Genomic DNA, 72,089 nt, shown 5'->3' with positions numbered 1-72,089 from the left:
AGAACTGGTACATAATTTTTTACAATTACTGGACATAATCATGAACAGTTTTCTTTAACAAGCATTTGTTGATGCTCATGCCATTTCAGATAGTATTTCAGGCACTGCAATATGAAATGGTAATTTTGGATTTATGTGTATAGGTTTTAAAGAAATACCAGAGTTTAAAGTGAAAGGACTGTTAATATAATGGTAAAATGTTATAGAAAACTAGACTGGGACTAGATTTGAAAAATTTTGAAGGCAAAGTCAGGGGATGTAGATATAGAAGGAACGATGGTTCCTTTGTTCCTTCTACAGATGAGAGACTTAAGAGTCTATGTATGCTTTAGAAATGTCATTTTGATTAGAATTTAAAGGATGCCCAGATAAACAATGAGACTGGATACAAGGAGTACAGAATTTTATCTTCTAGAGTCGGTACAGGACATAAATAGTGAACGTGTGGATGGAGAACAATCACACACATAGAGGTGGTGTAGTTTTGCAACTGATTAGTAGACTGAAATAGAATAAGATGACTAGATTGTCTGGAAGTACAGTAATACATGTGACATGTCTCTTGGGAAGTCATTATATTGAAACTTTTACAATCAAACTCAGCCTTTAAAATATGAGCTAATTTTTTTATATAATGGAATGAAAATATGGTGATTATCTTAATAAAAGATCCTGAAAAGAACTGCAGTGTGGTGGTTTAAAAAAAAAAAAAAGCACATATGTTGAGACCTCAGGTAAAATTCTGACTGTGCCATAGCAAGTTATACGAAATTAGGCAAGTTACTTATTGTGTCTAGCCTGAGTTTCTTCACTTTCTAATAGAATGATAGGCATAATGACATCATAGAATTATTTTTAAATTTAAGTGAAATATTATGCATGGAATACTTAAGACCCATCCTGGCAAGTAATAGTGGCTCCAAATTTTAGTCATTAATAGACAAATGAATTGAAAAATCACCTTATGATACCCTATTTCATTTCACCTCTTACACAGAATTGTAATATAGAAAACAGATCAACACAAAACTTAGTATCTGTTTTATAAATTCATCTGCATGACTTTTTTATTAGTATATACATTATTAAGGCAAAATCTTAATCCATGTAGACTCTAACATACTAATACTTGGTATAGTCCATTTGGGGCTTCCCAGGTGGCTCAGATGGTAAAGCGTCTGCCTACAATGCAGGAGACCTGTGTTGGGAAGATCCCCTGGAGAAGGAAATAGCAACCCACTGCAGTATTCTTGCCTGGAAAATTCCATGCATGGAGGACTCTGGTGGGCTACAGTCCACGGGGTTACAAAGAGTCAGACATGATTAAGTGACTTCACTTTCACTTCAGTTTCAGGTAGCTCAGTGGTAAAGAATTCACCTGCCGGTGAAGGAGATGTAAGAGATGTGAATTCAATCTCTGGATCTGGAAGATCCCATAGAGTAGGAAATGGCAACCCACTCCAGAAAATTCCATGAGTAGATGAACCTGGAGAACTATAGCCCAGGAAGTTGCAAGAGTTGGAAATTACTGAGCCCCCACACACACATAGTCCATTTGATTAAATGAGGTTTTTATTGAAGTTTTAAAATAAAATGTTGGTAAATAAATTAGGTAAAATTCCAGTAAAATGCTTGCAGAATCTTGGAAGCATTTCAGAGGTATTCTAGTCTTTTTTTGAAGACATTGTTTTAAAGATTTAAAAATGTGAATGTCGTACAACCCCATCAACTGCATTTTGTAGATGGGAAACACCCTGAGAAACAAGTGATATGCTTGGATTGACACAGCAGGTTACTGGCAAGGCCAAAACTTACTCTACTTTGTTCTTGGAAATGCATAGAGCAGGGGAGTGGAATACTCTTCTGATGATTAAGACACAATTTTTTAAGCAGCACCCTATTTATATTTTCAGTTTTGCTCTCCAGACCTATCAGTTGCTGTTGTCTCCTTTTCATATTTTTACTAAAGCTACAGAGGAAACTTGTGAGTGACTGAGCAAAACTTACAAAAATAGAAGCTCCTGAAAGGCAGGATTTTTGTCTGTTCTCTCCACTACTGAACCACCAGTGCCTGAAACAGACTCTGGTTTATTAGCAAGTCCTTATGTTTGTGAAATGAATATCCTTTTTATAGATCATGATTGGAACTATTGTGTAGATAATACTTCAATTAAAATAATAATGATAATTAAGATAATGATACTTTCAAAAGATTTACTATCAGCTAGGCAGTAATCTAAGCACTTTGCATCTAATAACTTTCTTAATCATCTCAGCAGACCTACTGGGTAGGTGTTGTTATCACCTGCATTTTGCAGATGAGAAACTTGAGGAATGTAAAGTTTAAATCAGTTTTTGAAGTTGCACAAAACTTGAGTGGCAGAGGCAGCGTGGGAATTAAAGTGTTTGGCTCAAGTGTTCACTCTCAGGACCACTAGAAGATAAGTCTGGCATTTCATTTTACTTCTGAAGTTTGCTGTTGTTTCAAAATGAAACAAATGTGTATGAAGTTTTATATTGATATAGCCATAGCAGTAGATTGTCTTCCTCCAGATAGCATATGAGTCCCTGGAGAAGGGCTTGGTGAGTCCATCAGGACTGACAACAGATCTGGGCCTGGGTGGACCTGCAGGAAATGATTATCTGGCTGGGGGGATTTTAAGCAAATTCACACAAATTTTTTGTGCTTCCTCCGTTCAGGAAGTGGAGCTTTACTATACCCAATTTGAATGTGAATTGAATTTATGGCTCACTTCTAATGAATAAAATATAGGACACTAATGATATACCACTTGAGAAATTATAAATGTCTCATGCCTTGAACTCTCTCTGGGTTTACCTGCCTTGGGGAAGCCAGCTGCCACTTTGCGAGGAGTCCTGTGGAGAAATGTATATGGTAAGGGACTTGGGTATTCAGCTAATAGCCAGTGAGGAACTATGGCCTGCCCAGACCACTTGAGTGAGCTCCACATGACTGCAGGCCTGTCTAACAGCTTGACCATGACCGCGGGAGACTCTGAGCCAGGACTATCTATCTAAGCTGCTCTCAGACTCCTAGGCCATAAATAGTGAGACAGCCAGTGTTGTTCTAAAATTCAAAGGTTTGGAGTAATTTTTGCTTATCTGTATAGATAACTAAATACCAACCTAAGTCTTTTAGAAAATGAAATGTAATTAAATGCTGACCTAATCATCTCAAGAAGGAGATGTATACTATGAACTCAAGAAAGGCAACCTTCTTTGTGACACTGTTTTCTACCTTCTTAAATAAGTTTAATCTACATAGTAAAGTATGAACATCCATTTCTCTAAAGGAGTCCTTAAGAGGCTGCAGTTTCATAAAGACCCCTAGGCGGGTCTTTCTCCATGCTCCATATGGAGTTTGATATGTGGACATAAGAAACATTTTCTACTCCATTTACTCTATTTATTGAAAACTTGGAGGCTCAAACCACTCCCATCTTAATAATTATTTTTCCATTGTACCATTAATAAAAAAAAATTATTAGCTGGTCTGGGAGAAGACTAATTGATAGGGAGAAAAGAAATAAACAAATTAGAATTGGTAATTCTATAAAATGTCTTAATGCTAGAATTACACTGTAAAGCTGGGTCATATAATTTTCGAAGGAGGCTTTTTAGTGTACATTGAACATTAAAATGCATTTGTATGTGCATTTTAATTTGATGAATGGTGACACCTTCCCATTCAAAATGCCAAGTAGTAGTTGACAAAGAGTTCAAGAGGGACTAAAACAAGCAAAAGAAAAGTCTGTGTAAAAAATTTTAAGCCCCATCAGAAAATGCTGAGGCCATATTCAGAAACTTTCTAAGAGATCAAAATCAGTGCTTCCCCCAACACCATACATCAGGCATTATGAATTTTAAGTATGTAGTCAGAGAGAGCATGTATTTAATCTTAAAAATATTTCAAAATGTACTGGCAAATTTAGGTCCTTGTTGATGGTAGCAGAAAGAAGAGAAAGTATTTCTTTTTCTATAATTGCATTTTCATGTGATGATCGTGGCTTGGATGAGAGAGTTATGAAGGTTATGAAAAGTGAAAAATATTGATATCAGAATGTTTTTAGAGTTGACAGGCTCATCTATCTGATATAGAGTGTGAGACAGAGAACCAAGGTTGAAATCAGAGTTTGATCTGAGGAGCAAGACAGTCAGTAGTGCTAGTAACTGTAAGTGAGAACTTAAATGAATTAACAGGTTAGGTGGTGGTGATAGTGAGTCATGAGTTGTGTTTAACTTTTATTGCTTATATACACCTAAGTATAGATGTTGAATATCCAGTCAGATTTACAAATCCATAATGCAAGGGAGACGTTTTCACTGAAAAGATAAATTTGAATATCATCAGATTATGGATAGCTGTGACAGCCATCCTCCTATGCTGTGCTCAGTTGCTTCAGTCATGTCTGACTCTTTGATACCCTGTGGACTGTAGCCCACCAGACTCCTCTTTCCATAGGATTCAAAGCCAGTCTCTTAAGTGGCCCCAAATGATTCCTGCTGCTGCTGCTGCTAAGTCACTTCAGTCGTGTCCGACTCTGTGTGACCCCATAGACGGAAGCCCACAAGGCTCTCCCATCCCTGAGATTCTCCAGGCAAGAACACTGGAGTGGGTTGCCATTTCCTTCTCCAATGTGTGAAAGTGAAAAGTGAAAGTGAAGTCGCTCAGTCGCATCCGACCCTTAGCGACCCCATGGACTTCAGCCCACCAGGCTCCTCCATCCATGGGATTTTCTAGGCAAGAGTACTGGAGTGGCTTGCCATTGCCTTCTCCGAAATGATTCCTAGCCCCTGGTATTCATGACCTTGTTAGGTCCCCTCCCTGCGTTTAACAGGCTAGGTCTGTGTGACTAATAGAATATGCAAAACGATGAAGGATAACTTGCCACTTCTGAGATTAGGTCACTGTTTTAGTCAGAGTTCTCAAGAGAAAAAGTAGAGGGAGGGAGGGAGAAGGAGGGATTAATTGATCGATTGATGAATAACTCATTTAAGGAATTGGCTCATGCAATTATAGAGATTGTTGTTGTTCAGTCACTCAGTCATGTCTGACTCTTTGTGACCCCATGGACTGCAAAAGCATCAATTCTTTGGTGCTCAGCCTCCTTTATGGTCCAACTTTCACATCTATACATGACTACTGGAAAAACCATAGCTTTGACTAGATAGACCTTTGTTGGCAAAGTAATGTCTCTGCGTTTTAATATGCTGTCTAGATTTGTCATAATTTTTCTTCCAAGGAGCAAGTGTCTTTTTAATTTTATGGCTGCAGTCACCATCCGTGGTGATTTTGGAGCCCAAGAAAATACAGTCTGTCACTGTTTCCATTCTTTCTCCATCTATTTGCCATGAAGTGATGGGACCAGGTGCCATGATCTTAGTTTTCTGAATGTTGAGTTTTAAATCAGCTTTTTCACTCTCCTGTTTCACTTTCATCAAGAGGCTCTTTAGTTCCTCTTTGCCTTTTCCCTTAAGGGTGGTATCATCTGCATATCTGAGGTTGCTGATATTTCTCCCAGCAATCTTGATTCCAGCTTCTGTTTCATCCAGCCCAGCATTTCACATGATGTACTCTGCATAGAAGTTAAATAAGCAGGATGACAATATATAGCCTTAACATACTCCTTTCCCAATTTGGAACCAGTCGGTTGTTTCATGTTTGGTTCTAACTGTTGCTTCTTGACCTGCATAAAGGTTGTTGAGGAGGCAGTAAGGTGGTCTGGTATTCCCATCTCTTGAAGAATTTTCCACAGTTTTTTTCAAAGGGCTTTAGCGTAGTCAATGAAGCAGAAGTAGATGTTTTTTCTGGAATTCTCATGCTTTCTGTGATCTAACTAGTGGTGGCAATTTTATCTGGTTCCTCTGCCTTTTCTAAATTCAGCTTTTACATCTGGAAGTTCTCGGTTCACATACTGTTGAAGCCTAACTTAGAGGATTTTGAGCATGACCTTGCTAGCCTGTGCAATGAATGCAGTTATATAGTATTTTGTACATTCTTTTTCATTGCCCTTCTTTGGGATTGGTATGAAAAGTGAGCTTTTCTGTGAGTTATTCCTTCAAATAAGATTCTAGTTACTCCCTGTCCTATTACATGTGTCCTTAGTCACTCAGTCATGTCAAACTCTTTGCACCCCCATGGACTGTAGTCCACCAGGCTCCTCTGTCCATGGGGATTCTCCAGGCAAGAATACTGGAGTGGGTTGCCATGCCCTCCTCCAGAGGATCTTCCTAACCCAGGGATCAAACCCAGGTCTCCTGCATTGCAGGCAGATTCTTTACCATCTGAGTTACCAGGAAAGTACACTATTCTATTAGAGAACTGTGGTGTTGGAGAAGACTCTTGAGAGTCCCTTGGACTGCAAGGAGATCAAACCAGTTCATTCTAAAGGAGATCAATCCTGGTTGTTCATTGCAGGGGCTGATGCTAAAGCTGAAACTCCAATACTTTGGCCACCTCATATGAAGAGTTGACTCACTGGAAAAGACTCTGATGATGGGAAAGATTGGGGGCAGGAGGAGAAGGGGATGACAGAGAGTGAGATGGCTGGATGGCATCACCGACTCGATGGACATGAGTCTGAGTGAACTCCGGGAGTTGGTGATGGACAGGGAGGCCTTGCATGCTATGATTCATGGGGTCGCAAAGAGCCGGACACCACTGAGCGATTGGACTGAACTGAACAGAACTGAAGTTTAAAAATAGTTCATGGCCTGCCATCTAAAAAGGAGTTGGCAGAAGAGATATCATTTGTTCAATAGACATTTACTGAGGGATTCCTTTGTGCCAGGATCTGGGGATACCAAAATCAATAAGATATGGAAGTATTGAGCACCCCCAGCATTTCTTCTGCCCCTGAGTTTCTGGTTTATCATCTGGCAACCCACTAAGAAGGACATTTTTGGATATTTAGAGACTTCTTGTAAAGAAATTGCCTCTCCATGAAAAGGATCTCTGATGGAAGGGGAGGGTTTACATCTGAGTCATAGATGATCCCTTTAATCAACCATCTGACTCAAAGTCCACCAATTTTTAAATGTTAATCTCATCCAAAGACACTTTCACAAAAAAATCGAGAATAATGTTTGCCCTACCATCTGGACCCCATAGCCCAGCTATATTGACTCATAATGTTAATTATTACAGTTATACAAGGCATATGGCTTCTTTCTTACTCTCTTGGATCACTTTCTTTGGGGGAAGTCATCTACCATGTTGTAAGGATATTCAGGCAGCCCTGTGGAGAAGTGCATGTGGTGAGGAACAGAGTCTTCTGCCACATAAAAGAGCTATCCTGGGAGCAAGTCCTTCAGCCCCAGTCAAATTCTCAGCTGCAGCCAAGAGCTTTCCTACAGCCTCATTAGACAGCCCAACTGAAACCACCTTGTTATGCTTCTCCTGGATTTCCAAATTGTCAGAAAACATGCCAAATAAGATATGTTGTTTTCAAGCTACACAGTTTGGAGTTAAATTCTCATGTAGCTGTTGCTAACTAATACAGATTAGTGCTTGGAATGTGTAAGTATTAACTAAAACTTAAAATTGTGAAAGTGATTTTGGAATAAGTCAGTGAGTGGATGTGAGAAGCCTGGATGAGGGCATTTATAAAAGCTTGCAGAGCCCTGAGGAAATTTGGTAGCAACATTATGGCCCTTGAGGAATCTATGATTGATGAAAGTAAGGAAAATCTTTTTGGAAGCTGGAGTGAAGGCGATCCTTTTATGCATTGATGGAATGTTCAGCAACACCATTTCCTACATTAATGAGGAAAGTAGAAAAAGTATCTAGTGAATTGGATGGTGTCACTAACGAGATTTCCAGTCAGTTTTAGAGAGCCCATTTATTTTTTATCTTACTGCTTATAAGTAACATATGAGACAGGAACTAGAAGGATTGTTAAACCTGAAGGAGTTGAGACTTAATGGTGTTGAAAATGTTTAGGTTTTCTTGTGCGAAAGTGATGCTAAAATAAGTGATGGCTTCTAAACAATGATCAAACCCAAGACACTGCTAGGAAACATGGACTAAAGATAATGTATAAAGTGTGACTATAAAAATCCTCTGTTAGGACCTCAGAAAAATCAAAAGTGTATATCAGAGTGTCATTCTGGTCAGATACCACGTCGTCTAAAGACAGTAATTGTGTAGTTCATAGGTCCTCCTAATCAAACAACTGAGATTCCAAGAAGCTGAAGAGCACTGTTCCTCACCTGGTTTAGGATAAACCCAAGTGGAGAAGAGCTTATTTCAGAGAGGCAGTTAGTATGTTTTTGTCCAGTATGTAGGGCAGATAACTTATCTCTTTAGTTTCACAGACCTTCAGATTTAGAGAGCAATTGCACTTGAGGAGAGAGATACTTAAGGAATTAAATTAGAAAAGCTTCATTTACACTGGGCACCATCTTGCCTCCTGGTATTCAAACCCTTGCTTAGACCTCTCACACTCTATACTGAGGTTAGTCTGTGTGAACAACAGGAAATGCAAAGGTCTTGGTATGTTACTTCCAAGGCCATGTTATATGACATTGTGGTTTTGCCTAGTTCTCTTGGAGTACTGCTCTGGGGAATTCCAGTGTCATGTTATCAGGTAGCACTGCAGAGTGGCCCTTATCAAGAAGAACAGAGGCCTTCTTCCACCATCCAGGAAGAAAACAGACCTCTTTCCAATAACCACATGAGAAATCCATCTTGGAAACAGATCCTCCAACTTGATTCCAGGCTTCAGATAACCTTCACCATAGCTGACAGTTAGATTGTAACTGCAGGAGAGACCTTGAATCAGAACCATCCACCTAAGCCACTGATGAATACTTCATCCTCAGAAGCCATGTGAGATAGTAAATATATGTTTTTTCAAACTGCTGAATTTAGAGTAATTTGTTACACAGCAATAGGTAACTAATACAGTGCTATTTAAAGCCATTGTTTTGAGGAGATCACCTAGAAAGTAAAGGTAAAAGGTAGGGAAGGCATGTGGTCAGGGAACTGGTACATGAATCCTGCTCGTGTTTAAGTATCAGAAACATTGGAAAAGATGCAGCTGTATAACTCTGGCCAATTAACTGACATTTATTTCCCCAGTCCATCAAATAGAGATAAAATAGCCTGCAGTGATGTGGGTGAAGAATAATGAGATAATGTTTGTAATGGGTATAATATATTATCTGCAACATTATACAGTATCAATTGGTATTTTCCTTTTTTCTTATACTCTACTTACTAAAGTTTTAGGTGTTCATTATCATTAACAGGGCAGGATCTCAGATGTTCAGATGAACATCATGAAATGTGTCAAATTTTCAGAATTATTTCAAAATTAGGTTGCCTATGCTCTCTGTAGATATCTTCCTTTCCCTTTAAATTGGTGCATTCTAAAATCCATTTTCCAAGGTCAGCGAAAGAATGTTATCAAAATATACATCTGTGCTTTTAGAATTATATATAAGAAATATTTCTGGGGAAGGGGCAGATTAAGGACTTAGCTACCAAATAATTTAGGTTTTACTTTTAGTTTTATTCATGTGCATTAATATTTTCTCTGACAGTTGGAAAAATTTCTATTGAACAGTATATATTTTTTCTGAGCACAACATCCTGGGAAATTTTTTAAACAATGAGAAGTTAGAAGGTATCTTCAAAGCAGATGGGTAGAAATGTATTTTCCTCAGAAATCATTTAATGTCACATTTAACTGAATGTACAGCTGAAACATGAGATTAGCCATCAGGCATCTGACAATTTTCATCTTTATCTGCCAGTCAAATGCTTTAAAAAGACTTAACAATCCTGCATTTCATAGAATATGAGCAAAATTAGATTCTTGTTGATGGGAAAAAATGCAGGACAATTATTTACTTTTGTTTGACTCCCTTAGAATTTTGGAATGAGGATTCTATAAAACTTGTTCTTGTATTGTTGTGCAATAAACTTGATGACCAGATCACAAATTCCATTTTAGGTGTTGATACTTAACATTTTCAAAAAAGTAGCTCAAAAAATATTTTAAAATCTTTTAATATAAACCTACATAGAAAGCGAATTGTCATCTTGTCAGGGTAACATTGTAAATCTTAAACGGTGAGTGTGTCCACCACACACACGTGGCGTGTTTGCACTGTTAACATGGATGTTGGAATTACATTTTATTACACTTTTTGTCTGTTGCTTTTCTAATCCTTTTTGTTCTACTCTTTAATGGCATATTAAGCTTGTGGAAAATATTCACTTTTTGCTTCCTAAAATATAAATATCATTGTTAGGAAAAGAGAATGTAGTTCTTATTTTTCCTCAGTGACTCTGCTGACCTTAGTTCCCTGAAAACAGACTCAGATAAAAATTATGTTCAAGATGTTTATTAGAGCTCTTCTATGAAAGTGTCTATAAGAAGGAGGAAAGCAAGTTTGGGCAGAAGGAGAAGTTAAACTGTTGAAGCAATGTAGCAGAAACATTCTGAAGGTGGGTTTGACCTTCATGTGTCCTAGTACACCATTATTGTTGTTCAGTGCAGGCCACCCCCAGAAGGGAGGGCAAACCTGTGAGCCAGTGGAGTGATGAGCCAACTGCTAGTTATCCAAGAATTTTGCAAACTGGTTATTAAACTGTTGATACCTTGATATCAGCCATCATGGAATTAATTATTTCAGGGTTTTGCTTTCAGAGCTCGTCTAGCAGCACAGTCCTGGGTGCCGCCCTGGTTGCATACCTCTCTAAGGTAATACCCAGAGAGAGATGTAGCTGTGAGCCATAGCAAGCAGCGATCCCAGAGGCCAAAGCAATGAGTGTCACTGTCATTAAAGGGGAGACTTGGGTACAGCATGACACATGCTACAGTTCACATCATTTATCACCCTCATTCACTTGGTTTGTACAGTAAGATCACCTCATCTGAGAGTCTTCCAGACTTCAAGTGCCCTCTCTTTGGTTTACTTAGAAGATGAAGATTAGTTAGTAGACCTTGAAGCCACATATTATGCTCATCATCTTCCTCTCTCCCTCTTTCACAACCTCTTGTATATTCCTATTTTGTTGGCCTGGGTGGCATATCTGATGGGGTGAACTTCGTCTTCATAACAGTGCCAAAGTGAAAGTGACTCAGTCATGTCCAACTCTTTACAACCCCAGGGACTGTAGCCCACCAGACTCCTCCATCCATGGAATTTTCCAGGCAAGAGTACTGGAGTGGGTTGCCATTTCCTTCTCCAGGGGATCTTCCCAACCCAGGGATGGAACCTGCGTCTCCCGCATTGTAGGCAGACACTTTACTGTCTGAGCCACCAGGGAAGCTGTAACAGTGTCAAATGACTCCCAGATGGATCACCAGGATGCCAGATTTACTTATCTCTGGCCCCATAATCCCTAGCTAACGGTGAGTTACTCCTGGACTCCTTTCTTTGCCTCTGGTCTCTTGACTCAAAAAACTCAAAATGAATAGATGGAAGCTGGAAAATAAAGTTTAATGAAAGTCTGTGTCTCCTGCTTAAAGAGTTCTGTCTTTGGGAACCAGAAACTCGAGGTCCTAAGATCATAGAGAATGGAAATACAATTTTCCTACATGGGTTATTGTGAGTTGAAGTAATTAAGGGTGCCCCTATTCCTGCCCCCTTAGTTCCTAATTCATCTGTTCTACTACCTGGGGACTTTTTACATGCTCCTATCTTTGAGCTGGTACCGAGCTGGGTCACAGAAGCAGCTCTGGGATAGTATCGTTTGTAGTGGGATACCCATGGTCACGTGTCCACTGTGTCTCCTTTGGTGGTCCCTCGGTCTGTGGTGTTGTTAGGCAGGATTCTGTGTTGATATATCAGATATTCTGAATATCTTTGCATAATATGTTAGCTGGGGCCCTGTTGGCAAGAATGGAAAACCGAAACTTAGAATATATGCTGATTCCAGTCAAGATGAATAGCTGTATTTTAAGGTAAGAGAAATCCAGTGTAATAAACTTGCCACCAAAAAGTTTTCTTGTTGGATGATAATTAGGGTGTAATGCTGGTTTGTGTTGTGGCAGGTTCAATATTTGGCAGAAGCAGTAGCTAGTGAGAGGGAATACATGTGTATATTCTATCTCTGACTTAATGCCTGATCCATTCACGAGCTCACGGTATGAGGAATGGAGTGGCAGACAACAGGGGTACTGATGGAAACATGCAGAGTTGCTTTGACTATTTGGTAGTTCAGCACTTTATTTCATCGAGTGTGTTTCTGGATTAACATTGTTACATGATACAAAATCTTCAAATACTATGACCACTTCTATTGGTATATCCATATGCCTCTTTCCCAGATCTTTCTGTCCTCAGTCTTCTAACTGTCTCCTTCTAGGGCCATGGAAATTCAGCCAGTCATATGCCATTTCTCATTAGTCCATTTGCATTGTTATCTTGGATTGCTTCCTTTTCTACACAAAATGTAGAACCACGTGTTTGAGGCTTAGCCTTTTTATTTCTCTATTATCTGGTAAAAAAAAAAAAATCCCTAATGTGGTCATAGATATAAGCTGAGAGAGAAGAACTGAGCTATCTGCTTATGCAAGGATGCTGCCTTACTTATGTTTAAACATACCACTTTCATATTACAATGAATTTCTCTTGGACTAGTCCAACCTATGACATCATGAGTTTGACAGTACATAGCTATGGCCATGTAGTCAAATGATGTCCGTGGTTAGACATTCTGTCAGGGTACAGAAGCATAAGAGTAGCTGTTTGTCAAATGGTGTATAGTTATCTACTTTGAGGCAGAAACTTGCTGCCAATCCCTGGAAGTCTGATTGTGATTTTTCTGTTGGAGGATTTGATAAATGGTACTTGGTATCTTTACTATGAAAGTGGTATCCTTTAGGATTTTAATTGAGTAAAATCATGTACTGTAGTAGTTCAGAGTTTAGAATTTGGAGTATACCAGACCATGATTGAAATCTTAATTCTGCCATTTTTCAGTAAGTTACCTTGGATGAATGATATAAGCTAACTCTTGATTATTTCACCTGAAAATGGGGAAAAAGAGCATAACGTAAAAAATTAATTTATTAAAGATAACCTAAAATATATGCAAAGCATCTAGTATGGTGCTGACTTGTAGAAAACACTTAAGGAGTAGAATTTGAATTTTGATAATAATTAGCAGTATTATCATTTTTAAAATTTACCTGAAAGCCAGAAAGATGTGTTCATTTAATTTTCTAATGTATATTTGGTAGATCTTAATATTTTTATTTGTTAATAAGTGTTAGTGTGGTTGCATGTGAATATTTTACATTCATAAGTAAATATTCAACCGTATTACCTTGATGGGCTAAATGAAAATTAAAGACTGTCTGAGTGAAGGACAAACATCTGAATATTGAGATCATGAAAATTGAAATATTATATAATAAATACTTTATTCATAATTTATTAAAATAAATAAAAAGAGCACAAATGAGTTGTCACACCAAAAATTAAGAAAGCCAAATTGAAATGTGAATTGTTAAAATAACTAGGAGTACTGCTGAATCACATGAGAATATATGTTCTATGTATTTCTCCCAGCCTGTCATTCAAAGCATTGTCATGTAAATGTGTTATCAAAAAGAGCCCACTGTATATTACATTTGAAATTAGAAAAAGACTCTAAAAGGCTATTACCTTTCTTTCTTTTCTTCCTTCTCTCCTTATTGTGTTTCCTGTAGCAAACCATACATCAAGATAGCTTAATTTTGCGTTTCCATCTGAAATTATACTTTGAAAATTACTGGGCTTATATGGCAGATATAGGAGGAAATCTCTGAATTAAAGTCTATATTATAGGATAAAAATATAAATAAAATATCTAAGCATATGCTTCCCTATCCTTCCCCATTTAAAATCCACCTATAGATTAAGAAACGTTTTTTTATATTGTCAGTGGATTTATTATACATGTCAAGACTTCAAGCATTTTATCATATATACCAAAAAATCTTGATGTGGCATTTAATCTAGAGGGCCAAGAGCTAATGGAGAGGGCAGGTGGAAAGAACAGCACTGAAACCCCTCTTGACACTGCTGATGGATAACACTAGCGAGTCCTTATTTGGGGTCAGCCCCTGCTTCCTACTGCATGCATTTTCAGCCATGGGAAGCACTCTTAGGATGGGAATTTTCTCTCAAGTTATGGCAACAATTGACCAGAAGAGATGCTGTATTCCTAGCCAAGCAAAAAAGGCATGTAAGAGAAATGATCTCAGCTCGGATCTTTTAAACAAGAAAAGCAATAGAGGCATATGCCAAGCTCTGCTTCCCACATGTCCTCCTCTCTCAGCACATTATTCCTGGGCCTCAGAACTCACCATGTAAATTTATTAATATATCAACCAGCTATTGAGCTTAAGGTCTGATCAAAGGATGCTATCAGAAATCAAGCAGTAAAGAGGAAAAAAATATAAAGGAAATGAGCCTACCCAGTTTATGGACAGACATGATCTGGATGGGTATTCCTTCATTCGGAATAATTATGTAAATAAAAACTGGCATGAGACCCATGGAAATGTCCACATAAATAAGAAAGGAGAAAAATGCACTAGTAAGATTCAGATAGTAAAATAATGTTTAAAATTCTCCAAGCCAGGCTTCAGCAATACGTGAACTGTGAATTTCCACATGTTCAAGCTGGTTATAGAAAAGGCAGAGGAACTAAAGATCAAATGGCCAACATCCTTTGGATCATCGAAAAAGCAAGAGTTCCAGAAAAACCTCTATTTCTGCTTTATTGACTATGCCAGTGCCTTTGACTGTGTGGATCACAATAAACTGTGGAAAATTCTGAAAGAGATGGGAATACCAGACCACCTGACCTGCCGCTTGAGAAACCTGTATGCAGGTCAGGAAGCTACAGTTAGAACTGAACATGGAACAATGGACTGGTTCCAAACAGGAAAAGGAGTACGTCGAGGCTGTATATTCTCACCCTGCTTATTTAACTTATATGCAGAGTACATCATGAGAAACGCTGGGCTGGATGAAGCACAAGCTGGAATCAAGATTGCTGGGAGAAATATCAATAACCTCACATATGCAGATGACACCACCCTTATGGCAGAAAATGAAGAAGAACTAAAGAGCCTCTTGATGAAAGTGAAAGAGGAGAGTAAAATGTTGGCTTAAAACTCCATATTCAGAAAACTAAGATCATGGCATCCAGTCCCATCACTTCATGGCAGATAGATGGAGAAACAATGGAAACAGTGGCTGACTTTATTTTTCTGGGCTCCAAAATCACTGAAGATGGCAATTGCAGCCACGCAATTGAAAGACGCTTACTCCTTGGAAGGAAAGTTATGACCAACCTAGACAGCATATTAAAAAACAGAGACATTACTTTGCCAACAAAGGTCCGTCTAGTCAAGGCTATGGTTTTTCCCATGGTCATGTATGGATGTGAGAGTTGGACTGTGAAGAAAACTGATTGCTGAAAAATTGATGTTTCTGAACTGTGGTTTTTGAGAAGACTCCTGAGAGTCCCTTGGACAGCAAGGAGATCCAACCAGTCCATTCTAAAGGGGATCGATCCTGGGTGTTCATTGGAAGGACTGATGCTGAAGCTGAAACTCTAATAATTTGACCACCTGATGCAAAGAGCTGACTCATTGGAAAAGACCCTGATGCTGGGAAAGATTGAAGGCAGGAGAAGGGGATGACAGAGGATGAGATGGTTGGATGGCATCATCGACTCGATGGACATGGGTTTGGGTGGACTCTGGGAGTTGGTGATGGACAGGGAGGCCTGGCATGCTGCACTCCATGGGGTCACAAAGAGTCAGACACGACTGAGTGTCTGAACTGAACTGAACTGACTGAAGATTCAGACGAATGCACACACACATATATATATGCATCTCTATTCTGTTATCCATATCTACATATCTATTTATATATATCTTTAAAAGTTGCTTACCTTATACCGGTGTTGTGTGCTGATGAGATTTCTTGAACTACATTTTAAAATACAATTTTAAGAGTATTAATAAAAGACCCAGTGAAAGTGAAAGTGTTCATCTCTCAGTGGTATCCGACTCTTTCAGAGACAAATGTATATCGGCATCGACATCATGCTCCTGGGTGACAACCCAATGGGTTCAGTCATTACAGAAGGCAAGTGGCCAACTTACATGAAGAAGTAGTGTCATATTGATAGCTTACAGTGAACAATGTCAGTTTTGTGACCTCTGAAGATGAAAATTTAGCTTCAGGACTAGGGACCGGGCTTGATCACTCAAGAGCTTTTGTGCAGCAGAATTTTATTAAAGTAAGAAAAGGGACAGAGAAAACTTCTGACATAGACATCAGAAAGGGGATGGAGAATGCCCCCCTTGCTAGTGTTAGCAAGTGTTATATACTTTTTAAATTAGTTATTGCAGTAAAAAAAAAAAAAGAGTCTCAAGGTTGTAAAGATCTTACTAGACCCACTGCCAAAATTTATATTTTAAGATAACAAGATTAGAATTAATAATAGAAAGATCTTACCATACCCACTCCCATAATATACATTTTAATATGACAGGATTAGTCAGAAGGTTCTTGTTAAGGAGAAACATGTCCTCAAGCAAGATGCATTGTTATATTGACTAAAACAAAGCAATGTAGAAAAAAAAAAAAAATGTTTGTCCTTTTCTCCTTGAGAGCCCAGACCCCTTTCTCCTCCTCCAAAGCTCCAGAGCCCTTTCTCCTCCTCGGGAACCCTGGACATCTTATCAACCTACCTAGGAATTAACTCTCTCATTCCCTGCTTTTCTTTTAGGAGAATTATGTTGCCAAGGGAAAGGGACATCGTTTTCATTCCCTAACTACTTCCTGCTGTTGAGGGGCATTGTCCCTAAATTGTTGAAGGAACATATTCTCCTAACCCTCATATTGAGGGCTCTGATCTAAGGGCCCCAAATAATAGTTGGAGGAGGCTGCGGCACTCAGAGGAGCCTAGACAACCATTTGTAACTTAAAAACTTTCAAACAGTTAGAAACAAGCCCCATTTTACAGTTACAGATGTAAGGCAAAATAGTCATTAAACCAAGTTAAAACCTAATCAGAATTAAAAGTTACATTATGTCTGTAGTTATATCAGTTCATCTTAGCATTGTTAGATGTCTTCACAAAATTGAAGAAAGTTCTTTCCTTGAGGCAGAGAAACCCACCATGGGAAGTCTTCAATTGATGAGGAGGGGAGTGCTCCACAGACCCAGCAACAATTGTGGAATATGGTGTAGGAATGAGCCCAGTAGAGAAAGGTATTGTCTTAAGGGTCAAACGGCAGACTCAGGACTTTTGGAGTCAGCAGAAGCAAGCTCACATAGGTTCTCAGGCCCATCTTGGTTCCTGGCTCAATCAGCTGCTTGTTTGACTCAAAGGCTGGCTCAGGAGTTAACCTCCTGATAATGTCTGTTGAAAAGCTCAAAGCTGAGTCACATAATTAATTTTAAGCCTTCAGGATCTATTACAATATCTGTGCACAGAAACTGTCATAGAGACAGTCCTTTCTTTTGGGGGGGAGCAGATCAAGCCCTCATTAAAGCTATGGGTAGAACTGTAAGCCAACTGTTTTGTGTTTCCTGAATTAGCTTACATGGATGTCTTTTAATAATGTCATTAGCCTTTTCAACTTTTTCTGAAGATTGGGGTTTCCAGGAACAGTGTGAGAGCTTTTGACACCCCTTGAGTTACAGCAGCTTTAAAGATGGAGCCATTGTCACTCTGAACTTTAGAGTTTAAGATCCCACTTACATTATGAGAAGTCAGTACAGTAAAATATCATCCATTAGTAAACTTATGACCCTTAGGCATTAACAAAACAATAGTAACAACTACACTTAAGCAATATGGCCATAGCCTTTTTTTTTTTTAGTAACAAACTAAACTCTGATCCTGTGGGCAAGCTCAAAGTTGGAGCCTGTAAGAAAGCAGTGTGAAAAGGCTTAAAAGCCTTTTGAGTCTCTGGGGACCAAACCAGCTTATTGGTTTGGACCTACTGAATCTCAGTTATACGTTTATATAAAGGCTGGGCAAGTTCCACATAACCTGGAATCCAAATGTGGCAATAGGCTGTAATGCCCAAGAATCCTCTCAATTGTTTTAAAGTCATATTTGGCATGTTTAGGAATTTCATACAATAAAGTATAAGGATTAGACACAAGGAATTAATAGCCCCTGTTCCTTTAAATTCTCAATAATGGGTTTTAACTCTTCCTTGAACTGTGGTGTTGGAGAAGACTCTTGAGAGTCCCTTGTACTGCAAGGAGATCCAACCAGTCCATTCTAAAGGAGATCAGTCCTGGGTATTCATTGGAAGGACTGATGGTAAAGCTGAAACTGCAATACTTTGGCCACCTCATGCGAAGAGTTGACTCACTGGAAAAGACTCTGATGCTGGGAAAGGTTGGGGGCAGGAGGAGAAGGGGACGACAGAAAATGAGATGGCTGGATGGCATCACCGACTCTGTGGACATGAGTTTGAGTGAACTCCGGGAGTTGGTGATGGACAGGGAGGCCTGGCGTACTGTGATTCATGGGGTCACGGAGAGTCGGACATGACTGAGTGACTGAACTGAACTGAACATTTCAGGCTTTAATAGATACTGCTTTTGATATGAAAATAGGTGAAGAGCTTGATAAAGACAGGAACAGCATTTTGTGCTCAACCCACAATTTTTCCATCAGCCCACACTAGGATTTACATTTTGTTCAATTAATGGGAGAGAAAGGGCAGGCTCCATATTCAAGAAAACAGAGGCCTGGACCTTGCTCAGTATATCCCTTCCCAGAAGGGATCAGGGAGCTTCTGGCATGATCAGAAACTCGTGAGAAAACAGCACAGAGTCCCAGTTGCAGCTTAAAGGATGACAGAAATAATAGTGTTTGGCTCATCCTGACAGTTCCCTTATGGTAGTGGATCAGGAGGAAAGTGGGTCAGGGGCTTCAGTGAACACAGAGAAAGTTGCCTCAGTGTCCAAAAGAAATCGACTGATTGACCCCACACAGTTATTAATACCAGGGGTTCTTCAGGTGTAATTAGGACAGGAGCTTGTGTGGGGACTCCCAGGCACCTTCAGTCCAGATTGTCTTGAGAGTCTGACTCCTGGGGCCTACACCTTGGAGGGCAGTCTCTTCTCCAATAGGGTCCTTTGCAGACCTGGAGCCAGGGGCAGCTTAGATACCTGAGGGCAAACCCACTTGAGATGCCCCTCCTTTCTGCAGTAATAACAAGTCCATCACTTTTCACCTGGGTTCCTCTGGGCACTTTTCCTCAGGTTGTTTCAGAGTGGATCTAACAGACATTGTTGGGGCTTCAGTCTTTTGCCAGGTTTATTTTCTCCTATTTTCCTCCTTATATTCTCTACCATAATAAACCATTCGGACCAGCTGTAACAATTTTTCTAAAGACTGATTTGGTCCAAACGCCTGTTTTCATAACTTACGGCAGATATCTGGAGCTGACTGAGTGAGAAATCTATCTTTTAAGATCATTCCTCCTTCTGCACTTTCAAGATCAACATCAGTAAACTTGTGGAGAGCCTCCCATAGTCTGTCTAGGAATTTACCAGGAGTTTCCTTCTCTCCCTGTTCTATGCAGTCAACTTAGCATAGTTTAAAGTCTTAGAGTGTGCTTGAGTGAGTCCTTCAAGAATACATCAGACAAAGTAGCTCTGTCATAGGAACTGCTTGGCTCCCAGTAGGGAGGAGGGCTATTTTGTGTTCCCTCTTTCCCTTTGTCTCAAGCTTAAGCCATTTATCTCCAAACCACCATTAGTACTGTTTGAATTTCTACCAAGACTGAGGCAGCCCCTCCTAGAAGGGTGCCCTAACTCTCAGCCTGTTCAGTTGGGAGCCCAAGATAAGGGGCAAAGTAAGAGAACAGGAGGCAGCTGAAGGTTTCACACCCAAATATGCACTCTTAAGACATAAGTCTGGCATGTCTTGCAGAGAAATAAAGAACAACACATAAGGCACTTCTATCCATTCCTCTTGTTTTTTACAGAACTGGTCTAGTTGTAAAACAGTATTGTAATTGAGAGACCCTTTAACAGGCCAGTGTTATCCATCTTCCAAAGGCTATCATGGCCATTCAGTATCACAGAAGAAGATCAGGAGTGACTTCTTGAAACTCTGGGGATCAAACTTGTCCCAGCATTTTTTTTTTTAAATACATTTTAAAGGAGTGGTTTTGGAACTTCCAGCTCTCATCTGTAAGAGAGAAAAAAACGGCATCCACAGTGGCTTTTTTCCACTGGAAGCGTCCTTCCCTGCTCTAAATGGGGGTGTAGACAGAATCTCCATCAAAGTTTTCCTTTCCTGGTCAGACTTTAGTCTGTCCTTTACCAATGCAAGTGTCTTACTCATCCCTCCTGGTTCTACCACTGAGGTGGGGTGGAGATGCACCAGGGGAAGACCTGATGGCATCCCAGATTGATTTAGTTCCATACCACAAAGACCTTTGTTTGATTTGCCCTTTTCTTCTGATGCCACTCGGGATGGAGCAGAGTCGGTTTTTGGAATGCCTACCTAGCTAGGACTACTAGGGGAAGCCTCCCTAGTACCTGTGCACATTCCTGAAATCAGTCCTGACTGCATAGAAGTGGTGAGTCATAAAGGGATGAACAATAACCAAGATGTCCCTTCTGAGTGTCACCACACCACCGCAACATATGTGATAGCAAAAGAGGTGGTGGAGGGTTAGCCAGTGAGGAAAGAGTGATTTTTGTCCTCAAGCTACTAGGGCCAATCCTTCCAGTTCATTTCCACAGCTTCCACAAAAGAAATATCTAAGGAGTTGAGACAGAAGCCATCAGAGAGCCTTCTGTGATCTGCTAAGAGCTAGCACTATCAAAGGAAGAAGTCCATTGCATTTCCAATCTGACCAGATCCTGCAATTCCTGATCTGTGTCCTCAAAAACCTCATGGTCGCCGGCAGTGCTTCTATCCACATAGATAGGAGACACAACCGTGACAGAGACTCACTTTCAGGTCGCTGGACCCTGAGGCAGGTAGCCAAGAGATTGACCTCTAGCCTGAGAGATGTTCCTGGAGCTAGAGTTCTGCCTCGCTCCCAAACATGCTGCTGGAGCTAGAGCTCCACATCACTCCCAAACTTGCTCTTAGTGACTTTCTAGCAAGGCTTGCCTAGTTTAGCAAGGCTAAGTACTTCCATACACGGGGTCTGAGTAAAAGTACATAGTAACAGAATGAATCACAGTTCAGTTCAGTTCAGTTGCTCAGTCGTGACCGACTCTCTGCGACCCCATAAATCAGAGCACGCCAGGCCTCCCTGTCCAACACCAACTCCCGGAGTTCACTCGAACTCATGTCCATCGAGTCAGTGATGCCAACCAGCCATTTCATTCTCTGTCGTCCCCTTCTCCTCCCGCCCCCAATCCTTCCCAGCATCAGAGTCTTTTCCAGTGAGTCACCTCTTCACATGAGGAGTTTCATGTGAAGTATTGGAGTTTCAGCTTTAGCATCAGTCCTTCCAGTGAACACCCAGGATCGATCTCCTTTAGAATGGACTGGTTGGATCTCCTTGCAGTCCAAGGGACTCTCAAGAGTCTTCTCCAGCACCACAGTTCAAAAGCATCAATTCTTCGGCGATCAGCTTTCTTCACAGTCCAACTCTCACATCCATACATGACCATGGGAAAAACCATAGCCTTGAGTAGACGGACCTTTGTTGGCAAAGTAATGTCTCTGCTTTTTAGTATGCTATCTAGGTTGGTCATAACTTTCCTTCCAAGGAGTAAGCATCTTTTAATTTCCTGGCTGCAATCAGCATCTGCAGTGATTTTGGAGCCCCCCAAAATAAAGTCTGACACTGTTTCCACTGTTTCCCCATCTATTTCCCATGAAGTGATGGGACCAGATGCCATGATCTTCATTTTCTGAATGTTGAGCTTCAAGCCAACATTTGCAATCTCCTCTTTCACTTTCATCAAGAGGCTTTTGAGTTCCTCTTCACTTTCTGCCATAAGGGTGGTGTCATCTGTATATCTGAGGTTATTGATATTTCTCCCAGCAATCTTGATTCCAGCTTGCGCTTCATCCAGCCCAGCGTTCCTCATGATGTACTCTGCATATAAGTTAAATAAGCAGGGTGACAATATACAACCTTGACGTTCTCCTTTTCCTATTTGGAACCAGTCTGTTGTTCCATGTCCAGTTCTAACTGTTGCTTCCTGACCTGCATACAGGTTTCTCAAGAGGCATCTGGTGGTCTGGGATTCCCATCTCTTTCAGAATGTTCCACAGTTTATTGTGATCCACACAGTCAAAGGCTTTGGCATAGTCAATGAAGCAGAAATAGATGTTTTTCTGGAACTCTCTTGCTTTTTCCATTATCCAGCAGATGTTGGCAATTTGATCTGTGGTGCCTCTGCCTTTTCTAAAACCTGCTTGAACATCTGGAAGTTCATGGTTCACATATTGCTGAAGCCTGGCTTGGAGAATTTTGAGCATGATTTTACTCGCATGTGAGATGAGTGCAATTGTGCGGTAGTTTGCAATCTTTGGCTTTGCCTTTCTTTGGGATTGGAATGAAGACTGACCTTTTCCAGTCCTATGGCCACTGCTGAGTTTTCCAAATTTGCTGGCATATTGAGTGCAGCACTTTCATAGCATCATCTTTCAGGATTTGAAATAGCTCAACTGGAATTCCATCACCTCCACTAGCTTTGTTCATAGTGATGCTTTCTAAGGCCCACTTGACTTCACATTCCAAGATGTCCGGCTCTAAGTCAGTGATCACACCATCATGATTATCTTGGTCGTGAAGATCTTTTTTGTACAGTTCTTCTGTGTATTCTTGCCACCTCTTCTTAGTATCTTTTACTTCTGTTAGGTCCATACCATTTCTGTCCTTTATCGAGCCCATCTTTGCATGAAATATTTCCTTGGTATCTCTAATTTTGTTGAAGAGATCTCTTGTCTTTTCTATTCTGTTGCTTTCCTCTATTTCTTTGCACTGATCGCTGAAGAAGGCTTTCTTATCACTCCTTGCTATTCTTTGGAACTCTGCATTCAGATACTTATATCTTTCCTTTTCTCCCTTGCTTTTCACTTCTCTTCTTTTCACAGGTCCATTGAAAGTCTATGATCTGACAGAATAGGTTAGTAGTTCTAATTCCCTATGCAGTTAGGAAATAGAGACCACGAAAATTGACGGGGAAAGGAAAGTTCAGTCCACACACTTTGCCGATTTCTGGTCACTCCCCTCACAGGGAACTTGGGTGTCTCTCGGCATTGGTAGGTTGGTATAACCCCCCCAAAAGGCTCCCCTTTTGGGAGCTGCCTTCAGTCATAACGAAGCACCGTGAAACTATGGAGCAGGGCTCATCACTTGCTTCACACAGGTTGTGTCATTCATTCACACAGCACACCGTAGAGTTAGTAAAGTAAAGCAGAATATGTGCACACTGAGGAAGCAGAGAGGCTAGAGCTCTGAAGTGTTCTTATCTTGTCCTGAAGGTCCTGGACAAGCCCCCAAGATGATAGCTTATGGTGAACAATGTTGGATTTGTGATCTCCAAAGAAGAAGATTTAGCTTTGGGACCAGGCTTGATCACTCAAGAGCTTTTGTGTAGCAGAGTTTTATTAACATAAGAAAAGAGACAGAGAAAGCTTCTTACAGAGACATCAGAAGGGGAATGGAGAATGCCCCCCTTGCTAGTGTTAGCAAGGGAGTTATATACTTTTTCTAGGAGAACGGGGTTCTATCCCTGGATTGGGAAGATCCCCTGAAGAAGGACCCAGTCCAGTACTCTTGCCTGGAAAATCCCTTGGACAGAGGAGCCTGGTAGGCTACAGTCCATGAGGTTGCAAAGAGTTGGATATGACTGAGCAATTTCACTTTTATATACTTTTATAATTAGTTATTACAATAAATCAAAAAAATGTCTCAAGGTTGTAAAGATCTTACTGGACCCACTCCCATAATTTATATTTTAAGATAACAAGATTAGAATGAACAATAGAAATATCTTACCAGACTCACTCCCATAATACACATTTTAAGATGACAGGATTAGTCAGAAGGTTCTTGTTAAGGAGAAACATGTCCTCAAGCAAGATACATTGTTACATTGACTAAGACAAAGCAATGTAGAAAAGAATGTTTGTCCTTTTCTTCTTGAGAACCCCAGACCCCTTTCTCCTCCTGGGGAACCCTGGATATCTTATCAACCTACTGCAGAATGGACTCTTGAATATACATGTGTGTGTGTGTATGCATATGTACAAATATAAACCACTGCTGTTTATTTCCTAAGTCATTAATTTGTGATTATCTATAAATTGCAAAGGTAAATCTAAACAACTGTTTTCTCCTGACTCTATCCTTATAGTTGAGACATATTTTAGGGTAAGAAATGGTTTCTTCACAGGGAACTCTTGCAGTTAAGATTTTTCTTGCGGAGATACAAGAAAGCATTGCCTACAACAGGCGTTCATGCATTTTTTAGTTTCTGTTTGAAAAACAGTAAAGAAAGGTCAAGTGGCCAAATGTGATAACTCTGGCCACTGCTGTGTTCACCTTGTATGAATTTTCTAAAAGCAAAATATAGAAATGGCTGAGGCTTTTAAAGCAGGAATGGCAGGCATTTTCTGTTAAGGGCCAGATAGTAAATATTTCAGGCTTGGTGGGCCATATGGTTTGTGTCACAGCTATCAATTCTGCAACTGCAGAGCAGGGCTACCACAGACGATATGTAAATGAATGAGCATCCTTGCTGTGTGACAGAAACAGGCACGGTTCTGATTTGTCTCTTGAATCATATTTGGTGGATCCTGATTTAGTGAGTGTATGGGCTTTAGTGGACTTTATGGTACTGACTGAAAACAATAAGGCAAAATAAAAAGACACAATTTTATATGAAAATAAACTTTTTGTACTGGGGTGAAGGGAGGAAAATTTAGATGATTAAGGGAGAATGGTATATTCCAATAATAAAATTATCTTGATTTTATTCTTTTAGAATCACTTCAGAATTGATGCTTTAAGGAAAACAGCCATGTTCCAGCATAAAGGCCAACTAAGCTCTCCTAACGGAGAAGGCAATGGCAAGCCACTCCAGTACTATTGCCTAGAAAATCCCATGGATGGAGGAGCCTGGTAGGCTGCAGTCCGTGGGGTCGCTAAGGGTCGGACACGACTGAGCGACTTCACTTTCACTTTTCACTTTCACACATTGGAGAAGGAAATGGCAACCCACTCCAGTGTTCTTGCCTGGAGAATCCCAGGGACGGGGGAGCCTGGTGGGCTTCCGTCTATGGGGTCACACAGAGTCGGACACGACTGAAGTGACTTAGCAGCAGCAGCAGCAGCAAGCTCTCCTAAAAAGCAGAGACATTACTTTGCCAACCAAGGTCCGTCTAGTCAAGGCTATGGTTTTTCCAGTGGTCATGTATGGATGTGAGAGTTGGACTGTGAAGAAAGCTGAGCGCTGAAGAGGTGATGCTTTTGAACTGTGGTGTTGCAGAATACTCCTGAGAGTCCCTTGGACTGTAAGAAGATCCAACCAGTCCATTCTAAAGGAGATAAATCCTGGGTGTTCACTGGAAGGACTGATGCTAAAGCTGAAACTCCAATACTTTGGCCACCTCATGGGACGAGTTGACTCACTGGAAAAGAGTCTGATGCTGGGAGGGATTGGGGGCAGGAGGAGAAGGGGACAACAGAGGATGAGATGGCTGGATGGCATCACTGTACGATGCATATGAGTTTGGGTGAACTCCAGGAGTTTGTGATGGACAAGGAGGCCTGGCGTGCTCTGATTCATGGGGTCGCGGAGAGTCGGACAAGACTGAGTGACTGAACTGAACTGAAGGTCTCCTATAACATAAAGGTAAGTAGGCTGAATAAATTATACTTTTAAAAATAACATAACAAGGCATTCCAAACCAATGAAAGGTGGGGAGAGAGAGAGAAGAGAATCTCCAGTTGCTGAAAACAGAAAAACATCAAAATAATAAGTATATGACCTGATTACACCCGGTGCTTATGTTGTGGGGTGTGCATGTGTCTGTGTGTTGGGGGAATACTTTGGGAAATACTGTTAACTTGAGTTTGGAAGGTTGTTTTTATTTTTTAAATGTTGAAGTTTGAAAAAGTATGAAGTATTTCAAACATACAAGTAGACAATAATAAAATGACACAAGGTATTGGGGTCCTTTGTGGACCGGGGACCTGGTGGTCCGGAGATGGCAATAATAGTGAAAGAGAGAAAGAGGCTGATATTCCCTAGTTTACGCAGAAAACCAGTCAAGTCCTTGGCACAGGACTTGCGTCTCCCACGAAGGCACAGGGCGCCTTCTCAAGACAGTCTTAGAAGCCCGGGCAGGAGAGTGGGCAAGATGGGTCTCTACACTCTAAGGAATCAGCCAAGGAGAAAGCGAGAGGAAGTAAGAAAGACATGGGGACCCAAGCTCTGATGGAGCAAAGGTACTTTAATGATTTCTCTGTGAGAATATAAAGAATGTGGTACAAGAAATTTCTTTCAACAATGATAAAGATCAGAAAACCAAATGTACAGTAACTGTTACCAAGGGAACCAGGGGTTAATAATGGTTAAAAGGTCAGGAGACATCCATATCTCAAGGAAAAGGGGGAAGAGACTAAGCAGTTTTGTCGTAAAGAGAATGTTTACTAGAGGAGATCCAAGCCCGTCTCACACAATGACCCCAGTTCCGGGGAGAAGCTTGCTTACTCCACTTGAAAAGAAACAAAGGACTTGTGAGAAACAGCACGTAGGAATCCTCCTGTTAAACATTCCCTGACAACAAGGCACATCACTGTAGTGGAAACTGTGGCTGGTGAATAATAGATTTGCCTTGCAGACCAAAGCAAGGCCTGCTTCCCCCCACAGCTGAAGGTTAGCACTGTGAACTGAAATGCCGTTGGCTAAGTGAACTGTCTTGCCCAGACTTTCACCTCTTCTCAGGGTCAGCTGAAAGTCTATCTACTTTTGAAGTTTATAGATAGTCAAGGTACTTGCCTCAATTTGGGAAGTCTCTAAAGAGTCATCCCAGCTTCAGATATCCCTGAAGTATCAGATGGTACATACCCCTCTTCTGGTCACTTTTCCCTCTGTCCAATCCTTTTTTCCTCATTTTCTTTTAGACGTTCCTCTTCAGTTCAGTTCAGTCGCTCAGCCGTGTCCGACTCTTTACAACCCCATGAATCACAGCATGCCAGGCCTCCCTGTCCATCACCAACTCCCGGAGTTCACTCAAACTCATGTCCACAGAGTCGGTGATGCCATCCAGCCATCTCATTCTCTGTCGTCCCCTTCTCCTCCCGCCCCCAACCTTTCCCAGCATCAGAGTCTTTTCCAGTAAGTCAACTCGTCCCATGAGGTGGCCAAAGTATTGGAGTTTCAGCTTTAGCATCAGTCCTTCCAATGAACACCCAGGATTGATCTCCTTTAGAATGGACTGGTTGGATCTCCTTGCAGTATAAGGGACTCTCAAGAGTCTTCTCCAACACCACAGTTCAAAAGCATCAATTCTTCAGCGATTAGCTTTCTTCACAGTCCAACTCTCACATCCATACATGACCACGGGAAAAACCATAGCCTTGACTAGACGGACCTTTGTTGGCAAAGTAATGTCTCTGCTTTTTAATATACTATCAAGGTCGGTCGTAACTTTCCTTCCAAGGAGTAAGCGTCTTTTAATTTCATGGCTGCAATCAGCATCTGCAGTGATGTTGGAGCCCAAAAAAATAAAGTCTGACACTGTTTCCACTGTTTTGCCATCTATTTCCCATGAAGTGATGGGACCAGATGCCATGATCTTAGTTTTCTGAATGTTGAGCTTCAAGCCAACCTTTTCACTCTCCTTTTTCACTTTCATTAAGAGGCTTTTGAGTTCCTCTTCACTTTCTGCCATAAGGGTAGTGTCATCTGCATATCTGAGGTTATTGATATTTCTCCCAGCAATCTTGATTCCAGCTTGTACTTCTTCCAGCCCAGCGTTCCTCATGATGTACTCTGCATATAAGTTAATAAGCAAGGTGAATATATGCAGCCTTTACGTACTCCTTTTCCTATTTGGAACCAGTCTGTTGTTCCGTGTACAGTTCTGACTGTTGCTTCCTGACCTGCATACAGGTTTCTCAAGAGGCAGATCAGGTGGTCTGGTATTCCGATCTCTTTCAGAATTTTCCACAGTTTATTGTGATCCACACAGTCAAAGGCTTTGGCATAGTCAATGAAGCAGAAATAGATGTTTTTCTGGAACTCTCTTGCTTTCTCCATGATGCAGCGGATGTTGGCAATTTGATCTCTGGTGCCTTTGCCTTTTCTGACGCCGGCCCCAGCGGCGCAGACGTGAGAGACGCCGGCCCTGATGCAAATGACCTCCCAAAGAGGCGTGGCCGAGAGGAGCTACCCCACGCCTGAGGCCAGGGCCAGCGGCCAAGATGAACTGCCCCACAGTTCCAATCGGCGGTGGCTGCGTGGGCGCAGGAGGGCCGAGAGGAGCTACTCCACATTCAAGGTCAGGAGGGGCGGCCTTGAGGAGATACCCCTCATCCAAGGTAAGGTGCAGTGGCTGCGCTTTCTTGAAGCAGCTGTGAAGAGATACCCCATGCCTAAGGTAAGAGAAACCCAAATAAGATGGTAGGTATTGCGAGGGGGCATCAGAGGGCAGGCACACTGAAATCATAATCACAGGAAACTAGTCGATCTGATCACATGGACCACAGCCGAATGTGGTCCACTGGAGAAGGGAATGGCAAACCACTTCAGTATACTTGCCTTGAGAACCCCATGAACAGTATCAAAAGGTGAAATGATAGGATACTGAATGAGGAATTCCCCAGGTCGGTAGGTGCCCAGTATGCTACTGGAGATCAATGGAGAAATAACTCTAGAAGGAATGAAGGGATGGAACAAAAGCAACACCAGTACCCAGTTGTGGATGTGACTGGTGATAGAATCAAGGTCCGGTGCTGTAAAGAGCAATATTGCATAGGAACCTGGAATGTTAGGTCCATGAATCAAGGCAAATTGGAAGTGGTCAAACAGGAGATGGCAAGAGTGAACATAGACATTCTAGGAATCAGTGAATTAAAATGGAATGGGTGAATTTAACTCAGATGACCATTATATCTACTACTGTGGGCAGGAATCCCTTAGAAGAAATGGAGTAGCCATCATGGTCAACAAAAGAGTCTGAAATGCAGTACTTGGATGCAATCTTAAAAGCGACAGAATGATTTCTGTTCGTTTCCAAGGCAAACCATTCGATAGTACAGTAATCCAGGCCTATGCCCCAACCAGTAATGCTGAAGAAGCCGAGGTTGAATGGTTCTATGAAGACCTACAAGACCATTTAGAACTAACACCCCAAAAAGATGTCCTTTTCATTATAGGGGACTGGAATGCAAAAGTAGGAAGTCAAGAAACACCTGGAGTAACAGGCAAATTTGGCCTTGGAGCACAGAATGAAGCAGGGCAAAGGCTAATAGAGTTTTGTCAAGAGAATGCACTGGTCATAGCAAACACCCTCTTCCAACAACACAAGAGAAAACTCTACACATGGACATCACCAGATGGTCAACACCGAAATCAGATTGATTATATTCTTTGCAGCCAAAGATGGAGAAGCTGTATACAGTTAGCAAAAACATGACCAGGAGCTGACTGTGGCTCAGATCATGAACTCCTTATTGCCAAATTCAGAATGAAATTGAAGAAAGTAGGGAAAACCACTAGACCATTCAGATATGACCTCAATCAAATCCCTTATGATTATACAGTGGAAGTGAGAAATAGATTTAAGGGACTAGATCTGCTAGATAGAGTGCCTGATGAACTCTGGACGGAGGTTTGTGACATTGTACAGGAGACAGGGACCAAGACCATCCCCATGGAAAAGAAATGCAAAAAAGCAAAATGGCTGTCTGAGGAGGCCTTACAAATAGCTGTGAAAAGAAGAGAAGCGAAAAGCAAAGGAGAAAAGGAAAGATATAAGCATCTGAATGCAGAGTTCCAAAGAATAGCAAGGAGAGATAAGAAAGCCTTCCTCAGCGATCAATGCAAAGAAATAGAGGAAAACAATAAAATAGGAAAAACAAGAGATCTCTTCAAGAAAATTAGAGATTCCAAGGGGAATTTCATGCAAAGATGGGCTCGATAAAGGACAGAAATGGTATGGACCCTACAGAAGCAGAAGATATTACAAAGAGGTGGCTAGAATACACAGAAGAACTGTACAAAAAAGATCTTCATGACCAAGATAGTCATGATAACGTGATCACTGACCTAGAGCCAGACATCTTGGAATGTGAAGTCAAGTGGGCCTTAGAAAGCATCACTATGAACAAAGCTAGTGGAGGTGATTGAATTCCAGTTGAGCTATTTCAAATCTTGAAAGATGATGCTGTGAAAGTGCTGCACTCAAAATGCCAGCAAATTTGGAAAACTCAGCAATGCCCACAGGACTGGAAAAGGTCAGTCTTCATGGCCAACATAGATAGTATATTAAAAAGCAGAGACTTTACTTTGCCAACAAAGGTCCATCTAGTCAAGGCTAGGTTTTTCCAGTGGTCATGTATGGATATGAGAATTGGACTGTGAAGAAAGCTGATCGCCGAAGAATTGATGCTTTTGAACTGTGGTGCTGGAGAAGTTCCTCCTGAATGTCCACAAATCACAGTCTCAAATTCTACTCCCCGGGAAATGGACCTAAGAAAGTCATCACCCACCTTTAGATATATGCATTATTTCTTACAGGTTTCATATACTGTTTTTATTTTCATTGAGGAATTAAACATTTTAGATACAATGGAAAACACTTACCTCCCATTATTTCTAAAGAAATTTGCAATCTAAAACTCAGTGTGTATAATTTTCATATACACTTCTGTATTTTAGCGAATCCACAAAACATTGTTTAATAATTTTTGAAGATATTGAAACTTCACATATGATACTATAGAATACATTCTGCAACTTGATTTTTATTTTTATTAAAATTGTTCTTCAGGCTTGCTTATTTTTATTTTATTAAATTTTATTGGAATATAATTGATGCATATGTTGTATTAGTTTCAAGTATATGGCAAAGTCAATCAGCCATACACACATATATATCCACTTTTTTTTCCAGATTCTTTTCTCATATAAGTCATTACAGAATCTTGAGTTGTTTCTTGTGCTATATATTATAGTAGTTCCTTATTAATTAACTATATATAGTATCGTGTATGTGTCAATCCAACCTCCCAGTTTATCCCTCCCTTTCTTCACCTGGTAACCATAAGTTGGTTTTTTACACCTGTAACTCTATCTCTGTTTTGTAGATGAGTTCATTTGTACCCTTTTTTTAGATTCCACATATAAACAACATTGTATTTGCCTTTCTCTGTCTGATTTACTTCACTCAGTATGACAGTCTCTGGGTCCATACGTGTTGCTGCAAATAGTATTACTTCATTCTTTTTTATGGCTGAGTTGGAGAAGACTCTTGAGAGTCCCTTGTACTGCAAGGAGATCCAACCGGTCCCTTCTAAAGGAGATCAATCCTGGGTGTTCATTGGAAGGACTGATGCTAAAGCTGAAACTGCAATACTTTGGCCACCTCATGAGAAGAGTTGACTCACTGGGAAAGACTCTGATGCTGGGAAAGGTTTGGGGCGGGAGGAGAAGGGGACGACAGAGAATGAGATGGCTGGATGGCATCACCGACTCTGTGGACATGAGTTTGAGTGAACTCCGGGAGTTGGTGATGGACAGGGAGGCCTGGCTTGCTGTGATTCATGGGGTCGCAAAGAGTTGGACACGACTGAGTGACTGAACTGAACTGAACTGAATATTATATTGTATGTATGCACCACATCTTCTTTATCCATTCCTATGTTGATGAACGTTAAGGTTGATTCCATATCCTGGCTATTGTATATAGTACTGCAGTGAACATCGGGGAGCCTGTATTCTTTTGAATTATATATGAAATATAATATATATTATATATATATTATATATCAAATATAATATATATAATATACATATATAATATATATAATTATCTGGCTTTCTCCAGATATATGCCCAGAAGAGGGATTGCTCGATCTTATGGTAGCATTACTTTTCATTTTTAAAGAATCTCCATATTCTTTGCCATAGTGGTTTTACCAGTTTACATTCCCATCAACAGTGTAGAAAGATTCACTTCTCCACACCCTCTGAAACATTTATTGTCTCTTGTTTGGGTGATGATCTTGAGATATATCAGTTCAGTTCAGTCGCTCAGTCGTGTCCGACTCTCCGCGACCCCATGAATCACAGCACGCCAGGCCTCCCTGTCCATCACCAACTCCCGGAGTACACTCAAACTCATGTCCACAGAGTCGGTGATGCCATCCAGCCATCTCATTCTCCGTCGTCCCCTTCTCCTCCCGCCCCCAACCTTTCCCAGCATCAGAGTCTTTTCCAGTGAGTCAACTCGTCTCATGAGGTGGCCAAAGTATTGGAGTTTCAGCTTTAGCATCAGTCCCTCCAATGAACATCCAGGATTGATGATATATACTTGCTGATATAATTAACTCTATAAAATATTAACTATGGCAAAATGTGAAAATATTAACAGCTGATAAATTTAAAATGAAAGCACATTCATATCTGGTATATGGTTTCCTGTACCCCTCTTTATTTTGACTGCTTCAGGAATATGTCTTTTTAGAAAGTAAACTAGTTTAATTCAGAGAAAAAAGAAAAGCAAGGAAATCTTTTGTTTTTCTCCTATACTCATCTAGTCAGGAGAGTTCAAACTGTACTGCCCAAGAGCCTTTCACAGCATGAGTCAAACAAACCTAATTAGCTCTATCAACAGCTACATACTGGCCTGGTTTTTGCTCTGTCCCATCATTTTCAAACGTATGCTCCACAGAAGGGTAACTGTGAATCATGCTTTATAAAAAGGTACTCGCTAGTCAAATGATCTATTAATTATGCGAACTATAGACCTATCTTTGATGTACACTTGCTTCTTCGTGTTAAAGACAGAGAAAATTCTGCAGTAAATAAATCTATTAAATTTTTATTTAGCTGGCATTTAAGGTTTTTGCTTACAGAGCTCCTAGTAGATTTCCCACAGTACAGAACACTGTGGATGTGCTTCAGTTACCCGTCTAGTTATAATTTGTGTGGCCACTGCCCATCTTCAAACATTTCATGAGTTACTATGCCTCCATGGTTTGTACTGTCTGTCGCCCATGTTGAGTAAAGCTTGCCATGCTTCTAAAGAAATTTAATATGTTATTTCTGTTGTATGGACTGCCTGAGTCACTCTCATCCACTAGAGAAGATCCTAATTAGTTAGAATCTCAGCTACTTAAAGGCTGGGTCACTATTTGTCCTATTCACTCTTAATGACTGACCAGTACCTGGCCTATAGGTGGAATTCAGTAAATGTGTGCTGAATGTCTGCTGGGTGGATGGGTGGATAATATGTGTCCTCATGGAATTAATGCACAATTATCATATTAAAATCTTTTGCTTATACATTCCTCACACTAAACTGTTTTACAATGACAGGAATTATGGCTGATTTATATTGCATATGCAATGCTTAAAACCATGTTTGTTATGTAACAGATGCTCAAGAAATACTACTTGAAATTCTGGGGAGGGGAGAACAAGATGGCATAGGAGTAGGTGGACATGGAGTACAACTCTATCCACATATACATCAGGAATACATCTTCAGACACAAAAGTGCATGCAGAACACCAGCTGAGAGCAGACAGAAGTACCTGACCAGAGGTAAAGAATATATAGAACCATGCAAAACTCCGTAGGATGAAGGAACTAGGGAGAAAAACAGGAGTGTTAATAGGACTGGAACTGCCCTCTGTGGGTGGGGAAGCTGAAGCAGGGGACCAATCCCCACATTGGGGCAATTGTCTGAGTCAGAGGAGAAACGCTTAAGGCTGAGAGTGAAACAACTGATCTGTGGCAGCCTAAATGGAATGAGAATCAGACAGTCCTTGCCACAGCCATACATACCCTGGACCAGGATGCAGGTCTCCTGGAAGATGCAGAGGCTGGCAGCTGAAGTTTAGGGATTGTGGAGCAATCCCACGGAGAAGGCAATGGCAAGCCACTCCAGTACTCTTGCCTAGAAAATCCCATGGATGAGGAGCCTGGTAGGCTGCAGTCCATGGGGTCGCTACAAGTCAGACATGACTGAGCGACTTCGCTTTCACTTTCACACATTAGAGAAGGAAATGGCAACCTACTCCAGTGTTCTTGCCTGGAGAATCCCAGGGATGGGGGAGCCTGGTGGGCTGCTGTCTATGGGGTCGCACAGAGTTGGACACGACTGAAGTGACTTAGCAGCAGCAGCAGCAGCAGAGCAATCCCAGGCTGAGGGCTGCTGTTGACTGTGGAAAGACAAGACCAATCGAGAGGAGGTGAGGGAGGAGATTGTGGTGGGAAATGCCTGCGGAGGAAAGCTGGGCAGCCATGGAACCAATGTAATACTGCTGAGTCACTCATAGAGGGTGGAGCTATCACCCTCTCTCCCCACACGTCAGCATCGGCAGCTGAACAGTAGAGAGGCTAGCCCATCAAATGCCCGATGCACTGAACTACAGAGTAGGACCCCACCCAGGGTGCCCCTTTAAGTGCCTGAGGGGCAGATCTACAGAGTAAGACCCCAGCCAGGGTCCTACCTCTATGTGCCTGATGCACAAAACAACAGAGAAAGATCCCAGGCAAAGGAGTCCTCTAAGTGCCTGAATGGGTGGAGCTATGGAGAAAGACTGGCCAAAGAGGCCTTCTGATTATCAGCCACAAAAGGCTTGAAAAAAGACTCTGATAGGGCCATAATTCCTGCAGCAGAGGCAGTCTGTTTCCCTGCACACTTGGTTCCACCAGGGTCCCCTCAAGCCAAGCAGCTATGCTACCTTCACGCTCAACTCTCACCGGGCTGCCAGAGGCAAAAAAAGTCTTGCATCTACACACACAGTGTTGCTTCGGTAGTGTCTGACTACAATTCTGTAGACTGTGACCTGCCGGGTCTTTCTGGGAGGGGGTTTGTCCAGGTAAGAATAGTGGAGTATATTGGCCGGTACTTGTTGCCATACCCTTCTAGAGCACTGTATTTCCTGCTGCCCTAGTGGCCAACTCCCCTGAGTACCTGGTGCTGCCAGAACCCCTGTGACCCAAGTAGCTGGACCACCTCCACACCTGGCCTTCACAGGGACAAACCCAAGTCCTCCAGGGCAGCCTCAGGAGCAAACCACAGTGGACGACGAAGTGGAAATAAAACCACAATTGAAACCCAGGGGCAATGTGGCTAAGAAAAAGACTCAAAACTTTCCTACCAGCTCTACAAGCTGCAGATTAAATCCACATGATCAACTAGGCAGACTCTGTGCCTATGGAATATATAAAAGATCTTTGAGAGCTCCCATAAAAGAAAACACACTAGTTCTGATAGTTGTGGACATTGGAGGCAAGAACACATAGGAGTAGGACCAGATTAGAATCTGAGATGCCCCCACAGCAGGTCCAGAGATCAGCACAGTGTTGGAGGGCATCCTAGGGAGGTGAGGTGGACTGTGAGTCCCAGTGAGGGAAAGGAATCTGACAACTGACTCAAGAAAAACATTTATTATTCTTATGTTTTGACTTGTTCTGTAGAATCTTAGAATTTTTTTTTTTTTTTACCTCCCCTGCTTTGTTGTAGTTGTCGATTATATTGGCACTAAGAAACCTAATTAAGCTTCTGAGCTTTTTTTTTCTTTCTTTTTCTCAGGTACATGTTTTTATTGTTGTTATAAACCTCTGCCTCTACATTGAACTTTTATGGTTCTGTGGAGTTTTCCATTTTTCTTTTCTCTTTTTTAATTTTAATTTTTTAAACCTATTGTTATTTTCTATACATTTATCCCTTTGTTTGCTTTTCCTATTTAATTTTGCATATCTATTCTTTCTTTCTTTTCCTTCTTTCCTTTCCTCTCAATATGTTTGTTAGTTTTGTTTTCATTGCTTTATTCCCCACTTGGCACCTTGCTTTAGTTTTATTTTCCAATTTGTGCTTTAGTTAGTTTTGTTCCTGACTGATAAATATAATTTTTGATTTCCTTTGTTTGCCAGGTCAATCTACTGTACTTTATTTTTGTTGGACTGTTTTGACTTTGCTCATGGGTATAAAGGAGAAGGCAATGGCAACCCACTCCAGTACTCTTGCCTGGAAAATCCCATGGGTGGAGGAGCCTGGTAGGCTGCAGTCCATGGGGTCGCGAACAGTCAGACACGACTAAGCGACTTCACTTTCACTTTTCACTTTCATGCACTGGAGAAGGAAATGGCAACCCACTCCAGTATTCTTGCCTGGAGAATCCCAGGGACGGGGGAGCCTGGTGGGTTGCTATCTATGGGGTCGCACAGAGTCAGACACGACTGAAGTGACTTAGCAGCAGCAGCAGCAGCATGGGTGTATATGTGTATATTCCATTCTTTTAATTATTATTTGCCTGATTTTGTGACTGCCATTTGTCTGGGGTTCATCTTTGGTTTCTCATTTTTGTGTATTTGTTTTAATCTCACTTAATACCATAACAAACCACTTGTAGAATCTTCCTTCCTGACCAGAGATCAAGCCCTGAGCCTTTGGAGAGAGAGCACTGACTTCAAGACCCTAGACTACCAGAGAACTAACTCTTGGGTATATGGAATAGTGAGAACTCACACAAAGAAAACCACTTGACTACAAGACCTCTCATCACCCAACCACCAGTAGCACCCTGTGCAGGATGCTTCATCTAAACAACAAACAAAACAAAAATACAAACCCAATCATCAGCAGGCAGGATTACCACCTCACTCAGCCCTGACCATCAGAGGAAAAATAAACAAAAACTCAGCACAAATCTCACCCTATAGAAAGCTTACACAAACCACTGGACCAATCTTAAGAGGGCAGAAACCAAAAGAAAGAAAGAATTCACCTTGAAACCTGGAAAAAGTAGACCTCAAAAACAATAGGTTAAAAAAAATTATGAAAAGGCAGAGAAATACTACACAAATGTAGGAACAAACTAGAAACACAGAAGTCCAAATAAATGAAAAGTAAACAGGCAAACTACTTGGAAAAGAATTTAGAATAATGATAGTAAGGATGATAAAAAAAAAAAAAAAACTCTAAAACAAAATGGAGAAAATGCAAGAATCAATTAACAAAGACCTAGAAGAATTAAAGAATAAACATACAGAGACAAACAACACAATTACTAAAATTAAAAATACTCTAGAAATAACCAACAGCAGAATATCTGAAGCAGAAGAATGAATCAGTGAGCTGGAAGATAAAATGGTGGAAATAACTTCTGAAGAGCAGAATGAAGTAAAAAAAAATGAAAAGAACTGAGAATAGTCTCAGACCTCTGGGACAACATCAAACACACCAATATTTGAATTATAGAGGTCCCAGAAGAGGAAAAGAAAGGGTATGAGAAAATTTTGAAGAGATTATACTTGAAAATTTCCACAACATGGAAAAGGAAATAGTCAATCGAGTCCAGGAGGCACAAAGAGTCCCATAGAGGATAAACACAAGGAAAAATATGCCAAGACACATACTAATAAAACTAGTAAAGACTAAACACAAAGAAAGAATATTAAAAGCAGCAAGGAAGAAGCAACAAATAACATACAAAGGAAACCCCATATGCTTAACAGCTGATCTTTCAGCATAAACTCTGCAAGCTGGCAGGATATATTTAAAGTATTGAAAGGGAAAAATAAACAACCAAGATTACAGTGCCCAGAAAAGATCTCATTCAAAATTGATGGACAAGTAAAAAGCTTTTCAGAAAAGCAAAAGTTAAGAAAATTCAGTACCAACAAACCAGCTTTACAACAAATGTTAAATGGACTTAAATAGTCAAGAAATACAAGAGAAGCAAAAAGATCTACAAAGATCCCAAACAATTAAGAAAATGGCAATGGGAATGTATACATCAATAATTCCTTTAAATGTAAATGGACTAAATGCTACAACCAAAAGACACAGACTGGCTGAATGGACACGGAAACAAGACCCATATGTATGCTGTCTACAAGAAACTCACTTCAGACCTAAAGAAACATATAGGCTGAAAGTGAGAGGATGGAAAAATATATTCCATGCAAATGGGAAGCAAAAGAAAGCTGGAGTAGCAATCCTTATGTCTGACAAAATAGACCTTAAAGTATAGAAGATTACAAGAGAAAAGGAAGAACACTACATAATGATCAAGGTGTCAATCCAAGAGGAAGACATAACAATTGTAAATATCTATGCACCCAACATAGGAGCACCTCAATACATGAGACAAACACTAACAGACATAGAAGGAGAAATTGACAGTAACACAATAATAGTAGGAGACTTTATCACCCCACTCACACCAATAGATCATCAAAACAGAAAATTAATAAGGAAACACAAGTCTTAAATGACACATTAGATGAGATGGAGCTCATTGATATCTTCAGAACATTCCATCCAAATGTAGAAGAATACACCTTCTTCTCAAGTGCATACAGAACATTGTCCAGGATAGACCACATCTTGGGTCACAAATCAAACCTCAGTAAATCTAAGAACATTGAAATTGTATCAGGCATCCTTTTGGACCACAATGCTATGAGACTAGATGTCAATTAAAAAAAAAAAAGCAACTGTAAGAAACACAAACACATGAAACACATGGAGATTAAACAATACATGTCTAAATAATCAGCAGTTGGTTACTGAAGAAATCAAAAGGGATATAAAAAAATTTCTAGAAACAAATGACAATGAAAACACCACAACTCAAAACCTATGGGATGCAGCAAAAGCAGTTCTAAGAGGGAACTTTGTAGCAATACAATCCTATCTCAAGGAACAAGAGAAACATCGAATAGACAACCTAGCTTTACACCTAAAACAACTGGAAAAAGAAGAACAAAAAATCCCCAAAATTAGTAGAAGGAAAGAAATCATAAAGATCTGAGCAGAAACAAATGAAAAAGAAATGAAAGAAGCAATAGTAAAGATTAATGAAACTATAACCTGGTTCTTTGAGAAGATAAACAAAATTGACAAGCCTTTAGCCAGACTCATCAAAGAAAAAAGAGAGAAGAATCAAATCAACAAAATCAGAAATGAAAAATTAGAGGTTACAACAGACAATACAGAAATACAAAGGATTATAAGAGATTATTGTGAACAACTATATGGCAATAAAATGGGTAACCTGGAAGAAATGGACAGATTTTTAGAAGAGTTATATCTTCCAACACTGAACCAGGTAGAAATAGAAATTATGAACAACACAATTACAAGCACTGAAATTGAAAAGGAAAGTGAAGTTGCTCAGTTGCGTCTGACTCTTTGCGACCCCATGGACTGTAGCATACCAGGCTCCTCTGTCCTTGGGATTTTCCAGGCAACGGTACTGGAGTGGGTTGCTATTTCCTTCTCCAGAAGATCTTCCCAACCCAGGGATCGAACCTGGGTCTCCCATATTGTAGGCAGATGCTTTACCATCTGAGCCACCAGGGAAGCTAAAATAGAAGCTGTGATAAAAAATCTCCCAAAAAACAAAAGCCCAGGGTGAGACGGATTCACAGGAGAATTCTATCAAACATTTAGAGAGGAGCTAATGCCTATCCTTCTAAAACTCTTTCAAAAAATTGCAGAGAAAGGAACACTTCCAAACTCGTTCTATGAGGCCACCATCACCCTGATACCAAAACGAACAAAGACAACACAGAAAACATAACTATAGGCCAATATCACTGATGAACATATATGCAAAATTCCTCAACAAGATTTTAGCAAACAGAATTTTCAGCAGCAGATCAAAAAGCTTACATGCCATGGTCAAGTTGGGTTTATTCCAGGAATGCAAGGATTCTTCAATATACACAAATCAATCAATGTGACACACTGTATCAACAAATTGAAAGATAAAAACCAGATGATAATTTCAATAGATGCAGAAAAAGTCTTTGACAAAATTCAGCACCTAAAACTCTTCAAAAAATGGGCATACAGGGAACCTACCTCAACATAGTAAAGGCCATATATGATAAACCTACAGCAAACATTATTGTCAATAGTGAAAAACAGAAAGGATTCCCCCTAAGATCAGAAACAAGACAAGGGGGTCCACTTTCACCACTATTATTCAACATAGTTCTGGACGTCCTAGCGACAGCAATCAGAAGAAAAAGAAATAAAAGGAATACAGATCAGAAAAGAAGTAAAGCTCTCAGTGTTTGCAGATGACATGATACTGCTCATAGAAAACCCCAAAGATGGTATCAGAAAATTACTAAAGCTAATCAGTGAATTTAGCACAGTTGCAGAATACAAAATCAGTACACAGAAATCACTTGCATTTCTATATATTAACAATGAAAAATTAGAGAAATTAAGGAGTCAATCCCATTCACCATTGAAACAAAAAGAATTAAATGTCTAGTTATAAACGTACCTAAGGAGACTAAAGAACAGTACACATAAAATTATAAGACACTAATGAAATAAATCAAAGACAATATAAACAGATGGAGGGCTATTCCATGTTCCTGGGTAGGAAGAATCAATATTGTGAAAATGACTGTAGTACCAAACGCAATCTACAGATTTAATGCGATCCCTGTCAAATTACCAATGGAACTTTTCACAGAACTAGAACAAAAAATTTCACAATTCATATGGAAATATGAAAGACCACAAATAGCCAAAGCAGTCTTGAGAAAGAAGAATGGAGCTGGACGAATCAACCTTCCTGACTTCAGATTATGCTACAGTCATCAAGACATTATGGTACTGGCACAAAAACAGAAATATAGACCGATGGAACAAGATAGAAAGCCCAGAAATAAAGCCATGCACCTATGGATACTTTATTTTTGACAAAGGAGGCAAGAATATACAATGGAACAAAGACAGCCTCTTCAATAAATGATGCTGGGAAAACTGGATAGTTACATGTAAAAGAATGAAATTACAACACTTCCTAACACCATACACGAAGATAGACTCAAAATGGATTAAAGACCTAAATGTATGACAAAAAACTATAAAACTCTTAGAGGAAAACATAGGCAGAACACTCTGAAATAAATCAAAACAAGATCCTCTATGACCCACCTCCTAAATTAATGAAAATAAAACCAAAAGTAAACAAGTGGGACCTGATTAAACTTAAAACTTTTGCACAGCAAAGGAAACTATAAGCAAGGTGAAAAGACAATCCTCAGAATGGGAGAAAATAATAGCAAATAAAACAACTGACAAGGGATTAATTTCCAAAATATACAAGCACCTCATACAACTCAATGCCAGAAAAACAAACAGCCCAAACCAAAAGTGGGAAAAGACCTAAACAGACATTTCTTCTAAGAAGACATGCACATAGGTAACTACCATGTGAAAAGATGCTCAACATTGCTCATTATTCAGTTCAGTCATTCAGTCGTGTCCAACTCTTTGTAACCCCATGAATCACAGCACGCCAGGCCTCCCTGTCCATCACCAACTCCCAGAGTTCACTCAAACTCATGTCCATCGAGTTGGTGATGCCATCCAGCCATCTCATTCTCTGTCGTCCCCATCTTCTCCTGCCCCCAATCCCTCCCAGCATCAGAATCTTTTCCAATGAGTCAACCCTTCGCATGAGGTTGCCAAAGTATTGGAATTTCAGCTTAAGTATCAGTCCTTCCAATGAACAGCCAGGACTGATCTCCTTTAGGATGGACTGGTTGAATCTCCTTGCAGTACAAGGGACTCTCAAGAGTCTTCTCCAACACCACAGTTCAAAAGCATCAACTCTTAGGCGCTCAGCTTTCTTCACAGTCCAACTCTCACATCCATACATGACCACTGGAAAAACCATAGCCTTGACTAGACGGACCTTTGTTGGCAAAGTAATGTCTCTGCTTTTTAATATGCTATCTAGGTTGGTCATAACTTCCCTTCCAAGGAGTAAGCGTCTTTTAATTTCATGGCTGCAATCAGCATCCGCAGTGATTTTGGAGCCCAGGAAAATAAAGTCTGATGCTGTTTTCATTGTTTCCACATCTATTTCCCGTGAATGATGGGACCAGATGCCATGATCTTAGTTTTCTGAATATTGAGCTTTAAGCCAACTTTTTCACTCTCCTCTTTCACTTTCATCAAGAGGCTTTTTTGTTCCTCTTCACTTTCTGCCATAAGGGTGGTGTCATCTGTATATCTGAGGTTATTGATATTTCTCCCAGCAATCTTGATTCCAGCTGGTGCTTCTGCCAGCCCAGCGTCCCTCATGATATACTCTGCATATGAATTAAATAAGCATTACTCAGCCATAAAAAGGAATGCATTTGAGTGTGTTCTGAGGAGGTGGATGAATCTAGAACCTATTATACAGAGTGAAGTGAGTCAGAAAGAGAAGATAAAGATCATGTTTTAAAGTATATATACAGAATCTAGAATAATGGGTACTGAAGAATTTATTTGCAGGGCAACTATGGAGAAACAGACATAGAGAATAGACTTATGGACATAGGGTGAGGGGAGGAAAAGGTGAGATGTATGGAAAGAGTAAGATGGAAACTTAAATTGCCATATGTAAAAGAGATAGCCAATGGGAATTTTCTGTATGTCTCCTGAAACTCACACAAGGGCTCTGTATCAATCTAGAGGTGTGGGATGGGGTGGGAGATGGGAGGGAGGTTCAAAAGGGGGGATATATGTATACCTGCGGCTGATTCATGTTGACGTTTGACAGAAAGCAACAAAATTCTGTAAAGCAATTATCCTTCAATAAAAAATATTCTGGGCAAAGAAGAGAAAGAATGTACAAGGAACTCAAAAAATGGATATGGAAGTGACACTTGGAATATTCTCTCAAAGATGTAATGGGGGAAGAAGTGAATAGAATCTGGTTAGAACAGTTAGCTTGTTTAAATGTGAATGAATTATCTTTTAAATCTCTCATGCAATTTTCTTTTTCTCCCATTGCCTCATTTTTACATGGAGAGAGTGGCTCTTAAATGTAAGTTAATCAGGAATCTAAGTGTCATTTGCTTCCCAGGTGGCTCAGTGGTAAAGGATCCTCGTGCCAATGCAGGAGATGCAGGAGATATGGGTTCTATCCCTGGGTCAGGAAGATCCCCTGGAGGAAGAAATGGCAACCCATTCCAGTATTCTTGCCTGGAAAATTCCATGGACAGAGAAGCCTGGCGGGTTACAGTCCATGGGGTGGTAAACAGTTGGACATGACTGAGCACACATACACGAAGTGTCAAGTCTCAGAAAACACTAGATAAAAACATTTAGTTTGTACGACTTACAAACAGCTTCCAAAATTTGTGATGTGCTGGCCGAGCACCAGGATTGCACTTCTTCATAGGCATGATGTACTCAGGGTGTGGATGACTTCTCCAAGAGAAGTGAAAATCTTACAGTCCAACAGCATGCAGGAGCTAATATGTTCAGAAATTTTGTTATTGGTTATTATCATTATATCATAACATGATAATATTATTATCATTCAGATTGTCATTATTCTTTAATGGTCCTAGTCAATTTTAGATGTCATTTCTGATTATGTCACCTTCATCACACCTGATAATCCTTTATTTTCATCCAGCTGTTTGATCATTTCTGAACCTGGAACCCAAATATATTCTTTTTTATTATAATCTCTACATAGAATTGATCAAACCATGTCTGTAGATAAGATCTTCCACAGAAGATACCATTTCCTTCCTGCACTCACATATCACAAGCATCTTACACTGCTGAAATAATTCAGAGTAAGGTTTGACATCTTCATCCACTGTGCTGTGTTTCTGGAGCACGTATTTCTTTATATTATGCAATAGTTTCTGTTGCTTTAGGTTCATGCCAGCCTATTATAGCAGCCACTTGAAAAGACACTGATGCTGGGAAAGGTTGAAAGTGAGAGGAGAAGGGGATGACACAGGATAAGTTGATTGGATAACATCACCCACTCAATGGACATGAGTTTGAGTAAACTTCAGGAGTTGGTGATGGACAGGGAGGCCTGGCTTACTGCAGTCCATGGAGTCACAAAGAGTCAGACACAGCTGAGCAACTGAACTGAACTGACTGAGCTCTCTATATTGAGGCCACCTACTCACTCCAGTCCACTTCTTCTGGTTTTTCCTTCTTCCATCCTGCCCATCCCCAGAGGCTAAAGCAGGAACTTTTTGGATGTGCCCTATAATTTTCCAAGAATGAATCAGCATATGGTTTTGCATCTGTTTGTGTGTATTCCTTAATAGAATGTGACTCCCTGGGAGGAAATAACTGACATTTTTTCATTATCATAGCCTAGTATTTGTCACAATCCCTGCCCCCAAACTTTACATTAGTAATTATTTTTTGAATATCTGAATGATTATAGGGTATAGCAAGGCAGTAGGATTCAGGCCTTGATCTCAAACACATCATTAATGTTTTTGATATTTTTCACCAGTGTTCCTCTTGTCTCCACAGAGCTCTCCTAATTACCACTGGCTGGTGTGTTTGCTGGACTTTTGCTCATTTATATTTCTCAGTTTATCATAGTAAGTGACTTTTTTTTTTTTAACTGATTTCCTGGCTCCTGGTTCATCTTCTTGCCTCTGTCTAAAGTGAATTAACAGGATTCAGAAGTTGGGTTAAGGGAGAATATTTAGATAGATAACTGTTAATTCAGTGTAGAGATGACATATTACTGAGTAATCTAGAAACTTTTGCTGCCCTGACCATTATATGGAGACCTTCAAAATTGTAACCTACTATCTTTGGCGCTCAGCTTTCTTCATAGTCCAACTCTCACATCCATACATGACCACTGGAAAAACCATAGCCTTGACTAGACGGACCTTTGCTGGCAAAGTAATGTCTCTGCTTTTTAATATACTATCTAGGTTGGTCATAACTTTCCTTCCAAGGAGTAAGAGTCTTTTAATTTCGTGGCTGCAGTCAGCATCCACAGTGATTTTGGAGCCCAAAAAAATAAAGTCTGACACTGTTTCCACTGTTACCCCATCTATTTCCCATAAAGTGATGGGACCAGATGCCATGATCTTTGTTTTCTGAATTTTGAGCTTCAAGTCAACCTTTTCACTCTTCTCTTTCACTTTCATCAAGAGGCTTTTGAGTTCCTCTTCACTTTCTGCCATAAGCATGGTGTCATCTGCATATCTGAGGTCAGTCCATTGTAAAGGAGATCAATCCTGGGTGTTCACTGGAAGGACTGATGCTAAACCTGAAACTCCAATACTTTGGCCACCTCATGCGACAAGTTGACTCACTGGTAAAGACGCTGATGCTGGGAAGGATTGGGGGTGGGAGGAGAAGGGGATGACAGAGGATGAGATGGCTGGATGGCATCACCAACTCGATGGCCATGAGTTTGAGTGAACTCCGGGAGTTGGTGATGGACAGGGAGGCCTGGCGTGCTGTGATTCGTGGGGTTGCAAAGAGTCAGACACAACTGAGCGACTGAACTGAACTGATCCCAACCTCAGTACTTAAGCACCTCTAACATCTCTGAACAGGGCACTTCACCTTAAACTTATGTAATATTTGTATTCTAATTTGGGACTGGATGAATAATCAAAAAGATGATCTCCTATTAAGAAATTTGGCTCATAACAACTTACAGGTGTCTTACTCAATCTCACTGCTCTGGTGAGATACTCCTAAATCTACATAACTTTTGGGATTATTCATATTACTTTATTTAAACTTCAAACTCTTACACTGACTTCAAATTTGCCCTGTTCTGTTCCTCACAGATGCTTATTCAGCTGTGTATTCATTGGGTTATCACCCTGTAAGGTGGACAGAGTCCCTGATGATGCTGTTGCTCAGACATTCAGTCATGTCTGACTTTTTGAGACCCTGTGGACTATAGCCCACCAGGCTCCTCTGTCCATGGGATTTTCCAAGCAAGGATATTGGAGCGGGTTGTCATGCTCTCCTCTAGGGGATCTTTCTGACCCAGGGATCGAATCCGAGTCTCTTACGTCTCCTGCATTGGCAGGAGGATTCTTTACCACTTGTGCCATCTCTCTACCAAAGCTTGCTTATTGCTAATAAAGTCAGCCCAGTGAAATATCCCTTTCTCCCAGCAGGCCATAGGTTTCATATCATGTCCTCCTTATCTGGATCTTGCCTTGATTCTGAGGACCCTGAATTAGATTGAATTTCAATTAAGATTCTTTTATTCATCATTGACTCATATTTTTTTCTGTACTCTTAAGTTTCAACTAAATCAAAGTAAATTACATCAAACACCTTTACACTGACGTTGTTCAAATAAAGAAAAAGTATAAAGAGGCAAGGTACCTGATAGATCTTCTCCTGTTTCCACAGATGAGATATATGGACCATCTGCACCTGCCACCTCTAAAGATATGACATTAAGTTTTTCAGTCCTCTTGATCTATCCCTGACCACACTGTGTCTGTCTGGTCATTTGTCCTGGAGAAAACTAAAGAGGAAAGAAAGAAAGTTAGGTCTCAGTTTCCTTTCCAAATGAGCAGTTTTCACAACTGTCTTCACAGTTTTACCTTGCTGCATGCAGCTTCCTGGCTAGACACTGGCCATTCACTATTGCCCTCAGTCACTCTGCAAGATGGAGCTGAATTTGGAGTAATTTGTTACAAAGCAATAGATAACTAATACAGTGCTATTTAAAGCTGATGGGGTGTGTGGTCCAAAGGGAAGAACCCCTTCCTACTCCATTTGGTATATCTGCCTTTATTTTCCAACTCTGGTATATCATCACATCCCAACTCCAGCACTTAAGCACCTAAACCATCATCCAGACAGAGTATCTTTAGCTTAATTCCTACATGACACTCTTAAGAGGGCATGTATGAATCATAGTTTCATTAGTCATTAATTGATTGAAATATTTGTTAGTGCCATCTGTATATGGTACACTTTTTGCTCTCTACACAGTATTTGGCAAAGAAGAATATTGCAGTATATACTTTTCTATATATATCACAGGAGGAAACACCGTATATACTGAGAACCATTTTAGGTAACCATCACTATATAGTCCCTGAGCTAGGTCTCATATTTTCCTGAATTCTTCTCTAAGTTACTTGTCTCTTACTTTCTGCATTCAGATACACCACCACTGCCACCCCATCCCCACCCCCTGCCACCACGGCCCATGGAGCTCAATGGGCTTACATACTCACGTTCTGTTCTATGCCCTGAAGTACCAAGTGGTGTTCTGTAAAATTTCTCTCTGAACAACTTGTTCTCTGATTCCCAGAATACCAACATGATAATGTTGTAGAGCTAGCCAGGGTATAAATGTACACCACTTATATTCTTAAAGAGCACCACTTGAAAAATAAGGGCTTTAAATCATTGTCGTGGGAAAGGAGCGCCTATTTCAGAACCAAACGTTTTGACTGTTCAGTACATTTAAGCATTTGATATATCAAATGCTCATCTGATGATGAAAAAATTTTTGGTAGTGAAAAGATATTGGTGTTTTTAAAAATCTGTTTGATAAAAACATACCTGGACAAGTGATAAGAGAAACAAGCCAAAATAGAAAAATTCTAACCTGAAGACCTTGGGCATACATGGAGTTTGACAAAATTCATACATAGTATCCCAATGCAGGGAATAAGTTCATTGTGTTTCATATGAAGCCACATTAATTTGTACTTTGATCTGATTTTTGAATTCTGGCTCTCTAATTAATTATGAAACCTCAGAAAAGTAATTTAACTGCTTTAATCTATAAAATAAGGAGTGGTTAGTACATAAAAAGTGTAAAAGAGTTGATGTGGCTATCAAATAAAGCATTTTGTGAATGAATTTAGCAGAGTAATTAGAAAGTGTCGGGTGATCAATCATCATTGGCTAATTAACTGCAAGAAGAATATCCTTGGATATATTTCTTAGAAGGTCTCTTTATTACAGATAAGGCATCCTCATTGGAGAATCATTAAATATGGTAAGTTTATAGGGAACATAAGAAGAGATAAGAACATTTAAGAAAATGATATCTACATATGACACACATTGTCTTTTTTTTAAACTTTTTATTTTATGTTGGAGTAAAACAGTGTTGTGATAATTTCAGGTGTACAGCAAAGTGATTCAGTTATACATGTATCTATTCTTTTTCAAATTCTTTACCCATTTAGATAGTTAATATTGAGCAGAGTTCCTTGTGTTATACCGTAGGTCCTTGTTGGTTATTTGTTTCAAATATAGAGGTGTGTACATGTGATTCCCAAACTATCCTTTCCCTTCATCATTACCCCTAGTAACCATAAGTCCATTCTCTAAGTCTGTGAGTCTTTCTATTTTATAAATAAGTTCATTTATGTAATTTCTTTTTGGATTCTGCATGTAAGCAATATTATATGATATTTCTTTCTCTGTCTGACTTAGTTCACTCAGTATGACAATCTCTAGGTTCACCCATGTTGTTGCAGATGGCATTATTTCCTTTCTAAATGACTGAGTAATATTCCATTGTGTATATGTACCGCATCTTCTCTGTCCATTCCTCTGTTGATGACATTTAGATTGCTTCCAAGTCTTGGCTATTATAAACAGTGCTGCAGTGAACATTAATGTGCATATATCCATTTGGACCATGTTTTTCTCCAGACATACGCCCAGGAGTGGGATTGTAGGATCAGATAGTAGCTCTATTTTTGCTTTCTTTAGGAACCTCCATACAGTTCTGTGGAGTGGCTGAACCAGTTTACATTCCCACAGAAGTATAGCAGGGCTGCCTTCTCTCCACACCCTCTCCAGCGTTTATTGTTTGTGGAATTTTTGATGAAGGCCATTCTGGCTCATGTGACATAAGTCATTATAGTTTTGATTTATATTTCTCTGAAATTAACAATGTTGAACATCTTTTCATGTGCCCATTGGCCATCTGTATGTCTTCTTTGGAGAAATGTCTGTTGAGGTATTCTGCCTTTTTTTTGGGGGGTGTGTTGTTTGTTTTGATGATATTAAACTGCATGAGCTATTTTTAAATTTTGGAGACTAGTCCCTTATTGGTCACATTTGAAAATATTTTCTCCCCTCCTGTGAGTTGTCTTTTCACTTTGTTTATGGTTTCCTTTGCTGTGCAAAAGCTTTTGAATTTAATTAGGTTCCATTTGTTTAGTTTTATTTCCATTATTCTGGGAGACTGATTGAAAAGATACTGCTGTGGTTTATGTCAAAGAGTGTTCTACCTATGTTTTCTTCTAAGAGTTTTATAGTGTCTGGTATCACATTTAGGTCTTTAATCCAGTTTGAGTTTATTTTTGTGTATGATGTTAAAGATGTTGTAATTTCATTTTTTTTTACATGTAGCTGTCCAATTTTCCCAGTACCATGTATTAAAGATACCATATTTCCTTTATTGTATGTTCTTGCCTTATTTGTCATAGTTTGACCATAGGTGTGAGGGTTTGTTTCTGGGCACTCTACCCTGTTCTATTGATTTATATTTCTATTTTTGTGCCAGTACCATATTTTTCTGATGACTGTAGTGTTTAGGGCAGTCTGAAGTCAGTGAGCCTGATGCCTCTAGCTCCATTTTTCTTTCCAAAGAGTGATTTGGCTATTTGGGGTCTTTTGTGTCTCCATACAGATTTTAAGATTTTAGTTCTAGTTATGTTAATAAAAGCCATTGTTAATTTGATAGGGATTGCATTGAATCTGTAGATTGCCTTGGGTAGTATAGTCATTTTGACAGCATGGATTTTTTCAATTCAAGAACATGATATATCTTAGTGTTTGTGTCATCTTTGATTTCTTTCATCAGTGTCTTACAGTTTTCTGCATACAACAAAAGGTCAGATTTCCTGAATGTGAAAAGCACAGTAAGATGGAGGCCATGGTTTGTGCATGTCCTTCTGGCTCCTTGTATAATACTGTCAAAGGGAACACAAGATGCTTTATAACATGAATATAGTGACTGTGTTGTGAAATATATACTTTGCTTCTCATGCTGATTTGTTGTTCAGTTGCTAAATGGTGTTCAACTCTTTGCAACCTCATTGACTGCAGCATGCCAGATTTCCCAGTCCTTCACTGTCTCCTGGAGTTTGCTTAAACTCATGTCCATTGAGGCAATGATGTTATCTAAACATGTCATCCTCTGTCACTGCCTTCTCCTCTTGCCCTCAATCTTACCCAGAATCAGGGTCTTTTCCAATGAGTCAGTTCTTCCCATCAGATGGCCAGAGTATTAGAGCTTCAGGATCAGTCCTTCCAATGAATATTCAGGGTTGATTTTCTTTAGGATTGACAGGTTTGATCTCCTTACAGTCCAAGGAACTCTCAAGAGTCTTTTCCAGCACCACAGTTCAAAAGCATCTATTCTTTAGCACTCAGCCTTCTTTATGGTCCAAATCTCACATCCTGCTCCTGGAAAAATCATAGCTTTGACTATATGGATGTTTGTTTGCAAAGTGATGTCTCTGCTTTTTAATATGCTGTCTAGGTTGTCATGATTTTTCTTCCAAAGAGCAGTCTTTTAATTTCATGGCTGCAGCCACTGTCTGAAGTGATTTTGAAGCCCAGGAAAATAAAATCTGTCAGTGTTTCCACTTTTTCCCCATCTGTTTGTCATGAAGTGATGGGACGAGATGCCATGATCTTAGTTTTTTGAATGTTGAGTTTTAAGCCAGCTTTTTCACTCTCTTTCACCTTCATCAAGAGACTGTTTAGTTTCTCTTCACTTTCTGTCATTGGATTGGTATCATCTGCATATCTGAGATTGTTGCAATTTCTCCCAGCAATCTTGATTCCAGCTTGTGAGTCATTCAGTTCAGCATTCACATGATGTACTCTGCATGTAAGTTAAATAAGCAGGATGACAATACACAGCCTTGATGTACTCCTTTCCCAATTTTGAACCAGTCCATTTTCCCATGTCTGGTTCTAACTGTTGCTACTTGACTTACATACAGGTTTCTCTGGAGATTGGTAAGGTGGTATGGTATTCCTCTTTCTTGCAGAATTTTCCACAGTTTGTTGTGATCCACTCAGTTAAAGGCTTTAGTGTAGTCAGTGAAGCAGAAGTATGTGTATATATATACACACACACATAACATATGCATACATACACACATATATAGGAATTCTTCTTGCTTTTCTATGATCCAATGGATGTTGGCAGTTTGATCTCTGGTTTCTCTGCCTTTTCTAAATCCAGCTTGTATATCTGGAAGTTCTCAGTTCACATACTGCCGAAGATTTGCTTGAAGGATTTTGAGCATTACCTTGCCAGCATGTGAAATGAGTGCAGTTGTGCAGTAGTTTGAACATTCTTTGGCATTGCCTTTCTTTGAGATTGGAATGATAACTGACCTTTTCCAGTCCTGTTACCACTGCTGAGTTTTCCAAATTTGCTGGCATATTGAGTGCAGCACTTTCACAGCATCATCTTTTAGGATGTGAAATAGCACAGCTGGAATTTCATCACCTCTGCTAGCTTTTGTTAGTAGTAGTGCTTCCTAAGGCCCACTTGACTTCACGCTCTGTGATATCTGGCTCTAGGTGAGTGACTACACCATCATGGTTAACCCGGGTCATTGAGACCTTTTTTGTATAGTTCTTCTGTGTATCCTTGCCACCTCTTCTTATCTCTTCTGCTTCTGTTAGGTCCTTTCCGTTTCTGTCGTTTATTGTTCCCATATTTTCTTGAAATGTTTCCTTGCTGTCTCCAGATTTCTTGAAGAGATTTCTAGTCATTTCCATTCTATTGTTTTCTTCTATTTCTCTGCACTGTTCACTTAAGACAGCTTTCTTATTAGATAGGAATTAAGGATATGATTTCTAGTTTTTAAAAATTGCAAGATTTGTCAGAAATTTTTAGAAGTTTGTGTACTAACTTTAACAAGTAAATTAAAGGAAGGAAGAAAGGAAAAATGAATGAAAGGCAATTCCTTCCTTTTAAACCTTGGAAATAACTGCTATATCTATAGAGGAAATTGGAGATGCAAAGCCACATGATTTAGCAACAACAAAAATCCTCCCCAGCAGGAGGTAGTTAAAGATGGGGCTTACTGGGGCAGTTGGTGTTCATTTGGTAGAGTCCAGAACATAAAAGAGACTCTAAATTATAAAACAAATAGGTAAAAAGCCTGTCTTCTCAAAGGAAACTCCAGAAACTAAATTGTACACTCTTAATTATGAGAACCATTTATTATCTATGTAGAGAGAAGTAGAGCTCAGGTAAGAGCTCAGGTAATTGTCCCCACCAACCACCCCAAATTTAAGTTAATTTTCTGTTTAATGTTAATTTTATTAGCTTCATGTAAAGGCACATGATACCATGTCACTTCTTCATTAAGTGGGCTTAAATAGTACTTAATAGAAATAATGTCTGGCAGGAAACGAAGTGGCAGACTGTATATTTACATAGAAATATCATCTTAATAACTCAAAAAGACAGCATCAATTTTCAGAAATATTGTTTGTGCCATAGTTAAAGCTCATCAAAGTATTTTGTGCATTTTATACATCCTTCTGCAAAACCCTTGTAAATCTAGACAAAATATTTTCTTCAGTGGAAGGCATAGCTGACCTTCAACTGCTGAGGCAGCAAGGTGTTGGAGACACTGGAAAATCTTACACACCTGTTGGTACTCTGGAGATTCACCTGCAGGTTGCAATTATGTGCAAATTTCTTTAAGCCTAACCCTTTGGGATGGCAGAGATGGCACATGTGTGATTTTCTTAGCCTTATTCTCAACAATAAAGATTCTCATGAGAATTAGGGATAGAGTCATTGGTGTGCAACAGTTCAGAATACTGAGGTAAAGATATGAATGGTGGTTTGCAGCTCACCTGGTTCAACTAATTTAACAGATGAGAAAACTGAGGTCCAGAGAAAGTGACTCATGTGTTGAAAGCTTACATGGAAAAGTAAGTTCTTCTATTTTATGATGGAGTAGATGCGTATTTTTAACAAAAAATAAATTTCCACAAAGATCTAGGCAGTATGTGGTTATAATACTGGTTATAATATATAATCTTTTTTCTGAGTCCTTTTCTCGACATAGTTTTCAGGCAAATGTTTTATAGTTCATTGTTCAATTTTGCTTGTTCTTTTCTGATTAAATCTGCACATATAACAATAACAAATATGCATTACTTGTGTAATAGAGGAAGACAAAATATATTTGAATATTGGATTCCTTATCACACATAATATTAGCAAAGTTTAGGGTCAGTTTAGACTGGTCAAGCTAATGAGACTGTGAGATGAATTTTGGAAAAGCAATTTGTATGGCAGATGTTTAATAGGGCTTTTGCTTAGAGCTGGAATGCCCCACAGGGAAGAGAGAAGGAACTAGTTCTTTGTTACTCAATGTGTGGTCCCTGGAATAGCAGGATGGGCATTACCCAAGAGCTGGCTAGAAATTCAGAATTTCTGAACTCAGCCCTGCCGATCAGATTCTGCATTTTAAAAAGTCTCTGTGTTAATGTGTTCATAGTTTGATAATTCTAAACTAGAACACAGACATGACTTGAATCAAATCACTGATTGAGTTTGAGGAGGCAGGTGGAGGAAAGACATGGGAAAAAGAAAGTGTGTAACAAACAAAACTGGGGAAATAGAAATACAGGCATAGGAGACTCATGTTATACTTCTAACCTAGCCTAATATAACTGTATATAAATATAACTATAACCTAATATAACTTCTTTGTTTGACAGTCTTCTGATATGTAAAGATGTTAACAGTTTCTATACAGGCGTACCTTGTTTTATGGCACTTAGCTTTATTATACTTTGCAGATATTGCATTTTTTACAAATGGAAGGTTTGCAGCAGCATTAATTTGATCAATCCTGTCAGTTCCATTTTTTTTCCAATGTCATCTGCTCACTTTTTGTCTCTGTGTAACATTTTGGTAATTCTCACAGTATTTCATACTTTTTCATTATTACATTTGTTACAGGGATCTGTAATCAGTGATTGTCAAGGTTACTATTTTTAAAAAAATTTCAACTCCCTGAAGACTAAGATGATAGCATTTGTGGGCAATAAATAGTGTTTTTAAATTAAGGTGCATATTTTGTTTTTCAGATATAAAGCTATTGCACACTTACTAGAGTAGAGTTTAGTGTGAACACAACTTTTATATGCACTGGGAAATCAAAAAATTTGTGTGACTCTTTACTGTGATATTCCCTTTATTGCTGTAGTCTGGAATTGAACTCCTAAATATTAATATTTCCAAGGTATGCCTGTATCTTATGAATATTTTGAGCATTAAATGTTGAACACGCACCAGTGTGCGTGATGTATAGGAGAAAAGGGCTTATTAATACCATTTCTTTTTCCTTATTGTGAAAGTGTAGGGACATATTTGGTGGCTTTATAGTACTAAAGCAAGAAGATATTAAAATACAACTAAGAAGACATGTTGCTTCAGGCTACAATTCTTATTTTCACGTTTTATTAAGAGTCTCTAGTATTCAGTCTAATACAAAGTCTTGTAGAACTAAGCTTTGGCAAGAAAAGCTTGGATACTTTCCTTTCCAAAAGAGGGAGGTAATGATGGGTTTTAATTGCAACACAATTAGAGCTTTTGATATCAAATTAATTTTCAGTGATAGTGTTGGTCTTGGCAGAGAGTGCAGAATTTATGAGATTAAAGCCCCGAGAGTATATGCACATACTCTTATAGCTTTTTATGCAAATTGAAATTCTTGCTTCATTTTCCATTTCTAGAATCAAAGATTAAGGATAATAAAGCTTTTTAACTTAGCTAAATTAGTTGAGTGCATTTTATTGCATCAACTCAGACTTTATCATTGGTCATACTTGGCAGAGTCTCCCCACTAAATTATTACTCAGAAGATAATTTCATAAAATTTGTTTGTGCAGATAATATGGAGATAAGGTTCTAAATTAAAATTACAGAGTTTTAATAAAATTTAGAGCAAGTATCTTACCTGTAACCATTAATATACTTATAAAGCCCATGAGGCTAAGCTAATGTGAATGTTGAAATGTTATATTTATTTAATGAACATATTTTGTATGCTTACCAATAAAGACAAGGGTTTTATTCCAAAACACTTGTTACAGAAAAAAATAGCAATGTATTTCATTTTGAATTAATACAATCAACATGTCTTCAAAATTTACATCATTCAATTAAAACGACAGTATCATAACTATAATGAAAATATAAAACCAATAATTATAAATATTGACAGATAATTTGATATAATATTAATGTATAAATTCATCTCCAGAAGGATAGATATTTGTGCTGATGTTATCAGAGGGACATAACTGGATAAGACGTATGAGACCTTTGAGATTTTATATCCTTATAGAATAATGAAAGTTCATTTTTATTTTTTAAAATTTTATTTATTTTTAATTGAAGGATAACCGCTTTACAGTGTTGTGTTGTTTCTGCCTGACATCAACATGGAATTTTATAATTTTACTTTTTATTTGAATGTATTTTTTCTCATCTCTTCTATATTTAAATAGCTAATACAGTCACATAGCTCAAAATTGAAAATATTCACGTGTGCAGTGAAAGGCCTTGCTCATACTCTGGAATTGCCCTCATACCCTCTCCCTAAAAGTTTTAATAAAAAAAAAACAGTTGCTGAACTATTGTTAAGTGCTAGGCACTGTCCTGAATCTTTTATGTCAGTTGCCTCAGTTATCCCTCGACACAACATTTTAGTTGGCAACTGTTATTCCCCATTTCACAGATGAGGTAACAGGCTCTGTGCCAAGTCCAATCTACGTTGGTATTCACCTGGAATTGGTTCCAGGATCCTGGGTGGATACCAAAACCCACAGATGCTTCAATTCTTTCTATGAAATGGCATAGTACTGTCGGCTTTCCATATCTATGAATTCCATGTCAAAAGACAGGGAGGGTTGACTGTAATTTATGCAAGGACTGGTAGTGACAGTGTTGGGACTGGAACTCAGCAAATCTGGGTACTTACGTTAACTTTCAGCAGCTCAGGCAGTAAAGAATCTGCCTGCAGTGCAGGCCTGGGTTTGATCCCTGGGTCAGGGACATCCCCTGAAGAAGAGAATGGCTACCCACTCATGTATTCTTGCCTTGAGAATTCCATGGCTCTCATATCTCTTAACATATCATCAAACCAAACAGTGCTTCTTACATTTCATTTTAAAGAAGTATATATATATAGGTATAATTACACATAATAAAATTTTATGAGCCTTGCTTTTTCTGTGTAACTATATGTATTTTAGATATTATCCAATATTATTGATTGAAGCACTTCCTTATTCTTTTGTTTTTTAAAGTACTCAGTAGAAAAAGTTAATTTTGTTGTTTGAAGCAACCAGTCCTGTATAGATGAAAATGATATGGTCTCCAGTTATTTCCTATCATAAGTGATATTGCAATGATTATCCTGTACCCTTTACCATTTTTCACATATCTGAGTGTAGAGGACAGAATCAAATATGTAGAAAGGCTGAGTGAAAAGATATATGAATTTAAAATTTTTATTTGCTTTGCACAGAAATTTAAATCTTGATGCAGCCCATAGAGATTGTACCAGTTTTTACCCTGAATGTAATATATTAAGGTTTCTGTTTTCTTATACACTGGCCAACACTGTATTATAAAACTATTGGTTCCAGGCCAGTGTTATAATAAAAATATACATTATCTGGCACTTTATTAAAACTTAGATATTCATTTTGAAAAGATTTCAGATGTAAAAAATGTTGCAAAGATTTGCTAAATCTGCTACACATATCAACAGTATTCCTCAAATATTAACATCTTAAATAAACATAGTACATTTACCAAAACAGAATTTAATCTTAGATCAGTGTAAAGACATAGGTAATGCATTCGGTGAAATTTAGATAAGGTGTGTAAGACAGCTTTGTATCAGAGTTAATTTCCCCTGGAGAAGAGAATGGCTACCCACTCTACTATTTTTGCCTGAAGAATTCCATGGACAGAGGATCCTGGCTAGTTACAGTCCATGGAGTCACAAAGTATTAGACATGACTGAGTGACTAACACTTTCACTTTCAAGATTAAATTCAGAATCATACACTGTACTTAGTTGCCTTGATAGCCTAGTCTCTTAATCTGGAATAGTTTCTATATCTTTCCCCCACTCTTTTATCACCTTGACATTTTTTAAGAGGACTGGCCAGTTATTTTGTATGATTTAGGCTTGCCTAATATCCCTTGCAGCCATGAAATTAAAAGACGCTTACTCCTTGGAAGGAAAGTTATGACCAACCTAGACAGTATATTAAAAAGCAGAGACATTACTTTACCAACAAAGGTCCATCTAGTCAGGCTATGGTTTTTCCCGTGGTCATGTATGGATGTGAGAGTTGGACTGTGAAGAAAGCTGATCGCTGAAGAATTGATGCTTTTGAACTGTGGTGCTGGAGAAGACTCTTGAGAGTCCCTTGGACTGCAAGGAGATCCAACCAGTCCATTCTAAAGGAGATCAATCCTGGGTATTCATTGGAAGGACTGATGCTAAAGCTGAAAAGAGATCTACTTACATTAGTTCTGTTTCTTGTCCATCCCTAAGTGTGTTAGAATGAAGATGAGTGAGGGAATGGAATTCAAAACAGCGATAAAGATCATGTCTCTGTATGTCAATATGTACGGCACACATGACTTTTACATTTTAAGGTAGTTGTTTCCATGAAGCTACAGCAAAACACTCACATTGTGTGCTTCTTTAGAATGTCTTCAGCATTAAAAAATCCCCCCAAAAATGACTGCATCAGTCAGCTACATCAAAACATCCTAATTTGTCAATATAGTTACTATTATTGCTGTTAGCATTATTATTATGGATTTTCTTTTCTCTGTGATGTACTGCATTTTGCATTTTTACTGCTCTCATCATGTATTATTATTATAATTAGAAAAACGCATTGCAATAAAAATGTAAGATTGTGAAGAAACAGTTTGGAGATATAGATGAGTAGTCACTAGTCAACTCTGATCTCTAGAACCCCTCTCACTCACCAGGACTCTGAAGGATGATCTGCTTAAGTAACTCATAGGCAAGTCTGGCTCTACTCATCTAAGTATGAGATAGAGCTTCAGTTTGAGGGATTGTAGAGGCTTCAGGCTAAGCTGGTACACAGGCTAGTATTTGTTACCCCCACTTCCCAGCCTCTGTAAACAACTGAAATAAAATCTTTATATTTTGATCTAATCTGTAATGCCTATCCCACAGAATTTCCCAGCCAGTTCTCACATTGGACAAGTGGCTATTGCTTAGACACAAGGAGAGGGTCACAGGTCTACTTCTCTAATAATTGTTCATTCAGGCTCCTCAGAGAGCTCCTAGGAGGAGGAGTTTGAGAAATGGATGTAAGTTACTGTGCTGTGCTGTGCTTAGTTGCTCATTCATGTCCGGTTCTTTGTGACCCCGTGGACTCTAGCCTGCCAGGCTCCTCTGTCCATGGAAATTCTCCAGGCAAGGATACTGGAGTGGGTTGTCATGCCCTCCTCCACAGGATCTACGCAACCCAGGGAGTGAACCCACATTGCAGGCAAATTCTTCACCAAGGAAGCCCAAGAATACTAGAGTAGGTAGTCTATCCCTTCTCTAGGGGATCTTCCTGACCCAGGAACCTAACTGGGGTCTTCTGCTTTGCAGGTAGATTCCTTAGCAGCTGAGCCACCAGGGAAGCCCGGATATAAGCAGCACACATGAAATTTCATTGGGGTACGTTGAAGGTGATATGAAATTTTAAGACATTTTCAGGAATTGTTCAGGAAAAGTCAGAGAATGTCTGAGGTGCTTGCAGAGTTTATTATTTACATCATGGACTCCCCTGGCTTTTATATCCAGCATTCAGGATGTGTCTTATGGACATGCATGCTACTATCAGAGACAGGGGTCAAAATAACCTGGGCAAACAGTGAAGGAGAGTGACAGTTTGGTTCTGAGTTGTCACTGTTACAGAAAAGAGAAAGACTTCTTTTGCCTTAAGATAACATAATGCCAGGACAGCGAGGCCTGATATGCTGCGGTTCATGGGGTCACAAAGAGTTAGACACAACTGAGCGACTGAACTGAACTGAACCCTACTTGGTGGTGCAGTTACTAAGACCCATTCGTGAAAGAGGGGAAAGCACAGGGAATCACAATGAAGAGAGGATTTAGCTCTGATCTAGGAGGTTTAGGTTCATCTTGACTCCAGACTGCAAGACAAACCTTCTTCTCAGGAAGATGAAGTGTAGATCACCCCTTCTAAGTTGGCTGGAATCCATCTTTACAGACTTACCTCTCATCAGGACCCCAGTTCCTGCCTTCCCACTGTTGAAAACAACAAGTCCCAGATGACGTCTTCCTGAGCATGACAGCTTTCAGCTTTTCCCCTTTTTGTCTTTGAATTTATGCAGACACTGTTCCCGTACTCAAAAGCCCTTTCCTTGCCTTGTTCTTGAAACACTTGAAAGTGAAAGTGAATTTGCTCAGTCATGTCCAACTCTTTGTGACCCTGTGGACTGTAGCTGGCCAGGCTCCTTCATCCATGGGATTTTCCAGGCAAGAATACTGGAATGGGTTGTCATTTTCTTTTCCAGGGGATCTTCCTGACCCAGGGATTGAACTCAGGTCTCCCACATTGCAGGCAGACTCTTTACACTCTGAGCCACCAAGGAACACCTACTTATTGTGAAATATAGCACGACAACTCTAGTTGTCTAGAACCAGAACCTGAGGAAAGGGTCAGTTGCATATCATTTATTAAAGGGGTGTTTCTTTAAGGAAAATCTGGAAGAGAGGGAAGAAAGTGGTGGAGTAAAAGTGAAAGATTAGAGCAATGACAATGGTCTTGGGTAATCTAGGATGTCCTGATGCACAGGGGCCTCTGGATCAATTTCCACCTGAGAAAAGGGCTCTGGTTTTTTTGTTGTTTGTTTTTTAATTCTCAGAGCAGTCAGCCTTTAGCTATGGGATGTCACTTGGGTAAGTCAGGGCCTATAATCTGAGGGCATGCTCCTAAAAAGGGGAAAGTCCTGAGTTCTTAGCAACAAATATTTATAGCAGCTGTCAGATGGGTGTACCAGCTTGGATAGCAGCCTCTGGTGGGAACACAAGCAGTGTCTTCCATGCTTGCTCTGAGCTATCATGTGTGTGGGGCTGGGAAAAGCAGATACCCCAAAAATGTTAATGCAGAAAAATAAAAGGAGTAGAAATAAATTATGGAAGCCATTTAGTTTTCTTTTTGTTGTTCTATAAAGATTTTCAAATAAATACAGCAACTTGGCCATCTCTTGAATGTACTTATGTATTCACAGACCAACATTTTTTGTGTTTCAGAAAAGTAGATGTTTTCTCAATTAATATCCTCCATCTAAATGAAGTTCTGCTTTTTTGATAATGCTTTAGACACACTTCATTTTGTTTTCCAACTGAAAATAAATAATGCCTTTACGGCATTTTTCAAGAAATGAATAGCTGTATTTTCACCAGATATCTCAAAGCACTTACTGATAAAATTGAACCAAGATTGAATAGGACAAAAGTAATTCCAATTTCACTAGATGGTATGCCTTTTTAAAGACAGACCTAAGGCACTAAACTAAGAGGAGATGAATCATCTTCTTCAAATATCTATTGGTTGATGAAAACAAAATTCATATGGATTTCCCTGGAACCTGTCCTGAGGTTTCATAATCACATTAACTGCTGAGACGTTTAGAGAAATGGTTTAATATCTACACATTCTGTATTTCCTACCACATTTTCAAGAAAATCTTTACTATCTTGGTAAATACTCTCTTTGAGTAATAAAAGAACAATATCCTAAAGCAACAGAAGATCTTAACTCTGTCACTGTCCCCATAGGACAAAGCTTATGAGCTCAGTGCAAATACAGCTTGTATAGATAAAGAGAGGAATATTAGAATCAGCAACTAGGATTCTTAGCATGTTATTCATTAAAATTATTGATCTGAGAACATAATTTCCAAATAGAACCATCCTCTATTGTGCCTTTTCACCAATCTAATAATTAATTGACACCAGGTACAGTGCTTTCCTCATTAGATGTACATGGAAAGTTTTCTGTTTTCAGAGAACTCCAATAGCCACTTGCAGAGAAAAAGAGCAGTAACATCTACTTTTATTGAGTTTTCTACATTTTAGACATGAAACTGCTTCAGGGAATGACTGAGTTTCCCCTACATTTCATGAAACAAATGCAGATTAACGTGTTTTTTTGGTCATCACTGGGACCTGAATTCCATCCCCCCGAGATCTAATAGAGGATCAACATTCTGGAGAATTCCCACTTTTCTATGGTTACTAGGTCCTCACTGGAAACTCTTAGGGTAGAGATTGTTCCAATCTATTGTATGTCACTTCAACTCTGCTGCCTGCGTCCTTTATGAAACATATTTGAGTCATAGGATACTTGGGGGCTGCCAGGACCTCCTGTGTCCCTGCTCTACTTCTCCTTGACCATTGTCTATTCATTGCCTCTGAAATCTCGCCACCTTACCAAAGAGCTGCCGCCAAGGACCTTGTGTGTCTTGCCCTCCAGTCTGGTGCCATCAGTGGCTCTCTCTCCTCATTACTGCAGCAAAACTCTACCCATCTCTATCTCCTGTCACTCAACTTGTTTCCCACTCTGTGATCCAGCAACACTGAGCTTTCTGTGCTGCTGCTGCTGCTAAGTCACTTCAGTCGTGTCCGACTCTGTGTGACCCCATAGACGGCCTCCTACCAGGCTCGGTCCATCCCTGGGATTCTCCAGACAAGAACACTGGAGTGGGTTACCATTTCCTTCTCCAATGCATGAAAGGGAAAAGTGAAAGTGAAGTCGCTCAGTCGTATCCAACTCTTAGCGACCCCATGGACTGCAGCCTACCAGGCTTCTCCATCCATTTGAGTTTCCAGGCAAGAGTACTGGAGTGGGGTGTCATTGAGCTTCCTGTAGTTCCTTACAAACACCTAGTTGGTCTCCTGCATTTGTAATTTTTTCATTTGTCAATGATTAAATAGATTTCATAGGCAGGGATAGATCTTAACATTTTTTATTTTTGGCTGTGCTGGATCTTCCTTGCTGCATGGGCTTTATCTAGTTGTGACTAGCAGGGGATATTCTCTAGTTGTGACGTAGAGGCCTCTTATTGTGGTGGCTTCTCTTGGCACGGGCTCTGGGGTGCACGGGCTTCAGTAGTTGTGGCATGAGGGCTCAGTAGTTGCAGCTTGTGGGTGCTAGAGCACAGTCTCAGTAGTTGTGGTGCATGGACTTAGTTTGGAGGTATTCTTTAGAGACTGATTCCACATATGGAATTTTTGGTATCAAACCCATGTTCCCTGCATTGGCAGATGGATCCTTAACCACTGGATCACCAGTGAAGTCACTTAACTTACTTTCAACTGAACACAGGATAAAGTGACAAAATGTAGTATCATTCTCTCAAGATACCTCCAAACTCCAGTTTCCCAGCTGGGTTAGATGTCCTAGCTCATGGCTCATTTATCTTTACTTATTGCATTATAATTATGCCAGCCTGTACAATTTATAAGCCTGGGCTCTTCCATACACCATGCAGGTTATAGAGTAGAGCTTCAAATAGGAGTGGAGAAATAAATGAAACTCAAATGACTAAAAGATCTTAACTACAGCAGTGATCAGAAGAATCTTAGCACATCTCCCTACTAATAAAATACCTGATACTTTTTCTGTATTTTCTATTTAGTGTCCCAAACCAATAAAACAAAAGGGGAGTTATCTTTATATTGTGATTTTTCTTACCCTCAAGTCTCTCTCATCTGTTGATTCCTCACAATAAGCTGTGATATTTAAAATGGGAAAGCATTTTTCCCACTTGATCATTGTGTAGAATGAAAATGGTATGCATTTTGAATAAAAGGATATTCTGGGTTATATTCTAACTAATAAAGTACTGCAAGGAGATCCAACCAGTCCATCCTAAAGGAGATCAATCCTGGGTGTTCATTGGAAGGACTGATACTAAAGCTGAAACTCCAATACTTGGGCCACCTCATGTGACGAGTTGACTCACTGGAAAAGACTCTGATGCTGGGAAAGGTTGAGGGCGGGAGGAGAAGTGGACGACAGAGAATGAGATGGCTGGATGGCATCACCGACTCGATGGACATGAGTTTGAGTGAACTCCGGCAGTTGATGATGGACAGGGAGGCCTGGCGTGCTGTGATTCATGGGGTCACAGAGAGTCGGACACAACTGAGCGACTGAACTGAACTGAACTGAATAAAGTCTTAATGAAAAATAACCATTATAAACCATAGGAAGATGTTCAAATGTATTAGTAATTAGAAAAATTGAAGTGTAAATATAATGAGATTATTTTAGTCTTAATAGTGGACAGAAATTACAGTGCTGGATACTGCCAAATGTTGGCAGAGATGTGGGCATATAAGAACCTTCAAGCGTGTTTGGTGGTCATGAAGTCTAGTGTAGCCAGTCAGCTTATATACTTTATGCAAAGTATCAATACATAGCATATATTCTCTTCAAACATGCAGTTCTGCTCCTGGATATATAGCTTTCATATATCCTATGGGCAGGAGTCTTTTAGTGAATGTAAATAAATATTCAATGTTCCTTTGTCTTTAATGGTAGAAACTGGAGTCCACGTGAAAGATGTGCATGACCAACTGTAACGCTTGGATAATGCCTATCTTACAGAGACTTTGTGAGCATTAAATGAGTCACTGCATGAAAAGTACTTAGCTAAATGCCTGGGAAATAGTAAATGCTCTCTAACACTAGTTATTACTCATTTTTATTATACAAATTAGTGACACTGCAAAGAAAATGCCGTTTGACATAAATGGATTCTAATAAAAAAAATATACATCAACCCCCTCAGATTCATTGCTGTGTAATGAGGGGGAAATAGGGTTTAAACTGGAGAAGGCAATGGCAAGCCACTCCAGTACTCTTGCCTAGAAAATCCCATGGATGGAGGAGCCTGGTAGGCTGCAGTCCATGGGGTTGCTTGGGGTCGGACACGACTGAGCGACTTCACTTTCACTTTTCACTTTCACACATTGGAGAAGGAAATGGCAGCCCGCTCCTGTGTTCTTGCCTGGAGAATCCCAGGGACGGGGGAGCCTGGTGGGCTTCCGTCTATGGGGTCACACAGAGTCGGACACGACTGAAGTGACAGCAGCAGGGTTTAAATAGGGATAAAGGCATAGCTATCACAAGAGAAGGTCATGTGTCAGGTACTGAGAAATATCAATAAACTTTGTGCACTAGAGTTACAAGAAAAAAAGATTAAATAAAAGATTAAAGGGTTTGCTTATTGGGAGCCTGTATGTTAAAGGTGATTTCAGCTGTAAGTGAAATATTATCCGATTGAAAGTGACTTAATCATAGGATGTGTTACTATCACTCAAAATAGACATTTGGAGGTAGTAGTCTCAGGCTCAGTTTAGTTCTAAGTGATGTTATTCTTCTGCCCCCAGTCTTTAAAGCTCGGGTGTTCATACTCTTCTCTGACTTTGCTGTCCACATTATAAGAGATGCCATATCTCAGGGTCCAAATGGTACAGAAAGGAGAGGAGTCAGGACATCTGTCTTTTAACCAAGAGGAAAACATGTCCAGAATCTCCACCACCAGCAATTATACTGTAAACTCAGATCAAACCCTTTACTCAAGATGGATTAGAAACTCACGGCACAGTTGTGAGGAAAGCAAATCTAATGTGGGAGGTTGGCAGCTCCTCTGACAGAAACTTTTTCTTCCTACAAGGCAGAAGCGGGTGGGAATAGCTCCTGGGAAGTCACCTAGAGTATCTGTCCTGTGAGGGTGAGGAAATGGAGTGTATTAAGAATGGTCAGCCTTATGGTACTGGAGTTAAAATCATCAGTTTATATTTACAGACCTTCGACCTTATGGGAATGATTCAACCTTTCTGTACCTTATTTTCCACATCTGTGAGAAATGAGTAACAATGTCTACCTCATAAATGTGCACTGAATAAATGTTGGTTGTTATTCAGTTCAGTTCAGTTCAGCCGCTCAGTCGTGTCCGACTCTCCGCGACCCCATGAATCACAGCACGCCAGGCCTCCCTGTCCATCACCAACTCCCAGAGTTCACTCAAACTCATGTCCACAGAGTCGGTGATGCCATCCAGCCATCTCATTCTCTGTCGTCCCCTTCTCCTTCCGCCCCCAACCTTTCCCAGCATCAGAGTCTTTTCCAGTGAGTCAACTCGTCCAATGAGGTGGCCAAAGTATTGGAGTTTCAGCTTTAGCATCAGTCCCTCCAATGAACATCCAGGATTGATCTCCTTTAGAATGGACTGGTTGGATCTCCTTGCAGTATAAGGGACTCTCAAGAGTCTTCTCCAACACCACAGTTCAAAAGCATCAATTCTTCGGCGATCAGCTTTCTTCTCAGTCCAACTCTCACATCCATACATGACCACGGGAAAAACCATAGCCTTGACTAGACGGACCTTTGTTGGCAAAGTAATGTCTCTCCTTTTTAATATATTATCAAGGTTGGTCATAACTTTCCTTCCAAGGAGTAAGCGTCTTTTAATTTCATGGCTGCAATCAGCATCTGCAGTGATTTTGGAGCCCCAAAAAATAAAGTCTGACACTGTTTCCACTGTTTTTCCATCTATTTCCCATGAAGTGATGGGACCAGATGCCATGATCTTTGTTTTACTGTTACTATAATTATTTAAGCAGTTGAGGGATTTGTAATCTTTTGGTTTTCCATCAGAATTTCAAGATTGACATTTATTTGCAGTAGCTATTCCTATGCACACATGCTCTTACTCCGTGATGATATTGTCAGATATCACTTAAGAGATGTGGCTTCCCAGGTGTTTCAGATGGTACAGAATCTGCCTGCCAATGCAGGAGACACAGGTTCGATCCCTGGGTCAGGAAGATCCCCTGGAGAAGGAAATGGCACCCTACTCCAGGATTCTTGTCTGGAAAATTCCATGGACAGAGGAGTCTGCCAGGCTAGCCCATGGGGTTGCAAAGAGTCAGACATAACAGAGGGATTGAGCATTTCCCTTAAGGGGCAATGTCTTCTGTTGCCACAACCATCAAGGGGTACGAAGAGGTCTATAGGAATGTAGTTAGTACCTGATATAGGTCAGGGATGCTGCTAAACATCCTGCAATGTGTAAGACATCCTCCACAACAGAGAACTGTTCAGTCCAAGATGTTAATATTGTAAAGATTGAGAAAGCCTTTTATGTAGGTAACTGAGAATATTAGAGTGGCTAGGCATTCCCTTCTCCAGAGGATCTTCCAGACTCAGGAATTGAACCCAGGTCTCCTACATTGCAGGCAGATTCTGTACCATCTGAAACACCAGGGAAGCCCATGAGACTCCCATAGGTAAAAACTGTACATTTTAGCCCCCTGTATCCACCACAACTTATGTCTATAAAATGGAGGTAACTATTCCTTCTTTATAGCATTGTTGAGAAGATTAAAGAGCCAAAATGTGTACAGCATGCCAAACAGAGTGAACTAACAGTTCAGTTCACTGTGGCTCAGTTTCTTTGGCTATATAATGTGAAAAGAATGCTTCATTGTAAAATCACTGTGAGGATTAAATAAAACATTCTTGGGGTTCCCAGCATACAGTAGGTAATGTTAAGTATGTGCCACTTTTTTTCTTCCCTTCTCATTAATCTTCAAGACAGAACTTTGATCCTCATAGGTGACTAGGTAGTGAAGGAACTACTGAGAAAAAATACCATAGTACAACCTAAAGAAAAGCTTGGATCCCTAGAGTTGAGAAATTTTTTCATTATTCAGTTGTCACAAGATACTGCTTATGAATTGTATTAAATCGATCATGTTGGAGTAAAAATTTGTCCAGTTCCAGACTTAGAGGCATGAATTATAGGAAAAGAAAAAAATATCAGTTCCTATCCTATTTTCTCTTTGATTTTTACATGATCATTACTTTAGTGGCATTTGCAATGGTTTGTAACACAGAAGTTTGACATGCTTACTGGTCAATGCTCTATAAACACCATTGTACATATTTACTTGTAGAAAACCCCATAATATTCATGTAATGAGACTTGGTAATAAAAGAGCAAGCAGTGATTCATTCCTCTGTGTTACTTCATGCAGTGCACTTCTGAGGTCTGAAATAATGGAGAGCATCTTGTTTCAAAAGTAAATATCACAGAGAGGAAAGGCACTATCCGAGTGCTGGTAGAAATCGAATGAAACTCAAGGCTAATAAAAGCTCTGCAGCTTGACCTCACAGACATCCCCACACCTTGCAGTTTTGAACTCAAACAAGGGGTAATGATCAACATAAACCATGCTCAAATCCTGTTACCACTTAAAGTTTTCAAAATTGCTAGCCAATAAAATGGAAGAGAAACGGTGTGTCCACATGCAGGAAATAAAGATTAAAATTACTTGAAAAATGCAGTGGTTAGCACTTGGATGTGGGGATGGGGGCAGGGGAGCTCAAGACAAAGCACCAGATACAAGCAGTAAAATATGAGAAAAGCTCACTGTAGCCCGTCTAATCGCCATGGAATCAAGCCAGTGGGGTTAATGAAACTAGCCTGAGTTTTAGTGTTTCATCTTTTGCTATTTGAACTCTGTTTTGTTTGCTTTATATCTTCTGTAATGATTATGAAGACAGACATCCAGTAAACTGAGAAACATGAAAAACACATGAAGTACCTACTATTATTCGTTGACAACATGCTTGTTAATGAATTTCTTCTTTCCTTCCTTTTCTCTTTGTCTTTAGGGTTAGAGAATTTAGATACCACCTCCATCACCTCCCATAAGTATTTAGATAGATACATTTTCCCCTTAAGAATTATACTTTATAATGGGCTAAACACATTTCTTGTTTTTCTTTTCTGTTCTGCCCATTGGTCCTATTTTTAACACTTGACTTCACATGACAAATCTTGAGCAATTTGTAGAAAAAAGCCATATTCCTGGTACATTATCCTCTCTCTTGGCTAAACATTCCTGTTCCTTGTGATAGGTCAAGTGCTGACTGTATTTTCAAATTTTTCCAGGTGTTTCATATTTTCTTAAGACAGTCATACTCTGAAGCAAAAGAAGGGTTTTAAGGGTGGCCTAGAGCAGTGCTTCTTAACTTTAAATGTGCATTCCAATCACTGGGAGGTCTGCTTTATATTTAAGTATAATTGATTTACAATGTTGTATTAATTTCTGCCCTACAGCAAAGTGATTCCATTATACATACATATGTACATTTTAAATACTCTTTTATTATATTTGATCATAGGATATTGAATATAGCTCCCTGTGCTATACAGTGGGGGCTTGCTTATCTATGCTATGCATAATTGCTTACACCTGCTAACAACAACCTGTCACTCATCCTTCCCTCAACCTTCTCACCATTGGCAACCAAAAGTCTATTCTCAGTGTCTGTAAGTCTGTTTCTATTTCATAAAAAAGTTCATTTGTGTCATATTTTAGATTCCACATATAAGTGATATCATAAGGTATTTGTCTTTCTCTTTCTGACTTACTTCACTTAGTATGATAATCTCTAGTTGCATCCATGTTGCCACAAATGGCATTATTCATTCTTTTTTATGGCTGAGTAGTATTCCATTGCATTATATTTGTATCACATCTTCTTTATCCATTCTTCTATTAATGGACATTTAGATTGTCTTTACGTTTTGGCTATTTTAAATAGTGCTGCTATGAACATAGTGGGGCATGTGTCTTTTTGAATTATAGCTTTGTCTGGATATATGCTCAGCAGTGGGAATTTTGGATCATATGTTATCTGTTTTTAGTTTTCTGAGGAGTATCCATACTATTTTCCATAGTTGCTGCAATAATTTATATTCCCACCGATAGTGTAAGAAGTTTCCCTTTTCTCTACACTGTCTCCAACCTTTGTTACTTGTAGACTTTTTAATACATAATTGTATTTATCTTTGGCTGTGCTAGGTCTTTATTGCTGTATGGGCTTTTCTCTATTTGTGGCAAGTGGTGGCTATTCTCTAGTTGTGGTGCGTGGGCTTCTCATTGTGATGGCTTCTCTTATTGTGGAGCACAGACCCTAGGAAACAGGGGCTCAGGAGTTGCAGTTCCCCAGTTCTAGAGCTCAGGCTTAGTTGCTCTGCAGCATGTGGGATCTTCCTGGATCAGGAACTGAACCTATGTCTCCTGCATTGGCAGGCATTTTCTTTACCACTGAACCACCAGGGAAGCCCTTGTAGACTTTTTAATGATGGCCATTCTGACTAGTGTGAGTTGGAACCTCATTGTAGTTTTGATTTGTATTTCTCTAGTAATTTGTGATGTTGAGCATCTTTTCAGATGCCTAAGAGCCATCTGTATTTGCAGAAATGTCTATGTCTTTCTTCTGCCCATTTTCAGATTGGGTTGTTTTTTTGTTGTTGTTGAGTTGTAGAAGCTGTTTGTATGCTTTGGAAATTGAGCCCTTGTTGGTCACATCATTTGCACATGTTTTCTCCCATTCTGTAGATTGTCTTTTCATTTGTTTATGGTTTCCTTTGCTGTGCAAAAGCTTGTAAGTTTGATTAAGTCCCATTTGTGTATTTTTGCTTATTTCTATTGCTTTAGGAGGCTGCCCAAAGAAAGCATTGGTATAATTTATATCAGAGGATATTTTGTCTGATCTCTTCTAGGAGTTTTATGGTGTCATGTCTTTAAGTCTTTAAGTCATTTTCGGTTTATTTTTGTGTATTGTGAGAGAGTGTGTTCTAACTTCATTGATTTACATGCAACTGTCTTACTTTCTCAATACCACTTGTTGAAGAGACTTTCCTGTTGTATATTCTTGCCAAGTGGGATTCATCCCAAGTTCACAAGAGTGATTCAGCATATGCATATCAATCAATGTGATGCATCACACCAACAAAAGAGGAAAACCACATGATCCTTTCAATAGATGCAGAACAAAACATTTGACAAAGTTTCAACATCCATTTATTATAAAAATTCGTACCAAAGTGGATATAGAGGAAACATAATTCAACATAATCAAAGCTATGTGAGACAAACCCACAGCCAATATAATATTCAGTGGTGAAAAACTTCAAGCCTTCCTGCTAAAATATGGAACAAGATAAGGATGCCCACTCTCACCTATTTGACATAGTATTGGAAGTCCTAGACTTAGCTGTCAGACAAGAAAACGAAATAAACATCCAAATTGGAATGGAAGAAATACAATTGTCATTATATGCAAATAACATGATACTAAACATAGAAAACCCTAAAGATCCCACACACAAACTATTAGAGCTGATATAAATTATATAATTCATATTATAATAATTATATAATATAGAAATGATTTTAGCAAGGTTTCAGGATACAAGATCAACATACAGAGATTGGTTGCATTTCTTTATACTAACAGTGAACTATCAGGAAGGGAATGTAAACAAACAATACCTTTTAAAACTATACTCCAGAAGATAAAATCTTAGGAATAGGCCAAGTATTTTATTCTTAACCAAGGAGGTGAAAGTTATATACACTGAGAACTATGAAACATTAATAAAAGAAACTAGAGACAATTCAAAGAAATGGAAAAATATCCCATGCTCTTGGTTTGGAAGAATTAATATTGTTAAAGTGGCCATACTACCTAAAGCAAACTATAGATTTAACATGATCCCTATTAAATTACCCATGACATTTTTCACAGAACTAGAGCAAAATTCCTAAAATTCATAAGGAACCATAAAAGAGCCAGAATTGCCAAAGCAATCCTGAAGTAAACAAAGCAGGAGGCACAATCATCTCAAATCAAACAAATACTACAAAGCTACAGTAATCAGAATGGCATAGTATTGTCATAAAAACAGACATATGGAACAGAATAGAGAGCCCAGAATTAAACTCACACCCCTATGATCAATTAATCTTTGATAAAGGAGGCCAGAATACACAATGGGAAGTCTTGTTAACATGAAGATTCTGCTTTGCTAGGTATGTGAGGCTCTAAAATAACTAATTGAGTAGCTATGATCTAACAATGCAGAGTAGAATATATTAATTTCTTCATTCTGAGTACTATTCATCTGTGAATGCAGTAGAAGACACACATGTGTTGACTCATATGAAAGAATTTCATCACCTTTCCTAGACTCCTGGGCAGTAGTAGGATTGTTTAAAAAGTACATGTATTTATTCATTTTGTTTTAGCAGTAATGTATATTGTCAAGAACATGTAAATATCTCATCATCATTTGTTACTCAGGACAACAATTGAACCATTTTGGTTGGTAACTGGTGGTTACTTACAAAACTACTTCCTTTGCAATTGGTGCCAATTAGGCTTTAAATTTTAATGCAGAATTCACTATCTTCTGGCACTGAACTTATCTCAAAGGAATGGCAATATGATACAGCAAGTGTTCACAAAAGAGAAACTTTTGGAAATTACTTGATATTCCCTTCACTTCATATTCTTAGTCAATCATTTTATTGCCAAGACCAGATGATTGTACTACCTAAGAGAAGGCAATGGCAACCCACTCCAGTATTCTTGCCTAGAGAATCCCTTGGACAGAGGAGCCTGATGGGTTGCTGTCCATGGGGTCACACAGAGTTGAACATGACTGAAGTGACTCAGCATCAGCAGCATTACACGTAAGGCTTGCCAGGTAGTGCAGTCGTAAAGAATCCACCTGCCAGTGCAGGAGATGAAAGAGATGTAGGTTTGAGCCCTGGGTCAGGAAGATTCCCTGGAGAAGGAAATGGCAACCTTCTGCAATATTCTTCCCTGGAAAATTCCATGGACAGAGGAGCCTGGCAGGCTATATAGTCCATGGGGTTGCAAAGAGCTGGACACAGCTGAGCACATAGCACATTACACATGCTACAGATCTTAAAGATTGCTTTCACTAAGAAACCTTCCTACTTTTCCTACCATCCATATCCACAACCACATCTGCACCTAACCAGTTGACCCCTTATGCTCAATTCTTTGAGCTACCCATGTGCCTCCTCTCTTCATCTTAGCATATTTATTACTATAGAGGTTTTATATGTTGTCTTCATCCATCATCACCCCTAGTCCCAGC

This window comes from Moschus berezovskii, chromosome 12 (genome assembly GCF_049115385.1).
Source record: "Moschus berezovskii isolate FMDL1 chromosome 12, NW_MosBer_1.0, whole genome shotgun sequence".
Lineage (NCBI taxonomy): Eukaryota > Metazoa > Chordata > Mammalia > Artiodactyla > Moschidae > Moschus > Moschus berezovskii.
The sequence above is the reverse complement of the archived record's forward strand: the minus strand, read 5'-3'. Positions refer to the sequence as shown.